The following is a 60,948-nucleotide window of genomic DNA, read 5'->3' as shown; positions in this document are numbered from 1 at the left end:
ATGCAAGCCCAAGCTATGACATAAACCTCCACCATACTTCACAGATAAGCTTGTGTTTTGGATCATGAACTGATCCTCTTTTTCTCCATACATTGGCCTTTCCATCACTTTGGTAGAGTTTAATCTTGCTTGCGTCAGTTCATTAAAACTACTCTTGGAAATTGTCTTTTCCAATTGTGCCAAGCATATTCGCATGTATTACTAAAAAAAATAACAAAGAAATATTAAGCGGCTAAGAAAATGGATATTATTTTGTTGAGCTCTTTGTCACATGTTTGTGAATGAAATTGCAATTTACCGTTTCGGTTTTCCAGGCTTAGATCCCGCCTACTTACTGCTAAGGTGATCGGTGATTGGTTTTCGTGACGTCACTCATCAAGTTTGGTTGCATGGCGGCGGTTGTTGGCGTTGCTGTCATAAATCAGACATCAACACGGGAGGAGAGAGCTAGTCGTAAGTAAATGCTTCTATGATACATAATACGATTATTCGATTGGCGGGGAAGGGGGAAATTGAATTTATGAATGGTTTGAACTATAGAAGGCCGGTTTTTAAACCCCATTAAATGACTATTCGCGCCGCCTCTTGGCTGTGACGTTGTGTTGTCACGCGAAAATGTCACTGGACGGCTAGAAACTTGCGAGCGGAATTTGATTAGCAGTCATAATGGAGTTTCGCCTCCAATCTCATCCTTTTTCATTGAAGTTCAATTAAATGATAGCCAAGCTGGGAGAAACGTTGATTCTATCGTTACTTCCGAAGTAGCCCGCCCCCCAGTACCGTACTATAAACGGCAAAGCGACACTTGTTATTATTATCACGCTTGAAGGTTGTACTTGTTGTATGAGTAAATGTATTATTGTATACAGCAGTCCCGTAGGCATGGTTACACAAAAAAGGTAAAATAATTTACCACAAATCTAAAGAATTCTATAGAATTTGTACAGAACAATTTGTTCTATAGAACTTTGGCTGTGGTTTTCTATAGAATTTCTACAGAACAGAATGTTTTCTATAGAAATTATATAGGACTTGGGTCCTAAAGTTCTATAGTTCTTTAGAAACTGTTTAGAAATGTTCTATACATTTTTTTAGCGGGGTGTATGTCTACACATATATATATATATATATATATACATACATACATACACAGAGAGAGAGAGAGAGAGAGAGAGAGAGAGATAGTGTACACCACAGATGCATTATTTGCCTTGAGCATGTAAGTTTCTTTCGGCCTGTCCCGCTAGGGGTCGCCACAGTGTGACATCTCAGATGAACGCTCATATTTAATTGGCACAGTTTTTACGCTGGATGCCCTTCCCGACGCAAGCCCTCTTGTGGAGTAGAAGCCCCAGTGAGATACAAACTCTTGACCCTTGGCTTGAGGATGCGGATGCTAGTGGAAAAGTACAGAGAAGGTCAGAAGGAGCCAAATTGTGTCTTTGTAGACCGAGAGAAAGCCCATGACAGAGTACCAAGAGAGGAACTGCGGTACAGCATGCGCAAGTCCGGTGTGGCGGAGAAATACGTATATTAAAATAGTACAGGACATGTATGAGGACAGCAGAACAGCGGCGAGATGTGCCGTAGGTGTGTCAGAAGAATTAAAGGTGGCGGTGGGACTGCATCAGGGATCCGCCCTGAGCCCCTTCCTGTTTGCAGTAGTAACGGACAGACTGACAGATGAGGTTAGATTGAATTCCACTTGGACCATGATGTTCGCTAATGATATTGTGAAGTGCAGTGAAAGCAGGGACCAGGTGGAGGAACAATTGGAAAGATGGAAGCACGCACTGGAAAGGAGAGGAATGAAGATTAGCTGAAGTAAAACAGAGTATCCTCCAGGGAGAAGAGATAGTGAAGGTGGATGACTTCAAATACTTTGGGTCGACAGTACAGAGGAGATGTGGTAAAGGAAGTGAAGAAACGGGTCCAAGCGGGGTGGAATACTTGGTGGAAGGTGTTCTATGTGACTCTGGAAGGATTAAGGGCAAAGTTTATAAAACAGTGGTGAGACCGGCCATGACGTACGGATTAGAGACGGTGGCACTGAAGAAACAACAGGAAGCAGAACTGGAGGTGGCAGAAATGAAGATGCTGAGGTTCTCGCTCGGACAGGGTTCGAAATGAGCTCATTAGGGGGACAGCAAAAGTTGGATGCTTTGGAGACAATTTTCGAGAGTACAGACTTCGATGGTTTGGACATAGCTAGAGGCGAGACAGTGAATATATTGGTAGAAGGGTGCTTAGGATGGAGCTGCCAGGCAAAAGAGGGAGAGGTACACCAAAGAAAAGGTTGATGGCTGTTGTGAGGGATGATATGAGGACAGAGGGTGTTAGAGAGGAAGATGCACAAAATGGGCTTAGATGGAAAAAGATGACACGCTGTTGCGACCCCTAACGGGACAAGCTGAAAGAAAAAGAAGAAGCTCTGTAAGATATTTTCAGAAAAACTCATCTGTTTGCTGTGGCAACCACCAACATTTATAGTACAAAAAAAAAAAAAAAACAAACCGTGCACTATGTATTTTCATTAAATGCGCATCTGACTCAGAATAATAAGGATGTTCCCCATTTGATGTTATGAATTGGGGTAAGAAAATGTGTGAAAAGTAATTTTCTTGAACGGAGTAGAGTATCTCAAGCGGTGACTTAAATTGGTGTACTGGAAGTGTGTCAGTTTCATCTGACCATGACCTGGTGCATTATCCGCACTGCTGAAGAGAGACCAAAGCATTTTCACTCTCAACTGCTTTGTAGCCTTGAAATCACCTCGAAAGCTCAACATGCAGCAATTCGAACGAGAATCGGTACTTGTGGAAATGATCAGATGACAGTGTGGTTTCTTTCAGAGTTGGCACGTGAGTGCTGTTGTTGTTTTGCTCGTGAGAAGCGCCAATTGTCTCACGAAGGCCACGACTGTCCGGCACAGTAACATTCCTTTTCCTCTGCAGTCTGAGATTGAGTTTGCTAATTTCAGCATTCGGTAAAACAAAGTTGTTGGGGTTTATTTTTGCGTTCACCTCAGTGAAGGTATCACTTCCTGTTCTCACTTTCATTGCCTATATAGAAGATGAGTAGGTGGACAGTGTCGGTACATAGCAAACTTCATACAGAGCCAGGGGGAAAAAAAATTATCTGTCAGAAAATGATTGTGGGTGCGGGGGGGGGATTTTGTGAGATAGGCCGTAACTTGTCTTGACAGCTGCTTCTGAACTTGTGCAAAGTTTTTATTAAAGTCCCGGCCGGCCATGTTTGCAGCTAGCTTCCGACTCCTTTGCGCGCCTTCTGCCAGCCAGATGTTTTTCTTCATTTTGGTGACGTAGTAGCAATTGAGACTTTAACCTGAACTTCAGTAAATCAATATTTAGGATTTCATGTTTTGCTGAAAACCAGGTATTAGCATGTGCTAACATTTTATAGGATGGGGGCGGGAACATGGGAGCCTAGCAGTGAGGACATTTGGACATATCCTGCTTTTTAAAATAAAAGCATCATACTTTTATTAAGAGCACATAATTATTCTGGTCCCTCTCAAACTTTGGTTCAAGCCAGCCTCCCAAAAAAAAAAATATATATATATACCACCCATGTTCAATATGTTCAGTCACTGCAAGGTGACAAATATTTTTTCATGGTACCAACCAAGTTGTTTTGGGATCGGTTTTGTCTGTCGTATTAAAGCAGTTCCACCTACTGTGTTTTTGACATCCATCCATCCATCCATACATTTTCTAAGCTGCTTATCCTCACAAGGGTCGCAGCGAGTGCTAGAGGCTATTCCAGCTGTCAACGGGCAGGACGCGGGGTACACCCTGAACTGGTTGCCAGCCAATCGCAGTGCACATAGAGACAGACGACAGTCACACTCACAATCACACCTCACACTTTAACGTTGGATGTTTTTGGGATGTGGGAGGAAACCGGAGTGCCCGGAGAAAACCCACGCAGGCACTGGGGGAACATGCAAACTCCACATAGGCGCGTCCGGGATTGAACCCGTGACCTCAGAACTGTGAGGCCAACGCTTTACCAGTTACTCCACCGTTCTGCCTGTTTTTGACATGCCTTTCAAAATAAGGATGATTCTTATTACTTAATTAAATCAATAAACAAAAATGTAAATTGTAGTATGTATAAATAAAATTAAATTAACCAATTAAAAAGCAAGACAGCTAAAGTAATGCAAAGAATTGATAAAATGCTTGATTGGCCCATTTAAAGACCAGAGGCCCTATTTTTGGCACTTTTTGAGCAAAGGAAGTGACTCCAAACACAGCAATATACTGTCTACATTAATCCAGGAATCAGAACCAGAATCAGCTTTATTGGCCAAGTGTGTAAAAATGATCAAATTCCGAGCTTCCACCGTATCAGCCCGCACGCTGGCATTCAAAATCGCGTTTCCTTCCAGGTCACGATGCAGTTCCTGGGGCGTCTTTTGGACACCGTGTCGTCCGTATCCACCCTGTTCACCAACCCTTACCGGGTGAGGGACGTGCAGTTGTCCGACTACGACGGGGGAGGGAAGGTCAAGCTGAGGCAGGAAGGACGTCTGGTTCTCTATAAGAACCCCCAGTGCCAGTCGTGGGATTGTGTCCTGATATGTCCCGACACTCCGGCGGCAGCCCTCAGGTCAGTGTGTGACATGTCCATTTTTGTTTACCTGCTTTCAAACGCCACACATGGATGGATGTTGAGCAATACAAGGATACTGATTGATGATTTTCAGAAAATCAGTTTCACAGTTTTAGAGGTGTCGGTAACAAATCTATCCAGATAAAGGTGAGAACATAAGAGGTGTGATTAGCTTCTAAATATGCGTCACTTTCGACTCAAGGCTTTTCCAGGTGGCGTCAGAGGAGGACGCCATGAACTGGTTCCCGCAGTACGCGCTTAAGCTTCCGCCCTTTTACGACATTCTCCCGCCAATGAAGCCCGAGACCGCCCAGATGATCGTGGACTGCCTGCGCAACCACCCGAATTGGAGCGCCGCTCACATTGCCGTGGACACGGGCCTCAGGGAGTGTCTGAAACACAACTACGTCCAGAGGTGAGACGAGGTTCTCTGGAATTTGTTGTCGACCGGCATTTAGTTCCGTATAAATCGATCCAAAGCTGATGGGGATTGGGGCTGTGGTGTTCCCCCAATGTAGCACAGATTTTTCTTATGATTGTTTTTGTTCCATGGGTTTGCTCAAATACTCAAAAAACGGGCTTGCCAAAGTTGCATGCAATCCCATCAGGCCCTGCCTCCTCTCTTAAAGGAACAGCTACGCAAGCTATGCATACATTTTGCACTTTAATTTAAAAAAAAATGTTTCAAGCATGTGGAGGAAATGTTTTTTGATAAGATCTCCATATCATAGATTTTTAATTGTTGAAGGTGGGTCTAGAACACAGGTGTCAAACTGGTGGACCAGGGGTCAATTCTGTCCCCTCACATGATTTTATGTGGCCTCTGATAGCAAATCACGTGTGTTGAACTGTTTTTTTGCTAAAATACCATCTATCCATCCATCCATTTTCTTTGCCGCTTATCCTCACGAGGGTCGCGGGGAGTGTTGGAGCCTATCCGAGCTGTCAACGGGCAGGAGGCGGGGTACACCCTGAACTGGTTGCCAGCCACTCACAGGGCACATAGAGACAAACAGTCGCACTCACAATCACACCTAGGGGCAATTTAGAGTGTCTAATTAATGTTGCATGTTTTTGGGATGTGGGAGGAAAGCAGAGTGCCCGGAGAAAACCCACGCAGGCACAGGGAGAACATGCAAACTCCATACAGGGGATCCTGGAATTGAACCCGGGTCCTTAAAACTGTGTACATACAACAATCACAAATTGTCTTCTCTTTCCATTACGTTAATATATTACAAATATTTTTTGTTATTAACCGTGCTTGTTTACTGGATTCTGATTTCAAAACTAGTCCAGTGATTTGTACTGTATATGAGATGATAATGAGATTATAATACATTTATATCGGTCCGCAGTCAGAACGACCCTCCGAGGGAAACCATAACTGGGTGGAAAAATGAAGTTTCACACCCCTGACCGAGAATATATCGCCCGACGTAAATCAGGTTAACTGTAATGGGTTTTATGTTTGCAGTCAGATCAACGCTCGGGACGCACTCGGCCAGACGCCGCTGCACCTGGCGTGCGAGCGAAGCGACGTGGCCTGCGTGAAGGAGCTGCTCGAGGAGAGCCAGGCTCGCACGGACATCAGAGACCACCAGGGAGAGACGCCCATGCACATTGCCGCCAAGCACGACTCCCCTGCCGTCATCCAGGTGAGCGGGTCCAGACCCTCGAGTAACATATTATCTTCTAAAAGTTTCCGAATGGGGACGCTCATGATCTGGGAATTAAAGAGTGAAATATTAATTCCATTGGAATAAATTAGAGGAATAAACCAACACAAATGAAAAGCAGAAGAGAGTAGGCATGAGAGTTGTCTTATTTTAACTTATTTTACATTCAGTTCTAACTACAGCCAGCTATTCAGTGTCTGAGCAGCTTAATAACAATAAAACAACTTTTTAAAAAAGCTACTGTTGCATCCGAGACTTCTGGGAAGTATTCCCAGTTGATGGCAACATTAGGGGCAACCTTAAAGGTCCACTGTCTTTTTTTGGGATGATTTTTAGTATGTTATTAATGGGAAAAAATGGCAGCCGGAATGGACCCATCCGTTTTCCGTGTTTTTTTTTTTTTTTTAATGTTTTTTTTGTCACTCCCGCCACGAAAATCCTCTCGAGGGATTTGTTTTCGAGAAAAGGCGCGAAGTGACTTACATGGCAGGACCACCCCCAAGTGGGCTCCTTTGTTTATATTAGTTTTACCTCCGGGAAGGTAGCTCGTTCCTTCGTGTTAGCCAAAATGCCGGGTCGTTGTATTGCTGGATATTGCTCGAACACTCGGGAGGATGTGTTCATTCTTCATACTTTTCAAAAAGACCCAGTTCGTCGTGAAAAATGGATTGCATGGGTGCAAAAGACGAGAGCTTCGTGGGTTCCAAATGACAGGTAGGTGTGCAGAGAGCTACGAGAAAAATAATCGTTGGGGCAGACGACGTAATGCTCTCAGAACGTAATAAAAGATCCGCGTGTGTAAGTCAGGGGTGCTAAATGTGTCGATGCACCCGTCAACGCCGCAGACGGCTTCGGCCGGGTTGGCTCATCGCGGCGCCATCCGGGTAGCTCATACATACTGTCTGGGAGCCTGTTGTTAGTGAGAAGTGATCCGCATATCATCTAAATAATGCTCGAAACGATAGATTAATATTGCCCCGGTCACTTCACTCGATTGTGTCCGCGGCGGACGGCGTCAGCCGGGCTGGCTCATACGTACTGTCTAGGAGTCTGTTGTTCGAGGTGATCCACATATCATCTAAATATGGCACAAAACGGAACGATAGGATAATATTGCCCCGGTCACTCCACTCGATTTGTGAGATGTTCTCTTCTTTGAAAAGAGCTTCCGTCTCCCATAGTAGGTGGCACAGCGTGTTTTCAATGCGAATGTCCCGGTGTGACATAACGGACAGACGTTGCAGGCAATATGGCGACCACTTGGATGTCGAACGAGACTTCCGCAACTTTCCGCATGGGTGACGCGCTCTCCGCTCATATTTAGTTTTTCGAATGGGCATTGAAGTAAATAATGTTATATGTATTTTTCATTACAATATCTATTTTAGAATGTTTATAGGCGTGACACCTGACCTTTAAACCCATTACAGAAATCCAGCAAGTGCAAACTTGATTAGTTGCAACTTGTAGGAAGGAATTAACTGCACTGCATTATGATTGGGAACCGAGAGTGAAACTTCTGTTTTTCGTGTCAAGAAAAATGCCAGAATGGCGAAACGTGGAAGGCAACAGAGCCTGAATGCGCGTGCACAGTCAGCCATTTTGAGACCCTCTCACTTTGTATGATGTTCATCCAAATTTTGATACAGTCTTTCCATATAACAAACAATTTTTTAATCCATCTCCTCAGTTGTAAATTTTCTTCTCATTCCGGCGCTGCTGTTCTGTCGCCGGGCAGGTGTTGTGCTCGCGCTTGTGCTCGGGAGTGAACGAGCTGAACAACAGCAGGGAGACGCCGCTCCACGTTTCTTGCCGCCTGGGCCGAATGGAGGCCGTCAAAGCCCTCTTGGGGGGCGGGGCCAAGTGCAACGTCCCCGGCGGCGCCGGCTACCCGATCCACTCTGCCGTGAAGTACAGTGAGAAGAGGTGATAATTTCATTTTGGAATTGTCCAATTTTGAATGATAAGATGGAGATTCCCAGAATTACCTTTTTCACAATTTTCATGTCAACTTGGTTACAATCAATAAATTACTAATATCAATAATTTTTCATTTTCTTCACTGTACTGTATAATATTTTCTTCCACATAATACTAGTGAACTTTCTCCTAATTCTTTTCTTTCCTGTTTCTTTGATGTTATGTTTTATGCATTGTGTATGTGGGGGAGTAACCAATGGTGTAGTGGTGCACACGCCTGCCTTTGGCGCGGGCAGCGCGGGTTCGATTCCTGCTCAGTGACTGTGTCGACATTTGCCCTGTGACTGACTGGCGACCAGTTCAGGGTGTAGTCCGCCTTTCGCCCGAAGCTAGCTGGGATAGGCTCCAGCTTTCCCGCAACCCCTGTGAGGATAAGCGGCTTGGATAATGACATGACATTGTGTATGTCTCTTTTTACAGGCTTATATTGGACCTTTGGCGATATACTGGTTATCACTTTCTGATTTTATGTTTTACTCTTTGATTTCAGCGTTTTTAGTCATATATTGGTTTGAATATTCTGAGAAATTCATCATGAGGTTTATTCGTTTTCGTAAATTCCACAGCCCGAGTCAGTAAATTCATTTTTAATACATCCGTTATTTAGATATTTAGATTCCCTTGACAGTTTTCATGCTATTTGATGCGATGCACATCATACGAATTGTTGTCAGCTGTACAGAAGAGATCCTGAAAGCGGATCCTGACCAGCTGCACGCGGAAGACTCTTTGTATGGCGGGACCCCCCTCCACTGGGCTAAAACTGCAGAGGTGAGCGACATCACATCGCTTCTCTGCACATGAAATAGCTTCTCGTTTTTTTTTTTTTTTTGGGGGGGGGGGTTGAGCACATAGAAAATGCTATGATGGAAGAGGAAGTGGGGAAAAAAAATCCCCTTCCATGTCGTGAGTTCCCCAACTTTGATAACATTGTAAACGGAGCGATTAACAAAAAACATATTTGTGTTTTTATTATTTTTAACAGATTTTAGACGAGGGCGGCACGGTGGCTCAGCTGGAAAGCGTTGGCCTCACAGTTCTGAGGTCCCGCTGCTGAAAATTCTCCTTGTGATTTAATGCGCATGCGCGTATATTTTTTTAAACTTCCGGTCATTCTGAAACGTCCCCATCCACGCTTCGATATGCGCCATTCGACAACTTGTCGCCGAGTGTTCATGTTCGCTATGCACGTCTCGGAAAGACGAACGCGGCGAACGTACATATAAGTGCTTATCTTTTTATCAACTTTTGTTTTAAGGTTAGGTTAGGATATAACGTATGTTAGCTCCCACTATGTCAGGGGTGTCAAACTCATTTTTGTTGCGGGGTACGTTGTAGTTACGGTTTTCCTCAGAGGGCCGTTATGACTGTGAAACCATGAAACTCTTTCACCCCATCATATTTACACGGGAAATTTATGTGCTAGTTTTGGAATTAGAACTCAAGGTTAATGTGTTTATAAAGTATTGCTGATGCTTGGGTACACAATAATGCTTGTAATACCTCAACATTATCATTTATGATATGACAAATTGATACTTTGGTAGAGATTTTAACAAAAATCAGGGGTGTTCATACTCATAATTCGCCTTGGCGGGCCACATAAAATCATGCAGTGGGCCGGATCTGGCCCCCGGGCCTTGAGTTTGACACATGTGCTCTATGTAGAAGAAAAGGAACTATGAGACTGGTACGCGTCTGCTACGTACCCAGAGTTCCCCTGTTAGTAACGCATGCGCATTCATCACAGGGAGACTTTTCAGCACGGGGGAGCGGTCAGACCGTCACACCGGGTTCAATCCCGGCTCCGCCTGTGTGGAGTTTGCATGTTCTCCCTGTGGCTGCGTGGGTTTTCTCCGGGCGCTCCGGTTTCCTCCCACATCCCAAAAACACGCAACATTAATTGGACACACTAAATTGCCCCTAGGCGTGATTGCGAGTGCGGCTCTTTATCTCTATGTGCCCTGCGATTGGCTGGCGACCAGTTCTGGGTGTACCCCGCCTCCTGCCCGTCGACAGCTGGGATAGGCTCCGGCACTCCCGCGACCCTTGTGAGGATAGGCGGCTAAGAAAATGGATGAACGGATGGATTTTTGAATGAAAAATGATGGATGGAGAATATCTTGCTTCTCTGAAGCCGTTTCCGTTGATGTCAATACTCCCTCGTTCACTTTCCTCCATGTTGTTGCCGTCTGTTATTTAAGCTATTCGAAGTATCGATAACTGAAAATCTACTTAAATACAGTAACAGTTACTTCCCAAAAGTGACAGCTTGGCCACATTCCACATTCTAGATGTGTCGCATGCTGCTGGAGAGGGGCAGCGCAATCAACTACCTCAGTAAGACCGGCGAGAGCGCGCTCCACATTTGCACCAAGAAGGGTCGCTTCGAGGCAGCCATGGTCTTGCTCACACACGGCGCCAACGCCAATCTGAAGGGGCAGGACGGCAACACGGCGTTGCACCTCGCCATGAAGGTGCCTGGCTGAGGTTTTGTGGCCCTCAATCCCGGACAAATTAAATAATGTACGTATTTATGTCCGGACAGATGGATCACATGGAGTTGATCAAAGCTCTGATCGTGTTCGGTGCCGACGTGGAGATCCACAACGACTTGGGAGAGACCCCGGGGCTGATCGCCGCTCGTACAAGCAAAGGTACTGCCACAGAGTTAAAAATCAAATCCATGGATTATTCAAAGTCGTAGATTAGTAGTACTTGACGTATTACGCTGTAACAAACTTTGAAAAAAAAAACATTTGGACAAAGATGGGAAGAGGAGCCAAAAATTGTACTCAAGTAAAAGTTTTTTAAAAACATTTCTTTGTGTGTGCAAGTCTAACTGCCAATGCCTTGCATGTTGTTTGGAAAAAAAATAAAAACAAGGTCCTAATAGAAAGATACTGCTGGACATGCTGTGTAGTGTGGGTGTGCATCGCTGCCTGCCCCCCTCCTCTGGCAGCCCTCCGCCCATCGCCAACAAGGTCGCGGTGCCAGGCATTGGTAACGCCGTCATCCCGCTCGCCATCTACCAGTCCTTCCTTAAAACTCATTCACTGCCACTGGAGGCTGTTGAATTCAAATATCCATGTTAACACGGAGCACTAACAGCAGGGGTGTCAAACTCATTTTTGTCGCGAGCCACGTTGTACTGGCGATTTACCTGAAAGGGCCGTTATGGCTGTGAAACCGCCTCGTCATATTTACGCATGAAATTAAGGATAGTGGGTTTTTCCAACTATTGTTGTTTGGTAACACAGAAATTCTTCTAATATCTCAACGTTAAAATTTATACAATTCGAAATTTTGGTACAGATTTGAACAAAAAAATCATGGTAGTTGATACACATGATTTTTCTCTGCGGGCCACACAAAATCATGTGGGGGGCCGGATGTGGCCCCCGGGCCTTGAGTTTGACATCAGTGACTTCCAGTGAATGTTAAGATCTTTGATGCCTCTCATTAACATTTTATTGTACTGTGCTTGGGTGCATTGGTGCCTTAAGATACGAGTGACTTGATGGGAGTTTTTAAGGATACGAGCAATGGTGCAGCAGCACATTTAGACATTCAGTCAAAACAGTACTCATCCGTATATTCTTTATTTTCTGTGTGGAGCTGAGACATCTATACTGCATTGAAATCCATGTACAATACTGTGTCTTACACTGCCCCCAGGTGCCCAAAGCAGGCAGCAGCACAATGGCTATATTGAATTGACCCGAGGTGTGACAAAACTGTGTAATTCTTTTAAATGTTCTTTCATGATGTATCTTAAGGCACCACAGCACTTAGGTACATAGTTTAATATAACTTAGTGAGCACATCTGCAATTAAAAGGGGACATATTATGTATATTTTTCAATTGCTTGTAGTTATCCGTTAACAAGTACTGGTAGTATTTTTGCCTATTTCTGAGAACATCTGTGATTGTGCTCTCCAAACCCCCAACAGTGTGTAAATTTAGACATTAACCACTCCACAAATGTAACCAGCCAGGCTGAGTTAATATCCGGGGCCACTTTCAGGCAAAACTTTCAATATGGTTTTGATGATATGTCCTGTGCGACACACGCACCCACACACAGTGTCGTGTATAAAGTGCTGAAAATCCCATTATTGACTTTTTGGGCATGCATATTTTTTTCCCACACTTGTAAAAATAAGGAGCCGATCCTGTTGCAAAGCCGGACTCATACACTCATTCATGAGTGTATGAGATGGGGTTACAGTAAACTTGCTGACTTTCATTTCAAGAAGACGATAGTTGTGTAAATTGTGCTATAATTCTGGGAACTGCTCATTTGTGGGACAAAAATGCACAATATGTCTCCTTTAATGTCAGGAAATTAATTACAGAAAATTCTACTCAAAAAAGGGCATTTGCATGCACTCCCTTTTTTTATTTCCCTCTTTTGATCTCGATTACGTTTTGGTACCACGCAAATCGCTTCCCTCTGATCGGCGCGCAGGGTTTGAGGACATGATGCACATGGGGGCTGCAATCGCTGCAATGAGCAGAGGCAAGTCGGAAGTGGACGGTTCCAGAATGGGCAAAAAGAGGTGCGTGTGTGTAGCTATTTTAATAAGGAAAGCGGAACAGTTTATTACGGTGTTCTTACTGCTCTTTTGAAGGATGGACACGCTGCTGTGTCTGGACGGGGGTGGAATCAGGGGCTTGGTCCTAATCCAGTTGCTCATCGCTCTGGAGAAAGAGGCCGGCCGGCCCACCAGGGAGCTCTTCGACTGGGTGGCTGGCACAAGCACGGGCGGCATCCTGGCCCTCGCTATCGTCCACGGTTTGTACATTTTTTTTTTTTTTTTAAACTCACTTCAGCTGTCATATCCCAGGATGAACATGATGACGATGATGCTTCCATTTTCAGGGAAGTCCATGGAGTACCTCCGCTGTTTGTACTTTCGAATGAAGGAGCAGGTGTTCAGAGGCTCGCGGCCGTACGAGTCGGCGCCGCTGGAGGACTTTCTCAAGAAGGAGTTTGGAGAGAACACCAAAATGGCAGATGTTCAGTACCCCAGGTACTACTTCACCCCGCTCGATTATAGCACAAATCAACCGTCTCAGACGCAGTCCTTTTTTTTTTTTTTTTTGCCTGGAGAAAAAAAAATTGAATTTTGTTTTCAATTTTAGGTGGACACATTAAAATCCGTTTTTCAAATATATATTTATTTTTACTTTTTTTTTTTTTTTTACAATTTATAAAATTTGGGAAAATACAATAATACTGTGAAAAATAAAAGCAAAATTATACAAAATATACAGTGGCTTTAAAAAGTCTACACCGGTCTTTTCAAATGCCACCGTACACAATTCATGTGACATTACTTGTGGAACTCAATTGAAAAAAATTGTTTTTTTGAGCGGGGAAGTAAAAATGTTAAAATATAAATGAAATTAATAATGGGCAGCACGGTGGTTCAGCTGGTTAAGTGTTGGCCTCACGGTTCTGAGGTCCCGGGTTCAATCCCGGACCCGCCTGTGTGGCGTTTGCATGTTCTCCCCGTGCCTGCGTGGCTTTTCTCCGGGCACTCCGGTTTCCTCCCACATCCCAAGAAACATGCGACATTAATCGGACACTCTAAATTGCCCCTAGGTGGGATTGTGAGTGCGGCTGTGTGCCCTGCGATTGGCTAGCCACCAGTTCAGGGTGTACCCCGCCTCCTGCCTGTTCACAGCTGGGATATGCTCCAGCACTCCCCGCGATCCTCGTGAGGATAAGCGACAAAGAAAAAAAAGTCTCCTAACAGGCCACAATCAAGGAAATAACACTTCTTTTTTGTTTAACGCATAAAACAAAGGGCAAAAAAGATGTGCCCTCTCGCGGGCAATGTCCCAAAACTGGAACGGGTATGTCATCAGTTGTGTGAAATGGTACATACTAGATATGTTTATTAATTCATTGTTATTCTACAACGACACTTACACATTAACAATACTGATGGATTAGCATTTTCATTTTTCTTCTCTTGGGAAACGCTCCATGTGTACTTGAGGCAGCCATGTTGGGTCAGGAAGGAAAGGGAAATAACTCCATACTAACTTTGACTGATGAGTTATCCTCTCCTGATACCAAATTATGGTTTCAGATTAAAACACTACAATATTTTGATATATTGGATATAATGTGTGACAATCACGATGTCCCAAAAATGGGACGCTGCCCACGAATGGGTTTTAAAGTCTGAAATCTATCTTCACATAGGGTGATGGTGACCAGTGTCCTGGCAGACAGACACCCGGGAGAGCTTCACATTTTCAGGAACTACGACCCTCCCGTCCGCAGAGAGCCCCCGTATGCCACCACCGCCACCTTCAAAGCCCTCACGGTCCCGCGAGGTAGGACGCACGTGTGGGCCGCCGCGCCGCGTGGCCGTCGTGTGCGAGCTGTGTCGTCCTTGCAGGATGGGAGGATGAGGATGTGTTGCTAGTAGGATACACAGTGGAACCGCCCAATAAGTGTAGGAAGGTGACGGATGAAGGTGTGTGTCTGCTTGACTGAAAGACAATTTGAAGTTTTGTCAGCACGGAAAAACGTTCGGGCTTGCTCACTTGATGCCGCAGTCACGTTTAAAGGGCAATTTCTTTTCATAAGAACAACTCGTGTGGCGAGCTGCCCGCTCCAGTGGTGCTGCCCCCACCTACTTCCGGCCAATGGGACGCTTCCTGGATGGCGGGCTGTTGTCCAACAACCCTACGCTCGACGCCATGTCGGAGGTGCATCGGTACTACAAAGTGCTGAAAGCAGAGGTGACTCGACTTGCTTGGATTTGAGTGTTCAAAAGAAACGAGAAGTGTGGCGTCCGATCACGTTCTGTCTTGCTTCCTCAGGGTCATGGGGCAGAAATCAAGAAGTTGGGTCTTGTGGTTTCTCTTGGGACTGGTAAGCCCTTGTATGTGCGTCCCTGTGAATAAAAAAAAAAAAAGTCAAATACAGTGGTGCCTTAACTTCGGAGTTTACCGTATTTTCCAGACTGAGTCGCGTTTTTTTTTTCATAGTTTGGCCCGGGGTGGGACTTATTCTCCAGAGCCACTTGTATGAGAAATTATTAACACATTATTAAATCTATCCATCCATTTTTCAAGTCGCTTATCTGTTATTTTCACACTGAAAACCGTAAGAGGGCGTTCTAGGCCCCTGTATCTGATGACTGATGGGGAGCACAGCTTCCGGGTGGATCCGCCGTGCAACTTTCCGGGAAGTCATCGGATGACTTGACAAAGTACGGGCTTCTGTGACAACTAAAACCATCGTGTCGGGATTCAGAAAGGCTGGAATAGGCTAGTTGTAACTGCCACTGATGATGAGTCTGATGTAAGCGACGTACAAGAGGAAGCGGCGCGTCGTCTACCTCCGGAGTTGACGGACTTGTTTTAGAAGTGACACCGAGGATTAAGATTTAATTGGATTTTAGTTACCGGACATTTGAAGTGACACAAACGGTTTTGGTCAACTTCTTCATATGTTATTTATTCTGTAGTTATCGGGATAACTCTTATTAATGTTATGTTAACCTACCAGGCACGTTCTCAGTTGTGTCATGTCACTTAAGCATACCGTTCAGCCTGTTGTTGCCTCTATTTGTATTTTAAATTCTTGGTCATTTAAATTTTAAATGACGTGTCTGTTCTTGATGTTGGATTTTAGCAAATAAATTTTCCCCCAAATTCAATTTATACTACAGTGCGATTTTTATGTTTTTATCTTCGTTTTTGTGGATTTTATGGGTGTTGGGACTTGTCCTACATAGCGACGTGTTGTCCGGAAAATACGGTAATTTGTTCCGTGAGCACGCTCGTGACTTAAATTACTCTCATTTCAAACCATCTTTACCCATTTAATTTCTTGCAAATGTCATTGGTCTGTTCCTGCTCCACGTTGTGGTCCTTCTGGTTTCCGTGCCTCGGCTCCATAAAGCTTGGAAATCATTGCTCTTGTTCGATCATTTATTCAACAGTAGTCATTTTTCAATCACATATGTACTCATAATCTTGGGTGAACCCCGCCTCTCGCCAAACGTTCTCTGGGACAGGCTCCAGCTCACTCCTGACCAATGTTCCTTCTAAGCTGCGCAATTGCGCATTTGCGCACTTGTTGCATAGTCTCAGCGCAGAGGAAAACAGATCCAGCACAGTGAACTACAGCCAGACATGTTTTTTTTTTAAACATTGCAGCACACTGCCTCTCACAAAGAGCTGCTGCTCAGCCACACCGGGCTACACATGCTAATTCGTTGTTTACCTGACACCCCCCCTCCATTTTAAAGGAGGAAACATAATTACAAACACCGGGTTATGTGAATAATAGAAGGAAGAAAAATGGTGAAACTGGACGAGATTTTCTCTTTTTTTGAGTAAAAAAGGTTTGGTCTGAAGCCGAACGAGAAAGTGCAGGATAAGATGGTGGATAATGTTAAAATTCCAACTTGGCACAGCTTGATCGAGGATTAAAGCACAGACGATACGTTGCCCAAAAAGCTAAATCTGTATTTTAAATACAGGAGGCAACATAACATTAACCTTAAAACTGTTTGGGAGCATCATTCAGCTTTCACCATGCGTTGCAAAAGATATTCTGGAAGTCAAAAATTAGAGGGAACATTGCTCATGACCCGAATAAGCATAAGCGGTATATAAAATGCATACATGTAGTGCCTTTGGACTGCTTTTCTCACACTGCACATTGTCACCGTGTGTCTTCAGGAAAGCCTCCCCAGGTGGCGGTGAGTTCCGTGGATGTTTTCCGACCCTCCAATCCACTGGAGTTGGCCAAGAGCATCGTAGGTGCCAAGGAGTTGGGCAAGATGCTGGTGGACTGCGTGAGTATCAGGTCACTCACCAAATTACTGGAAAAAATGAAGTCAGCGACGCGTATGACGTCACCGCCGCCCTACCTGACAGTGTACGGACTCTGACGGGTGCGCTGTGGACCGAGCCACTGCCTGGTGTGAAATGACCGACACCATCTACCACAGGTATGCATCTGAAGATGACCACAACCCCCCTTTTCGTTGTGGTCAGTTTCCTACTAATGCTCTTCAAATATTTATACAATGCCTCTGAAAAATATTCACATCATCAGAATTCTACACACAACAATGTGAAAAGGCAGTTTATTTTTTCAAGTGTATTAAAAATGGGGGCGGGGGGTTGAAATGATGTGGGTGTAAGTCCTGGGTGACAAACATACGGCGCGTGGGGCAGAACCGACGCACAAGGAGGCTCGATCAGGCCCGCAGGATAATTTAAAAGTAAAAAAAATGCATAAAAGATACGAGATAAATATTTTTAATAAAGTGCAATACATTGATTATACGCTAGGGGGCACATTGTTTTGATCAGAGAAAACAGTAACACTGCACCATCTCCTCCTTGTTCTGACTTTGTTTTTACCCTGTAATGTTTTGTAAAAGGAATGTTCATTTAATTTCAACACTTTCCTAATGTTCTTGTGCTACTTGACACCAAAACAAAGGAAAGACATGATATTTTGGTTGTTTACAGCATAATTTTAATGGTCCGGCCCACTTGACGTCTGCCGAGGCCGTATGTGGCCCACAATGCGAAAGTGTTCCCACAGCCTTTTGCGATGTAGCTCCAAATTAATGCGATGGGCCTCACCTCTCCCGCAGGCTGAGCCCGCAGCTTTCCCAGGAGGTGATGCTGGACGAAGTGAGCGACGCCATCCTGGTGGACATGCTGTGGGAAACGCAGATGTACCTTTACGACAAGAGGGAGGTGCTTCAGTCCCTGGCCAAAGCGCTCACGGACAACTGCAAAGGAGAGAAAAGCCCTCACCTGAGCGCTGAACGTACAAACTGAGGCGGTCTGTGAGTCTTGACGCCAATGCCATCATCTGACCTCTCAAGCCCGATAACAGGTAGCCCGATCAACTTGTGATGGTTCTGTGTGTGTGTGTGTTTCTACATATATAAATATGTATATTTATTACTTGTGATAACATGTTGAGTTACTCGATTCTTTCCACGTGTTCGTCATCTCACCTTTTGTTGGACTTTGGACTCAACCACCGCTAACATTCTTTCACCAGAATTTTACTTGATATGCGCTAAACGGTGTCCTCACTCGACACAAGCTCGTGACTTCCAATTCAAGAACTGTTGAAGCTCTGTTGTGAATAAAAGGTGTTGTCTAATCTTTGTCAAATCAGAACTTTTGATACAGCTCTTGTATTATTTGTCATTCGTTGGTTGGGCGTCGCTTGAAACTACTTGAAAGTCAAACTGAAGACCAACTGGAATGGGGCAACTCGACTTGCACTGTTACATTTTGTACACTTTAAATAACAATTAATGTTGGATGTCAAATAAAAAGGGTTTCCATAAATTGCAAATTAAATCTCTTCTTTTGCTGTCTGGCATCAAATCATACTCGGAGCAGAGTTTGGTCTCCCTGTCTCCTGCAGGTGGTGCCGGTGCTCAATTTCAGCGGAAGCATTGCATCGTGGGAAAGGTGCGGTGGCGACGCCTGTGAAGCTGATGTCAGGTGCTGTCGACTGCATGAGGCGGAACCCAGATCTGAACTGAGCCACGCTGCCTTCAAGCAGGTTTTATTCTTCGTTTTTAAGGTATAAATAAATCCGCAGAGTTGGCTGACTACAAACGAGAGGAAGTGTGCAACCAGATCCGAACTGGGGAGCTCATGAAGAGGAACCAATAAAGGAAGTCCTCGCGTCGACTGAGAATACACTCTCTGCAAGTGACCTATAACCCCTTCAAACAGGTTTCTTTTTTCGTGTTTGAGGTATAAATAACATTCTAGAAATACTTTGAATTGGACAGTCCTACAAACAACAGAGGAAGGGGACCACCAATTTCAAACTGAGGACTTTTGATCTGCAGTCAAACTTCTGTTCCACTGAGCTGTACCCGCTTTGAGATAGCTTTTATGTTTCCATATTTAACGTATCAGTAAGGAAAGTCCCTTCAGATACGGACTGGATGTTTCCACAACGGTCCCACAAAGGGTATCAAACTCATTTTGTAGTTACGGTTTCTGTCCGAGGGCCATTACGACTGATAGCACGAAAAACTGTAATATTTACACGTTAAATTTATCAACTAGTTTTGGAATCAGAAATCAAGTGTAATGGGTTTTTCAGCTATTGTTGATGTTTGGTAACACAAAAATGCTTGCAATATCTATCTATCTAATTTATTATATGACAGTTTAGTCACGAACCTCGGGGGCGTGGCTGGGCCCAAATGCAGGACTCCGAGATGGGGGCATTATGTTAGGCGTAGTTTTATTGAAAGCTGAGGTCATACACAATGTAAGCAGTCCGAGAAGGCAGAGGTACAGAAACGCTAGGCTAGGTAGGATCCAAAAGACGAGGTCTGATGACTAGGAGGCAAACTAGGAAACATGAACTAGGACTTCACTCAGACTATAAAACATCAACTTGTCATGAGCCCGGCTGGACCACGGCCAAGAGGGGCGTGGCCACTGCCCTGGCCGGTGACACCTGTCACCGCTCACAGATGTTTCTTATTGGGACTGCAATTAGATGGTGTCTTTAAATTGGACTTTTGGTCACTGGCATTCGGCAGTTCGCTGTGCGTTGTTCCCTGAGTTAGTGTGTTGCATTCCTTGACAGTAGGAATCTCCACCACTGAAAATGGTGGAGTGTTGAGCTATCCTCGTCACAGTGTTTCCACCTCAGTTTCGTCCTGCCTTAGTTAATGTTCCATAGTCAAGTCCTAGTTCATAGTTTGTCTCCTAGTCATCAGACCTCACTTAACGTTTTTGGATCCTGGCTTTGCTTAGCGTTTCTTTACCTCTGCTTACACCGTGCATGACCTCAGCTTTGAATAAAACTACTCCTAACATCATGTCCTCGTCTTGGAGACCTGCATTTGGGCCCAGCCCCGCACCGCAGGTTTGTGACAAAACTAAGACAGGACTAAACTGTGGTGGCACAGAAACGCAAAGACGAGGATAGCTCAACACTACACTATTCTCAGTGGTGGTGATTCCTACTGTCAGTGAATGCAACTCACTAATTCAGGGCACAACGAACTTCCAATTGCCAGTGACAAAAACTCCAACTTAATCACCCGTGTAATTACAGTCCCAATGTGAAATAGCTCTGAGCAGTGGCGTGGCCACCCCCCTCTTGGCAGTGGCCAAGTCTTGCTCATGACAAGTTTGAAATTTTGGTTCAAAATTGAACAAAAATCATGGAAGTTGATACATGTGATTTGCCTTTGCGGGCCACATAAAATCATGTGACGGGCCGGATCTGGCCCTCAGGCCTTGAGTTTGACATCTGTGGTTAACGCTATCTAAAAAGGACTAAAGGGGCACCCAGACTTTAATCGGGAATTTCGATTTACAATCAAAATGCTTTACCATTTAAGCTAAAACCGTTTGATACACCTTTTGGTGTTTCCGTTTCTGGTATAAAGAAAGTCTTCATGGATTTGGACCCGTAAATGTCGGCACAAAGAACACGAGGAGGGGGCACCGAGTCTTAAACCGGGGAACTCAAATGTTGTGACACATAAAACATTAAAATGCCGTTCGTGAGTCTTAACTGCAAAAAAACGTAGAACCAAGTAGATCAAGCGGGAGACTAGCCAAAGCCATTCCGGAGCAATCAGGACACTTCCTCGTTCATCTGGAAGAAAGTGTGGAAGTCCCACTGATGCCATGATGTCACCTCATTGAACGAGTGAACGCTTTCCTCCATTAACCCGGAGCAGACAGCGCTGTATTGTTTTCGGAGCCAAAAGAACCACATCAGCCCTCGCGAGCAACGCCCGCACATCCTCCGCTCCCGACGCGGCCACAATGAGGCAAAAATCCTCCCTTTGGATGAGGGAAGGGAGGGGTGGTCGGGGGGGGGGGGGGAATTCCCCCATCCTCACGGTTCCCAGCGTGCTTGTAATTAGCGTGAGACCTTTACAAATTGGCCTCTGTGGAAAGGAAAAGAGCGAAAACGCTGAAGAAAAAAATGAAATCCTCAAGAGACGGTGGATGTTGATGCTTTCTTATTGTACTGTAACGTGACAGAATTCTCCCTATGTAGCGATGTTCGAATTAACTTGTCTTTCAGGATTTTTCAAATACAAAAAAAAAAAAAAAATAACGGCTCCAAGATGCTTGCGTTAGCGGGTGTTCGAGGTTGTAGAGTTGAACCGTAAAAGTCCATCACAGGCAAAATTCAGAACCGCTTGGTCACGTCCAACTTTTCAAATGAATTAGTTCAGTTCATCATGTAACGTTTCGAATGAAGTCCATTGTTCTTTTTACGGTGGATCAGCTGGTAAAGCGTTGGCCTCACAGTCCTGACGTCCCAGGGTTCAAACCCGGACCCGCCTGTGCAGAGTTTGCATGTTCTCCCGTGCCTGCGTGGGTTTCCTCCGGGTACTCCGGTTCCTTCCCACATCCCAAAAAACATCCAACACTAATTGGAGACTCCAAATTGACCCTAGGTGTGATTGTGAACGCGGCTGCGTACCCTGCGATTGGCTGGCCACCAGTACAGGGTGTACCCCGCCTCCTATCCGTTGACACCTGTTATAGGCTCTGCCATTCCCCGCGACCCTCGTGAGGATAAGCGACAAAGAAAATGGATGGATGGATGGATCGGTTTATTACCCTCATTTCACTAGTAGCTAGCTACAGCTTTCACCCTACTGGCTCAAAAATGAGGAAAAACTCACTTGAATGGTCTTTTTTGTTTTTATGTAAAATTAAAATAAAAACAGGTCTTTTGTCTTTATAGTCTTTGTACTGAATTTTCAAACCCTATCATGCAACGCAATATGACAGGACCGTTGATTGATAGTCACAATCTCCAACATCGGTCACGGCATTCCTCACAGGTCTGGTGACCATGTTGACGAAATAAAAAATATCGACTGGTGCGGCAATGTTTTGGGGCATTTCCTGTTTTAAGTCAAATAGGCTTATCGAAATCATTCCATTTTGCTAAATGCCAGAATAGGTATCGTAATTTCCAGCCTATAAACCGCGACTTTTTTCACACACTTTCAAAACTGCGGCGATGCGGCTAATTTGTGCATTTTTTCTCACGGCCACAAGGAGGAACTCGAGCGGAAAAGGTAAGAGTGAGACCGGTGGAATATATGTGTCAAGGAATTGACTTTTGCCGGTATGTTTTTTTTTTTTTTTTTTGTAACCTGCCCTATTAGCCCCGTGCTAGCGGTTTGCAGCGCCCATTCCCACATATTGTCTGCGTGGCACTCAGAAACTCAACGCTGTGTGCATTAACACGGATATCTTGCTTTTTGTGTACGCGTGTGTCGCTAACGGCTAGTGCGGTTAGCGCCGCATTAGCAGTTAGCACTACACTAAATGCCAGAATAGAAGTAAGTTTCTTTCGGCTTGTCCCTTTCGGGGTCGCCACAGCGTGTCATCTCAGATGAATGCACATATATGTTTGGCACAATTTTTACGCCGGATGCCCTTCCTGACAACCCTTCTAGGCCCCAGTGGGATACGAACCCACAACCCCTGGTTTACCAAACCAGTGCTCTTATCACTGAGCTACGGGGCTTCTTGCGCTAAATGCCAGAATATGTAGCGTAATTTTCAGCCTATAAACCGCGACTTTTTTCACTCGCTTTCAAAACAACGGCAATGCGGCTAATTTGTGCATTTTTTCCAACGGCCACAAGGGGGAACTCGAGCGGAAAAGGTAAGAGTGAGACCGGTGGAATATTTGTGTCAAGGAAGTGACTTTCACCGATATGTTTTTTTTTTTACCTGCCCTGGTAGCGCCGCGCTAGCGGTTAGTGCCACGCTAGTGTCCCATCCCCCTTTTGTTCCCACGTAATGTCTGCATATCACTCTGAAACTCAACGGTGTGTGTGTTAACTCGCATATCTTGCTTTTTGCATACGCGTGTGTCGCTAGTGGCTAGTGTGATTAGCGCCGCGCTAGCAGTTAGCACCGCGCTCGTGTGTTACTGCCGCACCTCAGTGATTAGGATTTTTTTTTTTTAACTGGCCCTTTTTGGGCTGCTGTATTGCCTTGGCTGTTTTATATATATATTTTTTCACCAACCCTGTTCATGCTATCGTGTTGTTGCTATATTAAGCTAACCGCTTTCTGTTTATCGTCTTTCTTTGTAAATATCTCGTGTTTCAATGTGGGCACTCGCGGCTTTTGCACAGGTGCGGCGTATGCATGTACCAAATGGTATTTCCTTTACAAATGTACTGAGTGAGGCTTATAATGAGGTGCGCTCTGTAGGCTGGAAATTACGGTAAGTAAAGAAAATATTAACCGGATGGACTGATAACATGGTGGCATTTTGCTTCACGTGTGTAGTCTGTGTTGCATAAAAGCAACTAAGTCTTTTGTGTGTGTGTGGTGACTTGTCAGCGGGAAGCACGATTAACTCCCTCGCTGACTCCCAATTATTCCCCCCGTCCCCGAGGAGATTAAAGTCTCCCAAGTGGAACGTCTCACAATTGACCACCTTGAATCAAATGTTCCAACCCTCCCCACCGAGCCTCTGTTTTGACACTCGGCACTCATCCAAACAACTGTCTGCTTGATTTTTTTCCAAATTATTATTCACACCATGGGGGGGAGGGTGTCAATCTTTCATTTGTAAAATACATCCATTGTTTAGTGGAAGGTGATAGAATTGAAGGAAGTTGTAAAAAGGAAGAGGTGTAAACTTTTTGGATGGAAATCGGAGGCAGGCTGAGGGAATGACGAGGGGAGCGAAGACCTCTGCCAAGAACCCCTTTTTTTTCATTTCTTTTTTTTGAAGAGTGTTTAAAAAATTAAGTTAAACTAAGTTTAAAATTAAGTTAAAGTTTTTTTTTTCTTTCCATCGCTAGATTTTATGGACAAAGGACAGATTATTGTAAAATAACACCTGTGAAGCAAAATCGAAAATAGAACATTAATTACCGTAATTTCCAGGCTATAAACGGCGACCTTTGTCACACACTTCCAACCCTGCAGCTTATGCAATGATGTGACTAATTTATGCATTTTTTCGAGCGGCCACCAGGGGCGCTTGAGCAGAAAAGTTAAGAGTGAGATAGGTGGAATACATGTGCTGAGGAAGATGCAAGTTTAGTGTAACTTTGCACTTTGTGCATGAATAAAATTAGCATGAAGAGACCCTCATCATGGAAAATGCAAGAAGAAATGCATATGGCGCATCTTTCAAGTTACTGTAATTTACGGCGCTATAACCCGCGACTTTTTTCACACGCTTTCAACCCTTCGGTTTATGCCGTGATGGGGCTAATTTGTGCATTTTTTTCTCACGGCCGCAAGGGGTCACTCAAGCGGAAAAGGTAAGTGTGAGACCGGTGGAATATATGTGCCGAGGAAGTGACTTTTACCGGTGCGGCCCAGTTAGCGATGTGCTAGCAGGTTACTGCCGTGTCTCAGTGATTTATTTTTTTTTAATCAGCCCCGTTACCGTGACGGCGCTAGCATTAGCACGGTGGCGTTAGCGCTAGCGTTGTCATTAGCACAGAGGCGCTAGCATTAAACTCTCTGTACCGTCTTTATAAATATCTCGTGTTTCAATGTGAGCACTTGCGGCTTTTACACGGCTGCGACATATGTATGTACCAAATGGTATTTCCTTTACATATGTACTGGGTGAGGCTTATAACCAGGTGCGCTCTGTAGGCCGGGAATTACGGTAAAAGCAATCGAGCTGGGCGAAAAAAGAAGGAAACAGAGCTGCTGCACGTAAACTCGGCACAAATGAATCGATGGTGACGCGCTGGAAACGGCAGCGGGAAGAACTGCAGCAATGTAAAAAGACGAAAAAAAGCTTTCAGAGGTCATAAAAGCAGTTGGCCTGAACCGTGTTGCTGCCGCGTCTCAGTGACTTTTACACGTATGTGTTTTTACTCATCCCTGTTAGTACTGTGTTACTACCGTATTGCATCTGTGTTACTGCCACTTCACAGGCACTGTATGGAAGGAAAATTAAAACTTTGAAAACTGTGTACCGTCTTTGTTTTGTAAATATCTCAATATGGGCACAGGTGCGGCTTATATATGAACAAAATGCTTTGTCGTTTAAAAATGTTCTGTGTGGGGCTTATAATCAGGTGCGGCTTATAGTCCAGAAAATTACAGTACTTAGAAGGCTACAGAGCCTGTATAAGTATTGCAGTTCACTTTTTGGGGGTTCAATGCACTCCAGGATTTTCATTTTCCTTATATAGAGAATTTTGTACTATGTCATGGGATTTTACAGTGCCAGTAATTATATTATTATTAGTAATAGTATTTATATTTTTATTCCACGAGGATTTTTACCGCGGATCCATTTAGCTATTAACACAAGCCAGGGGGAAAGACAGAGAATGTCCCAAATTTTAGATCATTTCAGACTTCGATAAATCGGGAATAGCTACATTAACTTTGAGTACTAATTCAAAATATTGACTCAAAGGGTCACAAAATCCCGGACAATAAACACGACCGCCACTCTCGGCCCCCGGTCCGAGTCCTTTTGCGCTCGAACGGTACGCATTGCGCCGATGAGCGTTTTTCCCCCTCGGTCACACTTTGAGCCTTCTGACTGCAGGGAGCCGCCACGGTCCGGAGGAGGAACCGGCGAGGTGCATCGCGCAGTGACGTCGTGGCGAAGCGACAGCGCGCCGCCGTTCAAGGTCTGAATTGGTTGTGACCCACTTCCCCTCCACTACACTCATGTGTGAGCGTTAGGACGGTTCTTATCTTGTGACAGGAACAATGGGCTTGAATTGGATAAATGTTCCGTCCAATGTTGCCTGGAATCTCTCTCACACACACACACACACCTTCACCTTGCTGTGAACGAACTTTCTCTTGCACTATTCTTTCCTTATCCTTTGCTTTCTCTCACATCAAGTCAGATTAAGTGTGACGAATTCAAGGAGACAAAGGGAGACTAAATGTGTGTACGTGCCTGTTCCAGCGCTCCAGGCTGGATTATTTCCAGATTCCAGGGCCGCTTTCTTCAACTTTAAGCCCCTTTTGAGAGTCTTCAACTTGATTCTCCTTAACTGTGTTTCCACACTGAATCAATGCACACGATTCATTTTTCCTCCGTTGGACACATTGAGGACACTTTTTTTTTTTTTTTTTTAAATTCTTATTATTTTCCTTCCCACTTCGTTCATAACATGATTTTATTAATTACTCTTACTCAAAAGATGTTTATTTTTATGGAGTTCATTTGGTTTCGTCATCCTGGTTGCCTATTTTTTTGTGACTGCGTTACTTCACCCATCCATTTTCTTAGCCGCTTATCCTCACAAGGGTCGAGGGGAGACCAAGCGAGTTTTTCCTTGTTTTTCAGCCAGTAGGGTGAAAGCTGCAGCTAGCCACTAGTGTTGATTGAAAGGATGGCAACAATGGTGAAAAGAGGGTAATAAGCCCATCAGCAATTTAGGGTAAAAAGAACCATCCATTATCTTTGTCGCTTATCCTCACAAGGGTCGCGGGAGTGCTGGCGCTCATCCCAGCTGTCAACAGGCAGGAGGCAGGGGACACCCTGAACTGGTTGCCAGCCAATCACATCGCATACAGAGACAAACAACAGTCGCACACACAATCACACCTCGGGGCAATTTAGAGTGTCCGATTAATGTTGCATATTTTTGGGATGTGGGAGGAAACTGGAGTGCCCACCCGGAGAAAACCCACGCAGCCACGGGGAGAACATGCAAACTCCACACAGGCGGGGCCGGGATTGAACCCGGGTCCTCAGAAATGTGAGACCAACGCTATACCAGCTGAGTCACTGTGCCGCTGCTTATTTCAATCACATTTTTTAAAAATGTAGTGATAAAAAACAAAAATATACAGTACATTGATAGATTTTTGGGAGTCGCTGATGGTGTGTGCGGCTTGAGGTCGATTCCCGCTCAGTGAGGGTGTCACCTCTCCCGTCACCCTTGTGAGGATAAGTGGCATGGATAATGGATGGATGGAGAGGTATTTCAACACAAATGCACCGCAACACATGCAGACAATATAGCAATACTCATAGCCATATATTCTTCACTCACCAGAAACTGTTCAATTCTTTACATTCTTCTTAATGATATCATAATTAATGTCTGTTTTTCTAAAGTACAATGCTATAGAGCACAGGTGTCAAACTCAAGGCCCGGGGGCCAGATCCGGCCCGTGGAGGCAAATCATGTGTATGGACTTCCATGATTTTTTTTTTTTCAAATCTGTACCAAAATTTCAAATTGTCATATCATAAATGATCAAGTTGGGATTATCACAGGCATTTTTGTGTTACCAAACAACAATAGTTGGGAAAATTCATTAAGCTTAATTTCTGATTCCAAAACTAGTTCATGAATTTCATGTGTAAATATGATGACACGGTAAAGCATTTTTATGGTTTCACCGCCCCTGCTGTAGAGTGTAATATAGTGTAATGGGATAATTTTTAAAAAACAGTTTTTCTTTTCCCCTCCCTTTCCTCGACGCTGGAGAAAGTAGCCCGACGGACTTCTCACAGGGGAAGGTCCAGAACGCCGTAGGCTCGCTAGACGAGCTCAACTTAGCGCCGCCGCCGGTTCGCGGCCAGCGAGCGGACTCCGATGATCGAGTCCCGCAAGAAACAACAGTTGGAGCACAGTCAGCTGAATTCTGGAGACTCATTAACCGATTTGACTTGAAATTAAACACTGACTCACACGCCCGGTCAGGCATTGGACATTGGACCGACCTTATCTTTATAACCAGCATTTTTTCTTCCCTGTCTTTGTCTCAGTTGTCTTATTTACAGGGGTTAATCTTTTAATGGTGATTTTACCGGTTCCACAAGTATCTTAATGACATCGTCAACACGTCGACACGACGCTTTCATCAAAATCCCCTCAGGATCAAAGACTCATTTCATCCAGCCACCCGTTTTCTGCACCACCTTTTCCTGTTCAGGCGGCAGGGAGCGGAACACTCGACTGGATCTCGCTGGTGACTGTGCGCGTAACGATGGGCCCGATCTCCCCAGCAAGTGCGTGCACAACAATGGGCTGGATCTCACGAGAGAGTGTGCATCTAACAGCAGGCTGCCGTTTTGTATCTCGCCGGTGAGTATGTGTGTAACCGGTGGCTGGATCTCACCAGACGAGTGCGCACCACATCAAACTGGGCTTTTGAATCTTGCCAGCGAGTGTATGCGTAACAGTGACCTGGATCTCAGAAAGTTGGATCTGTCTGCATCACTGGGCTGGATCACAACCACCGAGAGCTTGTGTAACAGACAGATGGACTACACCGGCGAGTGGGCGTGTAACAGCGGGCCGGATCTCCCCAGGAAGTGCGTGCACAACAATGGGCTGGACCTCATGAAGAGTGTGCATGTAACAGCAGGCTGCCTTTTCTTATCTCACCGCTGAGTATGTGTGTAATCGGTGGCTGGATCTCACCAGAATACTGTGCATCACATCAAGCTGGGCTTTTGGATCTCGCCAGCGAGTGTATGCGTAACAGTGACCTGGAGCTCAGATAGTTGGATCTGAACCAGCGAAAGCTTGTGTAACAGACAGATGGACTCCACCAGTGAGTAGGTGTGTAACAGCGGGCTGGCTCTCGCCAGCAGGTGTGTATTCGTAACAGCGACTCTCACCGGCGAGTGTGTGCTGCAGCCTCTTTTCTTTATGGATTTGCGGAAGGAGAGCCCCGTGTGTGGAAAATAGCCAGCGCCACTGCCCGTAAACACAATGATGTCACGAACCTCCGGTGCAGGGCTGGACTCAAATGCAGGACTCCGAGACGAGGGCATGATGTTAGGCTTAGTCGTATTTTAAGCTGAGGTCCGAGAAGGCAGAGGTACAGAAACGCTAGGCTAGGCAGGATCCAAAAGACATGCAGCGAGGTCTGATGACTAGGAGACAAACTCTGGAGCCTTGACTAGGACTATGAAACAAACTATGACAGGACTAAACGGTGGTGGGACAGGAACGCTGTGACGAGGATAGCTCAACACGACACTATTTTCAGTGGTGGAGATTCCCACTGTCAGTGAATACAACTCTCTTAACTCAGTGCACAAACGAACTGGCCAATGCCAGTGACAAAAACTCCAACTTAAACGTCCGTCTAATCACAGTCCCAATGCGAAACAGAGCAGTGGCGTGGCCACGCCCCTCTTGGCAGCGGCCAAATGTCTTGCTCATGACAAATAAAAGCATTTAGACCTGAGTAAGCGGCACTACACTGTGTTTATGTGGCGCATTGACGCGTGCTAAAAATCCTGCCCAGAGAATTCCTGAGAATCACCTGAAGTTGAGACAGTAGCGCTGATCAGAATTTTACACTATTAGCTTTGAAATGCAAGTAGAGGAATCGCTTCATCGTGACGACGTTTCAGACGACGTAATATGGGTGGATAAACTCAGTTTTTATGCAAATTATTACCGCTATTCCGTAAAAGTCTTGTGGAAAGTGCAGAACGTCTCGCTCATGGTCACAAGTTCATAAATAGGCAAATGACAAAATATATATTTGTTTAATTTCACTCTAAATGGGTGGACGGGCAATAAGTAGATTTGTATAGTATACAATATAGGCACGCGATTAACAAAAATCAATTTTCCATATTGTGTTTCTACTTCCAGGTTTATCTGCTTGGCTCCTGTGCACAACCGTAATTGCTTGCTTCCATGCAGGCGCGCTCCCGTTTATTTATGGGCAACGGGGGCGCGCGCAGTCACATCTCGGGACCGAGCGGTCTGGACTTCAGTATCGAGCCTGCAGGGCCACTGGGAGTATCCGCGCTGCCACCTCGTGCACACATTTGGATGTTTGTTTTTTTTTTTTTTTTCTTTTCATTAATTTTTGTGTGTGGATTACACCGTTGCAACCGGGGATGCTGAAGAATTTGACGACTTTGCTTGTGCATGCAATCACTTTTTTAAAAAATACATTTTGGGATCCAGAAAGAACCCAAAAACTTCATCCGAATTGATTGAGGTTTGGTTCTAGTCTGGCTGGTTCTCTTCCTCCTGAGGTATGGTTCTGGCCTCCGGCCGAGTGCAGGGAGCGACGTCAGGGCTCCTGCGGTGTACCCCGATCGCCCCTTCCCGGAGCCTCCCCAGCAGACCTGAGAGGAGATGAGACCCGAGCTCTACCAACTCCTCGCCGGCTGCCTCTGCCTCGTACGTGCCGCTGCCGAGGTAAATAAAACCGCAAGTGGCAGGTTAATATTTGGCAATTTACGTGAATGATTTAACCTATCTTGAACCATCTCAAATGATACAGATTTTCAAAAATTCCTTTTTTTTTAACCACTAAAAATGACTTTACTTTAAACTTTAATGGAGAATCTGTTGATGAAAAACTCATAACTGCGTCAGTGCTCGACTCGCGATGGAAAAAGGACCGACCTTCTCCTGCTCTCCTCCCGGCAGGAGTCGCCTCTTCCCCGGGAGCTTGTTCAGCGGCTCTCCCGCAGCGACATCCGGAGCATCGACGACCTCCAGCGGCTGCTCGAGATAGACACCGTAGGTAAAAAAAAAAAAAAATAAAAAAAAAAAAAATAAATTTATATATATATATATATATATAATCTTCTGTTTTCGTTCTCGGTTTCCATTTGGTTTAAGCATAGTTAGTGTAAATGATTTAACATTACAATGTAAAAAAAAAAAAAAAAAAGTAATCCATATGTGGCATAAAATGAAACCGTGAAATATAAAATAATAAAAATGTGTGGAAAAAAATCATAGTTTTCAACAACGTAAGAATTTCAGGGAAAGATTTTTCCAGAAAAAAATACAATTGCACTCTGTATACCAAAATAAAAATATATAAAAATATGATTTCTTCCCCCAAAATAATCATATAATTACGCATACTAAAAATGTAAAAATATATAACATAAAATGTAAAATATTGAAATTATAATATAAATAAAATTATATTACATAAAAAATAAATAGTCCGAAGATAAAAATGTCAAAAAAAGTATTAATAACGAACGATACTACAATGTAAAAAATGCTGTGTAGAGAAAAAGTTACATCATATAGATGAAGTACAAATGAGAAAAATATTGCTCTTTTTTTAAAAAAATTATAGAATAAATAAGATGAAACAAAAATCACGGTGTATATATACTGCATATCATTTAATTAAAATAATAATGTAAAAACCCTTGTATGAAATTCAAATAAAATTGGGGAACTTAATCAGCTCTATTTACTTTTAAATTGAATTTACACGTAAGAATTGCAGTGAAAGATTTTCCAGAAAAATTTACAAATGCACTCTGTATACCAAACTAGAAATATACAATAATGTAATTTTTCAAAATTATAGTTTGATTCACAAAATAGATGTAACTATCATAGTACCAATAAAATAACCCCCGCCCCCAAATAATCATATAAATACACATACTAAAAATGTAAAAATATATAAAATAAAGACGAAAATGTAAAATATTGAAATTATAATATAAATATAATTATATTACATAAAAAATAGTCTAAAGATAAAAATGTCCAAAAAAGTATGAATAACAAATGATAATACAATGTAAAAAAATGCTGTGTAGAGAAAAAATTACATCATATACATGAAGTACAAATAAGAAAAATATTACTCTTTTTTTAAACAAATTATGGTACTAAACTATAACTTATAGAATAAATAAGATGAAACAAAAATCATGGTGTATATATACTGTATCTCATTTAATTAAAATAATAATGTAAAAACCATTGTATGAAATTCAACTAAAATTGGGGAACTTAATCAGCTCTCTTTACATTTGAATTGAATTTACCTATGGTTTATATTTCTATATATTTGCATTAATTGTACTCGCAAAAGTGTGTCTGTCCTTTCTCTGGTGTAATTAAAATATTAATGTAAAAACCATTGTATGAAATCCAACTAAAATTGGGAAACTTAATCAGCTCTATTTACGTTTCAATTAAATTTACCTATGGTTTATATTTCTGTATATTGGTATTAATTGTACTTGCAAAAAATGTGTCTGTCCTTTCTCTGGTGGTATTGTTGTTGTTTTTTGTCAGGGTGGGGGCACCTTCTGCCCCAATTTCCCATGCAAACCTTATCGTTTGAGTAATTCACGTGCCATTTTTTTTTTTCTTTCAACAATTAACGTTGCTCCAAATACTTTGCTTAGCGACAAGTAGTTGATCAGAGCATTTTTTTTAAAAATCTGCCTGCAGTGTGTCCAGTAAAATGTTTCAAAATTGGAGCTAATGATTAGTTTAAACTTCATGTGTGCGACACGAGGCTCGCCATGTTGAAGGTCTTGAGCCCGCCCCTCCCTCCCAATCAGAACAAATTGGATGTATTAATGCGGTTGTTATGGTCGAGTTCTCATGGAGATGATGCTGTCCTCTCATCTCATTAGCCCCGCCGTTGCCGAGAGACCGACTTGACCCGTGTTGCTCTTTCCACTCTCCGTGAACCCCGGAGACACGCGAGCCGGCTTGCCAAAACCTCGACGGACGATTTGGAAAAGAAAGCGGCGGTTAAGCGATTCCGCGCGGAAATTGGAACGCTTGCTCGGATTTCCCTTGTGGGTCAAGTCTGAGACATTTGTTTATAATGTCATGGTGATCTCACCCTCATGTGGTTTAAAAAAGACCCCCCCCCCACAAGAACTAAAACACCTGAAATGTGAGGCAATGTCAACCAATCAGAAGCTTTGAGAAAGTTATTTGTGTAAAATTGAGGGAAAAACAGAAAAAGGAATTGGTCATGAAATCCCGCCATTCACTTTCAATGGCGTTTGTCCTTATTCGGGTCGAGCTGTTGTAATATTGTCGTTACTTTAATTGCATGACAACGCGACTCATGAGGAGATTTTGTACCGATTTCCTGGAAGTGCCACAGTACAGCCAGTCCCCGGTCTACGACTGAGATCCGTTCCCAAAGCAGCGACTTAACTCGAATTTCAGCTTAAGTCGGATTCTACCTTTAAAGTCAGAATTTACATCAAAATACTTTGTACGAAAAACAAATAGATTGAAATAAACAAGATGACGTACTTAGCGTGACTGCTGAGAGGTGGATGGAGAAGAAGAAGGGGAACCTGATCCTCAATCCTCTCCATCTTGACAAGTACCGAAGAACCTTGTTTTGTGATCATTGCTTCCGACATAGGAACGGAACCCCCGACAAGGACTAAAATACAGGTTTTGTCTTTAATAATTGTATCCACGGTCGACTGACTGAAGCTTCTGTGGTGTTGGTGTCTCTCCTTTCTCCAATCTTTTTATGATCTTGAGCTTCGTTTCCACGGTAATGGATTTTTTTTTTTTTTGGGCTGCAGAAGCATTGGTAAAAGACACAGCTTCCTTCTTTAACGCGATAATATCTAAAAAGGAGGGCGAAAAATGCAAAGATACTCTCGGCGCACAAACACGGACGGGCATTAGCCAGACAAAATGGCGGCCGGGGGACGGGCGTCTTAAAGTCGAAACGTCTCAGGTCGAGACCGTCTTAACGCGAGGACTCCCTGTATTGTGTCAAATATTTCAATTTTTTTCAAAGTTTACTGAGCCAAGTCACATATTTTCTGTGAGAAAAATCTTACGGAACACCAGCGAACAGATTTTTGCTGACATTCAAAAGTGAGACGTGATGCACTGGCGTGGGCGTCGTCACGGCCGACTTTAATCTGGACCAATCGAAGAGGCTCCTTCCATTCCCTTTAAAAACTATATAATATTTTTGCGGCGATCCATGTGGGACTGGAGCAGTGAACATGAGTGGGTACCATTTATTAAATACAGAATGAGCTGGTGAAAATAACTGAATGAGAGGGTGGAGGGGGAAGAGTGAGGCAACAGGGAGAAAAGATGGCGAGGGTGGGCGACTTCAAATACTTGGGCTCAATAATACGGAGCAATGGCGAGTGTGGTAAGGAAGTGAAAATCACTGGTGGCTTAAATATGTCGGCCCATTGCTTCGGTCTGCATCTTAAATTGCTCATCGGAGGTCGTCGGCCAACGCGTCGTTTTGTTCCGCTGCTTTTTGGCCGTTTGCTTAAAGAATCTTCCCGATCTCAACTGCCAACAAGGCGGACAAACAAACACCGCGTAGCTTTCGCCGAGCATAAAGGGCCACTCTGCCGATTTCGTTTTTTTCACGTGCGGCGCCGCCGTTAATCCTGACATCATTGACATGCAAATGGCGAGTGTGATGGCTCCCCCACCGGCTTGGGGGATGGGGCGGGGGGGGGGGGGGGCGCGGGGGTCAAGTGGCTCACTTCATTATGCCGTTGTCACGCCGCCCATTATTTGGTCTGGACTGGAAGGCCACTATGTTGCCATGTATAATTCATGCCGGAATTCCTGCGTGTCAGGGCTGAGGTTGAGATAGGCCGAGTGGTATGCGGGGGGGTTTGGGGGGGGAGGTGCTCCTATACGGACCGGACACTGATGCAAAGCGGTGAGGAAACTCCCCCCCCCCCCTCTTTGAAGTTATTGAAGCCTGTAATGAGTATTTTTTTTTTTAATACAATGAACCCAGGGCGGCACAGTGGATCAGCTGATAAAGCGTTGGCCTCACAGTTCTGAGGTCCCGAGTTCGATCCCGGACCCGCCTGGGTGGAGTTTGCATGTTCTCTGCGTGCCTGCGTGGGTTTCCTCCGGGCACTCCGGTTTCCTCCCACATTCCAAAAACATGCAATATTAATTGGACACTCTAAATTGCCCCTAGGTATGATTGTGAGTCTCTATGAGCCCTGCGGTTGGCTGGCAACCAGTTCAGGCTGTGCCACGCCTCCTGTCCGTTGACACCCGGGCTAGGCTCCAGCACTTCTCGTGATCCTTGTGAGGATAAGCGGCAAAACAAGATGGATGGATGTTGATAGTGGAAGTGCAAACATTTAGTGGGAAAGTACCGATTTCCTGACATGTCTGCTGACTCCCCTTTAACTTGACTTTGAATTAGGTTCAATTTGAACTCGGGGACATTTATTAGAGGGTGTGGACACTTTTGCAACCATATCATCTCAGTTTATTTTTATGTCCTTTCTGTTTTTCTGATGTGGTTGTAATGGTTGCTCGTCATTTTACGTTTAAAAACTTTTGTTCAATGTTTTTTTGAATTACAATGTATATAAAATATAAGAATCAGAATCAGCTTTGTTGGCCAAGTTTGTGACAACACACAAGGAATTCGTCTCTGGTAGTCGGTGCCGCCCTGGTCCGACATTCAGAACAAAGAACAAACTAACAAGAACAAAGAACAAGAGACATTAATTTAACAGGAACTATTCCTTATTCAAGTCACAGATGTGGAAAAGTGGGTCAATGCCCCACATTCTCTTGAGCTTGTTCAGCGTGCCCTTACCCGTTCGCAGTTCCCAATGACAATTGCGTAAAGGGAGACGTTTAAAGTGGCAAGTCGTGAGATAGTCTGCAGAATGTATTACTAATATGAATACTGATTCACCAGAAGGATATGAAGGTGTGTCCCAAGAACGGCACAAGGAAGAAAATACAGTAGTTCGCTGATTGATAATTTAATGACTTATTTGCCAGAGGGGGGAAAAACTGTTTGAATGCCTGCTGGTTTTGACGTTTGCCTACCTGATCGTAGGAGCTGGTGGCCAGGACGTGGAGGGTCCGAAAGGATCCTGCCTGCTCTGGATCTAGTTCGAGTGACGTACAAGTCTTCAATAGTGGGTAGAGCGGTCCCGACGATCCGTTCAGCGGTTTTGATTGTCCGTTGCAGTCGCAGTTTGTCCCAAATCTGTGCTGGAGGTGCACAGTACCGATTGGATGACCGTTGCGTAGAACAGTCTTGCGTGGTTCCTCAGGAGCCGCACGAAGTACATCCTTTGCTGGGCTTGTTTTTAAGGATGGAGTTTATGTTCGTCTCCCACTTCCGGTCCTGTGAGACTGTAATTTCCAAGAACTTGAAGGTCTCAATGGTTGACCCAAGACAGTTGGACAGCGTCAGGGGCAGCTGTGGTGAAGGATGCCTCCTGAAGTCCACAATCATCTTTACAGACTGTAATTTCCAAGAACTTGAAGGTCTCAATGGTTGACCCAAGACAGTTGGACAGCAGCTGTGGTGAAGGATGCCTCCTAAAGTCCACAATCATCTTTACAGACTGTAATTTCCAAGAACTTGAAGGTCTCAATGGTTGACCCAAGACAGTTGGACAGCAGCTGTGGTGAAGGATGCCTCCTAAAGTCCACAATCATGTCTACAGTCTTTAGAGCGTTCAATGCCATGTTGTGTTGGCCACACCAAACCTCCAGTGTCGCCAGTTCCTGTCGATACGCAGACTCATCGCCGTCTTTGATGAAGCCGACGACTGTGCTCTCATCTGCGAAGTTTTACCGTCAGGTGCCTCGTGGTGCAGTCGTTTGTGTACAGCGAGAAGAGCAGACGGATGCAGGTAAAACCCGATTGGATTGGCCAGGCGCATCGCTAGGTTTCAACGATTAATGTGGTTTAGTCGCACTCCCTAATACATTTCTGTTGGTAGAGGAGGGTGGGGGGTGGTGACGGAAAATCAGTGTGGCCAAAAACATGCTCTTGGTGGAATATGTTCTGATGGTAATTTTTAGGGGGCCTTAAGGTCAGTTTTAGGGAAGTTAGTACAATTACATCCATCCATCCATTCTCTACCGCTTCTCCGGGTCGGGTTTTGGGCGAAGTAGCATCAGAAGGGATACCCAGACTTCCCTTTCCCCGAACACTTCTTCCAACTCTTCCGGAGGGATCCCGAGGCGTTCCCAGGTCAGCCGAGAGACATAGTCTCTCCAGCGCGTCCTGGGTCGTCACCGGGGTCTCTTTCCGGTGGCACGTGCCCAGAACACTTCACCAGAGAGGCGTCTGGATGGCAACCGGATCAGATGCCCCAGCCACCTCATCTGGCTCCTCGACACTGATCCCCTTCCGGATGACCGAGCTTGTCACCCCATCTCTAAGGGAGAGCCCGGACACCCTGCGGAGGAAACTCATTTCGGCCACTTGTATCCGGGATCTTGTTCTTTCGGTTCTCCCCACTAGGTGAGGTTAGGAACGTATATGAACTGGTAAATTGAGAGCTTCCCCTTTAGGGACTTAACTCCGTCTTCACCACAACGAACCGATACAAAGTCCGCATCACTGCGGGACAATTACAGCTCACTATAAACACATACTAACAATTTTTTTTGCTGGGGAAGAGTGCGGGAGTGTGACAATTGTGTGTGACTCACACCCGCACTTTTGGCAGTTTTCTCCACCGACGAGCTGCAATGGCAAACTGGGAGTCGCTCAATTGGGTTCGATACTCAGCTCAGGCCTTCCCATGTTGGTTTTCTCTGTTAAAATTCCCCAAACATGCGTACCATGTTTGCTGAAATGTTATCTGAATTGTCCTCGTCAATGTTACCGTTCATGGTTGTTTTTTATCTCTTCGTGACTCGCTATTGACTGGCAACCGGTCTACGGTGTGTCCCATCTATCGCCAACAAAGTCAGCTGGGCTAGACCACAACCTGACCCGTGTTTTCATGCCAGCGAGCAAACAGCAGACACTACCGAGCCCCATAAATCAAATTAAATAATCTCATCCAGACAGCGACTCTTATGGATACATTTATTAATCCCGTGTAAAGTTATCTGCGCTTATCGACCTTTGGCACCGCGACTCGGTGAGGCTTGCGAGAATCATAACAATGACTGATGCGTATGAAATTTTTTCTCGTGTAAATGCGATCTAGCTAATGAGTGTTTTTCCTTTTGTAGTATTCAAACCGTGTTTGTGCACGTGTCGACACAAGGTTATGAGAATCAGCAAGTAGAACGCGTGACATCCAAAGAGGCTGTTTTGTCTCGCGTGCAGAAAACGAGGCGACGGCGGAGACCAAATACGACGACGGCAAGGCCTTCTCTCACGCCCTCCCGGACCGCAGGCGAGCGCAAACAAACGCGCGTCACAGGAGGAGCACTCGTGAGTGCGCTCTTACACGAATGCACACAAACACACACGTGCAAACTAGGTAAGCAAACATGTGATGCATGTGACACAATCCAGGTCATGCATTACAGACTAAGCGCTCGTAAGATTTACACGCGGAGATAAAAGCTAATCATTGTTGGGACGTGATACTGCTGGAAGACTGGTGAGAACGCGTACTGCAGGGACAAGACCGATACAGGACTGACACAGGTCTAGCTTTGGTGAGAAACAGAGTCCAGATGTGATGGCCACGTCACACCATGAAGTTCTGGTCAGCGTTTGAGGAAACGTTGTTAGTCGCGCAAGGTCGCCGGGATAGCGCCAGAAGGGTGTTGTTTGAACGCTAGCGAACGTCAATGATCGCTGGGAATCGGCGGAGAACGCCGGTCCGGAAAAAAAGTTTTGAACGTGCACAAAAGTTCTCACAGAGACCAGCGTTCATCAACGTTTAATTTTAAACGTTCCGCGGACGTTCTTGAACGTTCGCCGAGCGTTGCTCGCGTTTGCCTATCGTTAGTCAGTCGTTACTGTAGCGTTACTTGGTTGTTACTTAATCGTTTGCTTTGCAGTGAACGACTCACTGGCGACCTGTCAACGACCACTGAACAATTCCCGAGCGCACACAGCGTGAAACTAAAGTCAAATGCCTTTCAGAGAGTCCCAACCATTGGCACGACCAGATCTGCAGATCTCCTTCGGCGTCCATTGAGCGTCATTTGAGCGTTTCCCGAACTTCGACGCCTATGGGTGTATAAACCGATGCTTTGCATCCTTACTTGCAGCGCTAGTTGCTGAAGTCCCCACCCCACCTTTTTTTTCGTCTAGGCGGCATGATGCTGACTGTTCAAACTCACGAGAACAACTGAAGTGAGTATGAAATTTCCAACGTTTTTGTTCCCGTTCCACTGTAAAAATGACACGCCAGCAAAACGCTATTCTGTCGTTATTCACCCGTTTAGTCACACGCTCAACAGGCTCGTCTAACGTTGGCAAATGGCTCTTCGCGCGCCGGTGCCACGTTAGCACACGCTAATGGTTTTTAGGGGTATCGTATTTGGTCGCTGTTACACGCTTCTCGTGCGTTAGACACACGTTAATCGCACGCCAGATGTGACATCCTCGTTTGAGAACACTGAAAAATAGAACGATTGAAATGTTCAGAGAACGTTGACCAGAATGTCATGGTGTGACGGGGCCATGAGATGGAGGGACAGAGTGGCACTGGTGGAATCCCAGGTAAAGGTAGAACGCAAAGGACACTAGTGTAACCCGATGAGACACACGATAGAAGTGTAACATCGTTGAGACATGCACGACATTGCGACACGGAGCCGGTACGGGTCTCGAAAGTGTCTCATGGTCGCCCCCCCCTGCAGTGGTGGAGGAGGCGTCGCCCGCAGGCTGCAAGGTGCGCACCGCCGTCTATGAGATCCCTCGCAGTCAGGTGGACCCCACCGCCGCCAATTTCATCATCTGGCCGCCCTGCGTGGAGGTGAAGCGCTGCACGGGCTGCTGCAACACCAGCAACATGAGGTGCCAGGCGGCCCACAAGCACCACCGGACGATCAGGGTAAGAAGGACCACTGCCGACTTTATTGAGCCAGGTCACCTATTTTTACATCAGCAATGATCCTGTCCAAAAGAAATATTTCAAAAAGCATATACAGTACTGAACAACGTGCCCCGAATATGTACTCACTATTTTACTAGCCGTTACTCATATTTCAATTCAGGTATTGAGTGATTAAAATTATGATAATTTCTTTTTTTCCCAAATCTTGTCTGCTCGGGTTGTTTTCCACCATCTTCCAAACACAGCCGATGATTAACAAATTCGTGGGCAGCGTCCCATTTTTTGGGACATCATGATTTTCACGCATTATATCCTTCAGTATATCAAAATATTTAAGTCTTTTAATCTGATTCTGGTTTTTGGGACGATCGACTAAGAAAACCCAAGTACCCTCTCGTGGGCAGCGACGAGATTATTACCATATAACTCAACAATAAACGAAAAAGAAGTGTTATTTCCTTGATTGTGGCCTGTTAGGAGACTTTTATGTCAATATGGCAAAAAAATTGCCACCCTGACCATGAATGGGTTCATGCGCGCCCGCTGGACTTGACACCGTCGCGGGATATTTCATTCACAATTCTCCTCCATTTTTATCTTTCAAGTCATCGACTATCACTGGCTTGTGCGGTCTAAATCTTATCTTTGAGATATCCAAATGACAAGGAAATTAACGCTGCCTCTCTGTGATACAGCGATGCCTCGGTTCTCGACCACAATCCGTTCCAGAAAACAAAAAAAAAAGTGATTTGTTCGAAAACTGAATCGATGTTTTCCATTACAACGAATGGAGAAAGAAATAATGCGTTCCAAGCCTAAATAAAATAGGGCTTTTTAAAGCATTTTTTTTTAGCTTTTCCTGATAATAAACTGCATCGTAGGAATACACGTATAGTTTAAATACGTTATATCATAAAATAATTTAAGAAATATATTTATTTTTTGCTTGAAATGCATGCTTTAGTTGTAGCGTACGCTAGGCCGGGAGTGGAATGCCGTATCTGTAGCGACTCTGCCCCCAGCCTTGTAAACTTTTTTTATGAACAAAAGTACAGAATAAATTTAAACAAGCAACCTGGCTTCTTTGGGGCCATGATTGGGGTTAATACGGTAGAAAGAAAAACAACAGTCACTACTGGGACACTTTCTGTTTACAGAGGTTGCGTTACACACAATAACAAAAGTGCGCTATATGCGTTGCGTCAGGTTTTTTTCGGGGGGGATTTGAATTGACAATGACAAAACGCGTCGTGGGTGGGTCAACTACTTGCTTGTTATTTTCAGGTTTTTTCAGGGGGCGTTCGAATAGAAAATAACAAAACGCGTCCCCCTCCCAGATAGCAGATCTGGTCGTGTCAGCGGTTGGGACTCTCTGAACCGCACAAGGACTGTTAGTTCCTTGAAGTCTGTGTTACTGAGTCCTGCAACGGGTTCTTTCAAGGTGGCCAAGGTGCAGTACGTGCGGCGGCGGCCCAAACTGAGGCAGGTGCAGGTGCAACTGGAGGACCACCTGGAATGCACGTGCGCCGACAGGCGGCAGCTCGGCCCGACCTCGGACGCAGACAATGGTGAGTGCGGCGAGCCCGAAAGGTATTTATGGTTCTTTTCCTTTCTCTGTGTGCGTTTCCTCAATGCGACGACACTTTGCACTTTTGTTGTGTGGATACATCCCAAGAGACCACTTCCTGCTCCCAGAGGAAGTGACCAGAGTGGTTTTTAGTCTCTGGGTCAAGATGACAAGTGGCCTCCGGCTGACCTTTCCCAAACTTCTTTTGCAAAACATGCACGATGAATTGGACACTCTAAATTGCCCCTAGGTGTGATTGTGAGTGCGGCTGTTTGTCTCCATGTGCCCTGCGATTGGCTGGCGACCAGTCCAGGGTGTACCCCGCCTCCTGCCCGTTGTCAGCTGGGATAGGCTCCAGCACTCCCTGCGACCCTCGTGAGGATAAGCGGCTAAGAAAACGGACGGATGGATATTCCAGTGAATTGGACTTAATTTGACATTCCAAATCGGCCGGCACGACGACCGTCTGGTTAGAATGCCTCGCTCACAGTTCCAAGGTTGAAGGTTTGAATCCCGGCTCAAAACTTCCTGTGTGCATTTAGCATGTTCTCTCCATGCTTGTGCACGGTATTCTGTGTATTCCATCTTCCTAAATTAAAAAAAAAAAAAAAAAACATGCAGATTGAAGACTCTAAATTGTCCAGGTGTGATGCTGAAGGGTTGTTTGTCTAACTGCATCCTGTGATTGGCTAGCGACCGGTCTCGGGGTTTTACCCTTCCTCTTGCTCAAAGTGTTTTTTATTAACATTTCCACTTCTCAACTTTTCTCTCGTCAGGCATCCGGTGAATTCAGTAGATGGAAGATGGAAATGCAGCAGCATCTGGGACAAAAGCAAGCGCAAGACGAGGCCACACCGCGTACTTTCGCGCCATCTATTTTACGGAACATTCCGCGGAAGAAGTCGTGCAGCCGCATTTCGGGACCTTTCGGCGGATATTTGACCCGCAAAGACGAGCGCCGTTGTTCCTCGATAGAGAAATCGGAGGAGAAGCGAGGCGGGAGTTCTCGCGTAAACCCTCTCATCGCCGTCTTGGATTATAAACTGGGATGAATCCTCTCCACAGGCTGGGATTAAGACTTTAATACATATGCATATATATATATATAATTTTTTTTTTCCTGACATTTATCTCTCGTATTGTGTACACTCTTGTTTGTAAAACTGTTATGTTACCATCACGAAGAAGGCAGTGGGGAGGAGGGGGGCATCCTTTTGACATGTAACCGTTACTAATAAACTATTTATACCGGAACATTTTTCGCTAAAGGGGGTAGAACAGAACATAGTCTATGTGTGATTGCGTGTGTGCGTGTATGTGCGTGAGGGAGATTATGTGCAGGATCATAATGCGGAAAGGCTAAAATCTCCACCCAGTTTTAAGTGAGAACAGCACGCAACGACAAGACCGCAGAAGAAGATTCCGGAAGAGGGAGATTCAGTGCAGAGGTAACGCCGCTCGTTCGAGGCTCTCCTCTCCACTTTTGTAGAAGTCAAATCAAGGATATTTGTCATAAATAGCCTTTAAAAAGAGGACTGAGAAAGAACACCTCAAGCCTGGTAAATTAAAACAAAAAACTGTTGAGTCACAATAGCTCACTTCTTCTTTTCCTTTCGGCTTGTCCCATTAGGGGTCGCCACAGTGTGTCATCTTTTTCCCATTTAAGCCTATCTCGTGCATCCTCCTCTCTAACATCCACAGTCTTCATGTCCTCCCTCGCAACATCCATCAACCTTTTCTTTGGTCTCTCTCTCGCTCTTTTACTTGGCAGCTCCATCCTCAGACTCTCTCACCTCTGGACGTGTCCAAACCATCGAAATCTGCTCCCTCCAACCTTGTCTCCAAAACATCCAACTTTGGCTGTCCCTCTAATGAGCTCATTTCTAATCCTATCCGAGCGAGAACCTCAACATCTTCATTTCTGCCACCTCCAGTTCTGCTTCCTGTCGTTTCTTCAGCGCCACCGTCTCTAATCCGTACATCATGGCCGGCCTCAACACTGTTTTTATAGACTTTTCGCTTCATCCTAGTGGAGACTCTTCTGTCACATAGAACATCAGACACCTTCCCCCAACTGTTCCATCCCGCTTGAACCCGTTTCTTCACTTCCTTACCACCTTTGCTCCGAATTGTTGATCCCAAGTATTTGAAGTCGTCCACCCTCTCTATCTCTTCTCCCTGGAGCCTCACTCTTCCCCCTCCGCCCCTCTCATTCATGCACATATATTCTGTTTTTACTTCGGCTAATCCATTCCAACCTCATTGTCACGACCCATCGGAACGGAGGTACGACCCAAATGCAGGAGTCGGGAGACGCAAGGTAGTTCGGGAAAAACGTTTATTAATCCAAGGTCGGGGATCGGGCAGGCAGTCAGGTACAGCAGCGGTAATCAGGACGTCGGGCGTAGAGAACAGATCAATAGGCAGGAGTCGGTACACGTGAGCTCGATCAAGGAAGGTAGAAGTGTCAAAGGAGTCAGGCTTACGCGGTCAGTCGGAGAACAGGCGGAGGTCGGTACACACAGGAATACGATCAGAGATACAGGGGTGCTGGAACGGGGCATGAACCTCAACGATCTGGCGCCGGACCAGTCATCCCCATGGTCCTATATGCACCGGGGCCAATCAGCCAGCATGAGGCGCAGGTGTGTGCCTCCTAATCAGCGCGACCGCCAGGATCATGACACTCATCTGTCAGCCTATCCATTACTACCGCAAACAGGAAGGGGCTCAGGCCGGATCCTTGATGCAGTCCCACCTCCACCGTAAATTCTTCTGACACCTTTGGCACATCTCACCTAAAGGAAAAAAAATACAGCATGCCTACTGTTCAACATGGAGGAGTTACTTCTGGGGTTGATTTGCGACATGTGGCACTGGGTGTCTTGAGTAAAATGAAAACTTATCACGATGAGGCGAAAATATTCGACACATTTGTTTTTATTTGCATCTAGAACTGCGTGTCTTGATTCGTTGCAGGTTGCAGTTGAAATCTCAAGACCATCAAGGCACTGGGAAGCGAAATCTATCTCACAAAGGGGAAGATCACCGTGTGCATGTTGGTGAGAGCGAAGACGGATGGGGATAAGCGAGTGTAAAGGAAAGGTGAGAGGGAGGAAATGAAAACAGACAGGCAGGAGAACAATGCGTGCGTTTAAGTGTGCGTCAGAGCCGGAGCCAGAGAAACCGTCATCGCGGTCAAAGCTCAGCTAAGAAGATTAGCAACATGCCGGCTAAAATGCCCCGTGCGTCCTCAAATGCGCTGATAGGGGGCGTTAACTCGAGAGGCAAACCCAACCTCGTCTTTGAGTTGCCACCGAGGTGCTGTTGTTCTACACAAGTCAATTAGTGCCACCAGGATTTGAATTTAAAGGGCAAGTGTCATCCTTACAAACATTATAGCGCGTCATCCATGCGCAAAGTTGCGGAAGTGTCATTCGACATCCAAGTGGTCGCCATATTGGTTGCATCTCCTGCCCGTGACGTCACCCCTGTGGGAGACGAATACGCCCCTTCTGACACGGAAGCTCTTTTCGAAGAAGAGAACATCTCACAACCGAGTGAAGTTACCGGGGCGGTATTACCATATTGTTTCGAGCCATATTTAGATGATATGCTGATCACGGCCAAACCGCCTCCCCGTCCGATCCACTTTGATCATTTCCGCCGCCGCCCGGCGCCACGACGAGCCACCCCGGCCGACAAGGCGTAACTGCGATTGGCTGGGTGTTCGGATCTGACTTGAAGTAACTCTGCCTGGTGGCGCAGACGGTGAATTTTAGACAGCGAATTGTAGCCAGTTGAATTTCACATTTTTCTTTGCCGCTTATCCTCACAAGGAGATATTGCAAGCATTTTTATGTTACCGAACATGGACGATAGTTGAAAAAGGCATGAAGGTTGACTTCTGATTCAAAACTAGTTCATAAATTTCATGTGCAAATATCCATCCATCCATTTTCTTAGCTGCTTATCCTCACAAGGGTCGCGGGAAGTGCTGGAGCCTATCCCAGCTGTCAACAAGCAGGAGGCAGGGTACACCCTGAACTGGTTGCTGGCCAATCATAGGGCACATCGAAACAAACAGTCGCACTCACAATCACACCTTCGGGCAATTCAGAGTGTCCAATTAATGTTGCATTTTTTTGGGATGTGGGAGGGAGATGGAGTGCCCGGAGGAAACCCACGCAGGCACCGGGAGAACATGGAAACTCCACACAGGCGGGTTCGGGATCGAACCCGGGTCCTCAGAACTGTGACGCCAACGGTTTATCAGCTGATCCACTGTGCCGCCCTGGGTTCATTGTATTAAAAAAAAAATACTCATTACAGGCTTCAATAACTTCAAAGGGGGGGGGGGGGGAAATAAAGTTTCCTCACCGCTTTGCATCAGTGTCCGGTCCGTATAGGAGCACCTCCCCCCCAAACGCTTTCCCAGTTGACCCACCGTGCCACCGCAACTCATTTAGTCAGGTAAAACTCCAAAAGTACACACAAGTGTAGGTTGAAATCAAACCCAATCATAAAATACATGTAATGATAGTGGCAATTGTTTTTTTTTTTTTTTTTTTTTTTATGTCTTCAGATGATTGGCATGCTTTTTCTGGGGCCAACAACGGACAAAATAAAAAAAAATAAAAAACACAACAAATGAAGGTGAAGGAGAACTCGCTTCGGTGCCCTGAGAATGAAAATAAGTAAAATAAGCAAATTTTACATTACAGATTCCAGACTCCAACAAACCATTTTTTTTTTCAAGATTCAACAAAGCAATTATCGATTTTCCCAGCGTGAGTCGATCCCCGGCGAGGACCCCGCCCAAGGGTGTTTCATTTTGGCTTTTTAAAATGGTAAAAAAAATAATTGCTTTCTAATTAAACAGTTGCACCCTGGACGAAAAATCCAGCAGCTACCACTGCCACATACGCATAAAATAATAATAACAACACAGAAAAATAACCCCTATTGTCAGCCCCGCAAAGTGAACCCACCCCCCTCTTCCCATCCCCTGCAGCTCTTCCTCTTTTGCCCCCCCCCCTCCTAAAAAGCTTGCCCCCTGTTTACAGAGGCACAAAAGAGAGAGAGAGAAAGCTCTTCAACTTGAAAGGGGGGTTTCAATACTTTTTTATGGACTCTCGGACTGCGTGCTGATCGAGTGGGCGCGCTGGAACTTTCACCCCCCGCGGCTCCCCTCCGGCCCTCCGCCGCGTCCGACGAATCGAGGCCGACCCATTTTCGAAGGCTTGCCTCGAGATTAAGCCACGCAGCTGCGAGCAAAGACGGTTTTGATGCGGTTCTGGCGTGTTGCGTCCTCTTTAATCCCCTCGTGTGGTCGCGCTCGCATTTAGCACAAAAGCCATTAAGAGCCATTGTGTGGCCAAAGAGCCGCGAGTGAGAGGCCGTGATCCATTTATTATTTTTTTTTTTATGGACGCAATTAATTATTAAAATCCATTTTAACCGTTTCCGGAACGCCGTAGATCTCCCGCGGCGCCATCGTCCGATTTGTCGCCGCCGAGTCATTCCGCTTTAAAAGGTGTTCGATTCCCGCGATGGTCTATTGATGTTAAAACGCTTTCATTGACTATGTGAAAACGTGAACATTTTTTCACCACATGAAATGTATGCAAAGGCGCAAAAAAAAGAGGATTATCAGCAGTTTGCACGCAGTAACGGGGTCGCTTTATGAACCCGGTGAGGGGTCAAGAGGTTATCATCCGGGGGAGGGAATTAACGGGACGGCAGAAGACGGAAAGTTGTCAGGAAGTTTGAAAAATGACAGTCAGCTAATCGAGCTCGCGCACCTACGTCACCGAAATCACATGACTGGCCATATTTTGACGGTCTAGCAAAGCATTTTTCAATGCTAAGTCGGTTGGAGATGACGCGAAAATACGTCTCTCAGAGTTTTGTGGTGATAATAAATGAAGGTACATGGAAAAATGAGAGACACTCAGCATCGAGGACCCATATTTAATGCCGAAGTCGCCGATAAGAAATTGGACCGTTAATTCGCTTCCGCTTGTCATGGAAAACCGGATCTACACGTGGATCTGGTGAGTAAGTCGTCGAGATTTACACGGAAGAGTTCGAAAGCGTAGAAAAGTCTGGGCACGTACAAATACTTCGTCGCTGGATCTGTTCTCAATCAAGAATAAATCCCACATAGTGATGGAGCCACTCAGATTTTTTTCAATACAAATACCAATATTTCAATAAATGACCCCTGCTTTTACACAAACTCGTATTCATTAACTATGATTAGGGGGAAAAAAAAAAGATTTTTATTATTTTTATTTTTTTCAATGCATTGTTCTCAAATAAGTGCGTTGGGTATTTAAAAAAAGAAAATAAACCGCTGGGATAGGCTTCAGCCCCCGTACACGGAAGCGTGTTGCGGCCACACGTTAACATCACTGTGACCGACGGTTTATTTTATTTTAAAATATGCATTGGACTCATTTGAAAACAATATATATATATATATATATATATATATATATATATATTTTTTTTTTTTTTAAAAAAACGTCTGTCGGGACGAGGTTAGGTTTGAACTCATGGTAAGCCGAATGAAACGTTAACGATAATTTACACACGGCTAAGACAGGGGTATCAAACTCATTTTTGTCACGGGCCACATTTTAATTAACGCCCCCCCCCCACCCCCCAGAGGGCCGTTATGACTGTGAAACCATAAAAATCTTTAACCGCCTCATCTAATTTACATATGAAATTTATGAACTCGTTTTGGAATCGGAAATTGAGAGTAATTGGTTTTTCAACTAGTGTTGTTTGGTAACACAAAAATGCTCATAATATCTCAACATTATCATTTATTATATGACAATTTGAAATTTTGGTACATATTTGAACAAAAATAATGAAAGTAGATGGATATGATTTGCCTTCGCGGGCCACATAATATCACGCCGCAGGCCGGATCTGGGCCCGGGCCCTCGAGTTTGACACCAAGATAATCTTTAAACGCCTCGCGTCAATAACGTTTACAAAGCAAGGCGACGAATCGGTTGCGGCCTGTGAGAAAAATGGATTGTCCACCGGAGGGGAGGAAGCGTCGCGTCCTGCTTGCAAACCAGATTGTATTTAATTTCGCTTCCTCACTTTTATTTTGAAACATTTTGTATACGTTTTTAAATTGCAGTTTGCACAATCCACAGGTTGAACCAATGCTGCATTCAATGACGTCAGGCGAATCTGACGCTGCAGCATCAGTGACCGACTGACCGTATGCCGTTAAAAGAGGTTTTGCTAGGGATTTTCTGATGACACAAGGAGTCCATAAAAAGTCCAAGGCGACTGCATCAATCAGTCCCCCCCCCCTCCCTCAAAAAAAAAAAAAAAAAAAAATAGGTGATCCAGTACTTTTTCTCCGCAGACCACATCAGGACTGCTTCTGTGGACCTTTGGCTCGCCACCTCTTGACCTGAGCTTTGTCCTGCCGTCAGGTGCCAGCTTGCTTCGCATGATCGTCGAGATTCCTCCGAGATAGTCCCTCCCGGAGGGGGGCCGCCACCCTTTGTCCACGCGGGACAAAAGAAGGAAGACCACTAATGGGACTCGCTGAGTCATCACCGAGGCTGGATTTATACTGCTAATTCTGATTCAGAGCCGGCAGTATATCTTCTTCCAAGTGGTTTACATTTAACTGAATACCAAAATGGAATCTACAAAGCTTTCCCAGTATTCTGGCCTGGCCATGGATGGGTTTTTTGGGTCTACACGGGTGGGGTGTTTTTGGTTTACAACGGAGTTCTCCTGCTGCATTTATGGTGTAGTGGAATCCCACAACACAGATCAGGATTTGACCCAGAAGTCGGAACTCAAGGGTCCAACCCAACTCTTGACTGCCATTCCTTAACCTGTTCCAACACGACTGTGCACTCGTGCACAAAACGAGGTCCATAAAGATATCGCTGAGAGACTTTTGGTGCGGATAAATCTGACTGAACTGTGGAGTTCTGACCACAACCCAATAGAACTCCAAGGAGCTGAGACTTGAGAGCTAGGCTTTCTCATCCAACCTCGCAAATGCGTTTCGGAATGTATTGTTCCGACACGCACAGTCCTAAACCCTGAGGAACGCCTTCCCAGAAGCTGTCGTAGCTGCAAATGTGGTCCGACATCTTATCGAACCCCACAAATTCAGAACAGTAAGGCAGGTGTGCCAGTACATTTGGCAGTATAACATATCCTGAGGAGTTCATCGTCTTTCAATCCTCATTCTTTCGTTGTAACGTCAATCCATCCATCCATTTTCTACCACCTTTCCAGGTCGGGTCACGGGGGAAGTACCTTCAGGAGGGATACCCAGACTTCCCTTTCCCCAGTCACTTCTTCCAGCTCTTCCGGAGGGATCCTGAGGTGTTCCCAGGCCAGCTGAAAGACATAGTCTCATACAGATATTTTTTTAGGAGGCCTTAAGGTCAGTTTTAGCGAGGTTAGGACAATTACATCCATCAATTCTCTACCGGTTCTCCGGGTCAGGTTGTGTGTGTAGTAGCTTCAGCAGGGATACCCAGACTTCCCTTTCCCCAGCCACTTCTTCCAGCTCTTCCGGAGGGATCCCGAGGCGTTCCCAAGACAGCCGAGAGACATTGTCTCTCCAGTGTGTCCTGGGTCTTCCCCGGGGTCTCTTTCCGGTGGGACATGCCTGGAACACCTCACCTCATCTGAATCAGATGCCCCAGCCACCTCATCTGGCTCCTCTCAATGCGGAGGAGTAGCAGCTCGACACTGAGCCCCTTCCGGATGACCGGGCTTCTCGCCCTGTCTCTCATGGAGATCCCAGACACCCTGCGGAGGAAACTCATTTCGGCCGCTTGTATTCAAGATCTTGTTCTTTCGGTCACGACTTTGTAATGTCTACCTGATCAAAATTCTTCATCTTTCCTTTTGGAATCCCTTCTAAGCTCCAAATCTCAATTAAAAAAAAATCCACTGACTTTGATATTACTGTCGTCTTCATCTTGTATCCCTTCATTTTTCTGTTCCTCACCCTTCCCTTATCGTGTTTTGTAAAGACAGCATCAGGATTCCAGTCCAGGGATTTCTGGTAATCCCAAAACAAAAGATTGTCTCATGGCAAAGGGGAATGCTGGGTCTTGCGTTGGCATTGACATAGTGGACTTTGTTGTTTGTGGTTCCAAGCTTGTCCACCCCCCGCCCATAACCCCCGCGGGCACTCCATCTCCAAGGCAGCCAGACGACGGATCAGACATGGAGGTCGTAGGTAGCAGAGATTGCCAATGACAGACGTTAAGATTCTGATAAACTGGCAAGGCCAAAAGCCACAAAGGTAAAGACGTTGACACACTTGGTCCGACATCCGGAACCGCGGGTACGACTTTGGGTCGGAAAAATACCCCGGACGGGAGATTGGCGGGGGAACGTGTTGACACATCAAACTCTTTCCTCATCACTGGTGGCAACAGACAGACGGGAAAACGCGCCGAGGGCGAGTCAAGCCGGCGACGGCGCCTTCGCTTGTTGACCAAACGGCTCGGAGAAAAGAAAGTAACACCCTGCCGGGTTGTCTTTCCGCCCCCCTCCCGGTCCCACCTCGGCGCTGCGCCTTCACACTGGGGCTTAACGGACCTTGTCGCAGTCACAAAGGATAAAAACTGGAGTTGTGGGTTGATGGGCGAGAAGGCGAAGAAAGCCAGAACGGTGCACGGATGACGCGAGCACTTAAACGCCGTCTTCAAGCTCTGCTTTTGTCCGCTGATGAGACAAACCAAACCTGAGAGTTTGTCTTTGACCCGCAGCTCTGGTCTTTGGCCCGGAGGCTGCCCCGAAATACCTGATGGGAGTGAGGCTTGAATTATTCGACTTGAAATATCGATATAATACTTGCAATTTATATCAATGTGGAGATTAATTAATACTTGGCCAGTCATTCATAATGATTACAAACGGCTCATAATGAGCTACTTCATGTAGGCACAAAGTTACGACCCTATAGTTTTTCAATTGATTTTATTTATCCATAATTGTGACGTGGAGGTGTTTTTATTATTATTGTTTTACAAGGCGGCACGGTGGCCCAGCTGATAAGGCGTTGGCGTCATAGTTCTGAGGACCCGGGTTCGATCCCGACCCCGCCTGTGCGGAGTTTGCATGTTCTCCCCGTGCCTGCGTGGGTTTTCTCCGGGTACTCCGGTTTCCCACGTCCCCAAAATATGCAACATTAATTGAACACTCTAAATTGCCCCGAGGTGTGATCATGAGTGCGACTGTTTGTCTGTATGTGCCCTGCGATTGGCCGGCAACCAGCACAGGGTGTACCACGCCTCCTGCCCGTTGACAGCTGGGATAGGCTCTGGCACTCCCAGTGACCCTCGTGAGGATAAGCAGCTCAGAAAATGGATGGATGGATTATTTTACATGTATTTAGTGCAATAGTGATTTTACTAGGCGGCACGGTGGAGAGACTTGTGAGAGTGTTGGCCTCACAGTTCTGAGGACCCGGGTTCAATCCCAAATTCACCTGTGCAGAGTTTGCATGTTCTCCCCGGTCCTGCGTGGGCTTTCTCCGGGCACTTCGGTTTCCTCCCACATCCCAAAAACATGCAACATTAATTGGACACTCTAAATTGCCCCTAGGTGTGATTGTGAGTGCGACTATTTGTCTCTATGTGCCCTGTGATTGGCTGGCAACCAGTTCAGGGTGTACACCGCTTCCTGTCTTGACAGCTGGGATAGTCTCCACCACTCCCCGTGACCCTCGTGAGGATAAGTGGGAAAGAAAATGGTTGTATGGATTATTTTACATATATTTAGTGCAATAATGATTTTACAAGGCGGCATGGTGGAGCGACTGGTGTGAGTGTAGGCCTCAGAGTTCTGAGTTCAATCCTGGACCCGCCTGTGTGGAGTTTGCATGTTCTCCCCATGCCTGCATGGGTTTTCTCCGGGTACTCCAGTTTCCTCCCACATTCCCAAAACAGGCAACATTAATTGGACACTCTAAATTGCCCCTAGGTGTGATTTTGAGCACGACTGTTGTCTGTCTACATGTGCCCTGCGATTGGCTGCCTCCTGCCCGATGACAGCTGGGATAGGCTCCAGCACTCCCGCGACCCTCGTGAGGATAAGCGGCTTAGAAAAGGGATGGATGGATCATTTTACTTCACTATCTTAGTCTAGTGATACAATGACATCCTGACTTCCAACAAATACTGGTTGCGTCCTAAAAGTTGGACCTTTGATTGTATTTTCTTCCAAAAGATCTTTTTTTTTTTTTTTTTTTCCTGGCAAGCCGCCGGACGTGGTGTGATTCGTATTCTTCTGCTTTCGGGCGACGTTAACAACCGCGTGTTTGAAAAGCCGAGGTTGCTTTTGCCGTCACGCTTTGCGAGCAAGAGAAGCGGCGCTGAAATTGATTGGTTCCCAAAATCAAGGGCTCTTTTTTAACAACAAAGGAAGCTTTCTGCGGGTCTCTGATGTTTACACGTGATGTTCCAATGTCACAGTCCCAACACCAAAGGGCAAACTCATGATGACTCGCTAAAAACAAAGATATTTATTGTATATGTTCGATATTTATTTGGAGATATTTATCTTCGAGAGCATGAAAAGTGGAAAAAAAGACTGAACATGTTTATTGACTTAATTTATTCTGCCTTTCCAGGACCTCGGTTCAAATCTTTATTTCAGGTGTTCCTCAAGGCTCATTTCTAGGGCCATTACCATATTCCTTAAAGTTATCCTTGAAGTGGAGCGTATTTTCATGATTGTTCAGAAAATACCATGTCACACTAAAAGACTTCAAAAATCTTAGAGTCAATACTGAAAATGATTGGAGCAAATCTTGCAACGGTGAGTTGTTTGTTTTACAGTGATTATTGTCCGATGTGACTTTGATCAAGTCGGGTACATTAATAAAACAGCTTTTCTTGTATTTTTTTTTTTTTTTTTTTGACGTTCTGAATGTTCGGTGGTCCTCTACTGCCTCTTACTGGTCAGCTTTGGTACTATGACAAGGCATTTGGCTTCGGACAGGAGGTTTGCAAATATCGATCAGCGAATATGAAATATGCTTGCTTGACTACTCGTAGTTCTGCCTGGTTATATAAACTTATGAGCACAACTGTACTGTACATATGTGGAGTCATCTGTACCGATGTCAAATTGGAATGAAAGTGTGGGCTGCACTTTTTTCATATCCTCTAGATGGCGACATACATTTATAAAATGCAAATTATTTTTTTCCTTCATTTTCACCTACACCTATGTATAATGTGCCCCAGTGACTTTTGACTATTTTTAGGGGAAATGCAAAATATCATGACAGTTTGTTTTATTTTTAAAAATTATTTATTTAATTTATTATTATTTTAAATATTGTCATATTGTAATTGTAATTTTAATATTGTAAATATTATTGTAAGTGCATTTTTAACCTTTTTTTTCAACATTTTTTCGACTACATCCAGATCCTTTTGGTCTTTAACAACTTGCTGGCGCCACCTACTGTTTCAAATTTGGTAAAATAATTAAGCTAAAGGTAATTTAAAAAAAATTTACATATAGAAAACTTGAAAAGGGATAATGCAAAGCTATAATAAATTGGAATTAAACACTATTCTGAAATGTAAAATATGAAAGAAAATCAATTTACGGATAATGGCGAATGGTATTGCCAAATAAATTTAAAAAAAGATAATGTAAAAAAAAATCGAGAAAGTGGGGATAAAAATCAAAAGAAGCGCAATCAATACGATGAAAGATAAAATCTTGTAACTTATTTATGAATGTTTGAGGACAAGGGGCGAGATAGGAAAATGTGTTTATTACGGAGACAGGAAGTGACGACACTAAAATGGCGTCCTCCGTTAGCCGGCTTGCTACACGCTCTTTCCTCACGTCGCTTATTTCCAAACTAAGCCGGTGTCGTCTCCAATTTTCATCCGCCACACGTGTTTATGTTTCGGCGAGGTTCTCGACGGCACACCGGCGAGGTTCGGCGGCTCACCCGTGCCCGCGGAGCCACAAAAATGCGGTGACATTGAGCCGGCTGACAGGTGAGCGGGCTAAAATATGGGAGCGGAACACGTCAAAACAAGAATTAAAAATGTTCAAAAGGGCCGTTGCTATTTGAGAAATGTGACAGTTAACCTTAGTGCGACCAAAGAAAATCACACAAATGTAACAGTCAACTGAAAATCTCGCCTGTTTATGGCTGATGTCACATTGCTACATATCTTATAAACACAGTACGAGCAAATAGGATGTCTTATTTAGTCTCATTAAAATGTAAACTGGCCAGGATTTCCATTTTAGATGGAATCCAATGTAAGTGTCTCATGCAGGAATGCAGGAATTTGTGAATAGTGATCATGCGGCCATGACCAGTGTACCAAATATCAAGTGAACCATAGTAGTACATTGATATAAAATGACTGGAGGGAGGTAAAAGCGATGACTCTGGTTGTGTCGTCCCATCTGCAGCCTTGCCATGTCCTCACGTTATCCTTGGACGGCGTTTTCGTACCAGCGCCAGATGTGCCGACAACCAAGACTTGTACGAGGTGCTGGGCATCGCCCGCACCGCCTCGCAAAAGGACATCAAAAAGGCCTATTACCAGGTGAGGTGTATGTGCGCTGTTATTAAATCCCCCCCAAAATATCATAATCAGTAAAAACCTCATTGAAGTCTGCATTGCGCAATCTAATCTCAGTTCTTTGTGTTAACAGTTGGCAAAGAAGTACCACCCAGACACCAACCCAGACGACCCGGAGGCCAAAGGGAAGTTTGCCAAGCTGGCCGAAGCCTACGAGGTACCAACCATTAACATACTGGCCGCTCACCCCTTTTATTTTTAAATGATGTACAGTAATTACACGTCATGTAATTATTACATCTCATTGATTATATTGAAGTTCAACACAAAAGATGAATTAAAAATTCGTTTTTTAAAAAGTACTACATTAAGGTATTAATAGAACTAATTCATTTCAAGATGAGGATGATGTTTTCAGACACCAGCATGGATGAAACCTTTAAATCAAGGCACCTTTTTTTTTTTTTTTATTTCGCGACATTATGCACTTTATTTATTCAATTTTGTTGTTTCCACGCCCCCTCGACGCGTCACCGTAGGTGTTGAGTGACGAGCTGAAGAGGAAGCAGTACGACATGTACGGCGCGGCGGGCTTCGACCCAAACCGCGCGGGGCAGCAGCAGCACTACAGATCGGGCAGCGCCAACGTAGACCCTGAGGAGCTCTTCAGGAAGATCTTCGGGGATTTTGCCGGCGGCTTCCGAGACGTCAACAGCATGTTTGAGGAAAGGCCGGAGGTGAGGGGCGGGAGTTAAAAAGGCCCTTCATACCTAACTATCCATCCATCCATTTTCTTAGCCGCTTATCCTCACGAGGGTCGCAGGAGTGCTGGAGCTTATCCCAGCTGTCATCTGGCAGGAGGCGGGGTACACCCTGAACTAGTTGCCAGCCAATCACAGGGCACATATAAACAAACAGCAGCCACACTCACAATCACACCTTGGGGCAATTTAGAGTGTCCAATTAATGTTGCATGTTTTTGGGATGTGGGAGGAAACCGGAGTTCCCGTAGAAAACCCACGCAGGCACGGGGAGAACATGCAAACTCCACACAGCCAGGGCTTTATCAACTGATCCACTGTGCCGCCCCATAACTAACTAGCGAACGACTATTTTTATTATTTAAGTTATATTTAAGTTTCAATTCTACAGAGGCTACAGTGGATATAAAAAGTCAACACACCCTCTTTCAAATTTGAGCATATGTACATTTCTCACAAGGAATCAAAATAAGTGCTGGTCAACTTTCAAAACACTTTTGGTAAAATGAGAGGCTCATTCTTTTCATTTATTAATTTTAATATTGATGAGTCACGGGGACAAAAAGTCATAGCAAAAGTGCAGGTGCTTGAGCACCACCTAGTGGGTATGCGTACACATGCTTTCAGCCAGAGTAGCCAATTAAGCGATTTTTACGAGCCCTGTAGAGAGTTTAAAAATTGACTGGAAATATTGATTTACTTTAATATTTATTTTCTTTTCTCTGAAAAAAAAAACATTTCTTCATTGGAAGAGTATATGTAATTTAAAAAATGCTGGTAAAAGTAAGAAAAAAAATACAAACGCGCGTGTGGTGTCACAAAAAAAGAGAAAAAAAAACTATTGTCGTGAAAATGTCACTGTCTACATGACACGTTTCTCCTCCAATGCCAATAGTTTGTGATGGACCTGACATTTGCCGAAGCGGCGAAGGGCGCCGACAAGCAGCTGTCCGTCAACCTCGAGGACGCCTGCCCGAGGTGCGACGGCAAGGGCAACGAGCCGGGCACCAAAGTGTCGCACTGCCACTACTGCAACGGCACGGGCATGGTGAGGCAACCCCCCCTCCCCCCCAAAATGTATTCCTTTGAAAGTCATTCATGTCGGCGTCTTCTTTTTCCGTAGGAGTCGGTGCACACGGGCCCCTTCATGATGCGCAGCACGTGTCGGCGCTGCGGCGGCAACGGCTCCATCGTGATCACGCCCTGCACGCTGTGCCGCGGTTCGGGTCAGACCAAGAAGAGGCAGACGGTCATGGTGCCGGTTCCGGCTGGTAGGTGCCCATCAGGGAATATAATTTATTTTATTTATCAGCGCCTTTCAAGCCACTCAAGGTCACTGTGCAAAAAAACAACAACAGAAAAACAAGTCTTTTGTAAATAATCCAACTAGTGACTCATTGGAGAATATCAGTCACTGTGATTTGACGGGCGCGTACGCGCCCAAGCGCCATCGGCTTCTCAAATCTGCACAGTCGAGCAGGAAAAGTCACGCGTGTAAAATTTGTTGCGAGTAGAAATACATAGATATTGAAAGATGTCGCTTATTTTGTGTAGTCTTGACCAATGTTCCCTCTAAGCTGCGCCACTGCGCAATTGTGCACTTGTCGCACCCTCTCAGCACACATGAAAACCGATCCAGCGCAGTAAACCACAGCCTGATGTCTTTTTTTTAATTTTTTTTTATTTTTAAAACAGAGAAGCGCACGATCTCTAACAACAAGCTGCTGCTCAGCCTACTTCTACTTCCTAGTTTACCTGACACCGCCCCCCTCCGCTCTTAAAGGGGTACACTCAGAATTACAAACAGAACACACACCCGCAACTATATATATGCGGGCATGACTGGCGGACCACACCCGTAACTTTATATCTGCAGGCATGACTGAGCGAACCTGTACATTTTTAAAATGTGAGTGACGGGAGCATACGGTCCATTACATTGCGCTGGTGTACCGTGGCCCGTTTGTAAAAATGCCGTTTGTCTCCAGGGGTTGACCACGGTCAGACTGTGCGCATGTCAGTCGGCAAGAAGGAAGTTCTCATTACGTTTCGGGTGAGTCTCATCACTCGACAGTCGCGTTCCAGTGATTGCGTGATCCCGTGTTGTTTACCCGCTACGAAATGGACCCGCGCAGGTTGAGAGGAGCCCCGTGTTCAGGCGCAACGGAATCGACATCCACTCTGATGTGCTGATCTCCGTGGCCCAAGCCATCCTGGGCGGCACGGCCACTGCGCAAGGCCTCCACGACGCTATCAACATCTTGGTGAGACGGTTAGAAATAGAAAAAAAAAAAAAAATCTCTCCTTGGTTGTGCGGCTGCTCCTAATATTGTGGCTGCAGTATTTAATCCGAGCAAATCCGCTCGCCACCATCTTGTAGATTCCCGCAGGGTGCCAAGCAGATCAGGTAATTCGGCTGCAGGGGAAAGGCATTCGCAGGCTCAACAGCTACAGCTACGGCGATCACTACGTGCACATCAAGATCAAAGTGCCCAAGTAAGAGACATGCCCACTGCCGACCTGCTTTGAAGGTCCACTGTCATGAAATGCATGATTTTTAGTATGTTATTAATGAAAAAACGGTAGCCGGTATGGACCCATGAGTTTTTTTCACGACAAAACACGATTTTGTCGTATACGGCTTTTTGTAACTCCCGCCATGAAAATCCTCTCGAGGGATTTGTTTTCGAGAAGGAGCAGGAAGTGAGGCACAGGGCAGTAGCGCACTCAAGACGGGCTCGTATGGTTCTATTAGTTTTACCTGCGGGAAAGTAGCTCGTTGTTCTTTCGTGTTAGCCAAAATGCGGGCTCGTTGTATTGCTGGATATTGCTCGAACACTCGGGAGGACGGATTTACCCTTCATAAGTTTCCAAGAGACCCGGTTCGTCGTGAAAAATGGATTGCATGGGTGCAAAGGACGAGAGCTTTGTGGGTTCCAAATGACAGGTAAGTGTGCAGAGAGCTACTAAAAAAAAAAAATAGTTGGTGTGGGTGCACGTAATCCATAAGTCAGCTAAATGTGTCGATGTGCCACCGCGGCCGACGCCGTGATCGGCGGATGGGGTGGCTCGTCACCGATGCGTAGGTGGATCGGACTGGGAGGTGGTTTGGCCATGCTTTCGTCGTTGCTCGCGGGAGGGGGCGGCGTTGTTTATCACCGCCGTGGAAGTGGTTCAGACGGGGAGGCGGCCGTTGTTCATCGCCGCCACGAAGGTGGATCGGAGGCAGGGAGGTGGTTCGGCCGTGATCCGCTTATCATCTAAATGTGGCTTGAAACGATAGCGTAATATTGCCCCGGTCACTTCACTCGGTTGTGAGATGTTCTCTTCTTCGAAAAGAGCTTCCGTGTCAGAAGGGGGATGTTCGTCTCCCATGGTCGGGGGCGCAGCGTGTTTTCAATGGCGAATGTCCGGGGTGATGTCACGGACAGAAGATGCGGCCAATTTAACAACCACTTGGCTGTCGAATGAGATTTCCGCAACTTTGCGCATGGATGACGCGCTCTCCGCTCATATTTATTTTTTTTATAGAGACATTGAAGTGAATAATGTTATATGTATTTTTCAGTACAATATCTATTTTAAAATGTTAATAGGCATGACACTTGACCTTTAAAGTATGACCTAAACCTAAGAAAATGATGTCTCGACTTAGTTGTGTAATTTTGCACTTGGTGGGTGGGTAGACACACCAAAGCTCCAACTCTTTGCCTAAAAGATATTAAAAAGTACATACATTTTCCATAATATGTTCCTCTCTTTGACCACATCATTAATTTTTTGTTGTTTGTCTGCGCAGGAAGTTGACGCGGCGGCAGCGTTCCCTGCTGCTGAATTACGCCGAGGAGGAGGCGGACGTCCCTGGGACCGTTAACGGTGTCAGTTCATCTCCAGCTAAGCGTTCCACCGACACTGAAAGTGAGATGTCATTTTGTGCACTTTTTCCATTGTCAGCCGTGAGCATTTTTGAGCACATCTAAGAGGAAAAATCCCTTAACGCACCTCACATGACATGATGCTCACTTTAGATATTCTTTTCGGGGATGCATATCCGACATTTGGGTCTTTGCGAATTTAAATTTACAAAAGCGTTCACAGAAAGAGAGTTTTCAAAGTTTTAATACATTAGTTTACCTTAACATAGCAACAAAACGGTAGCACAAAAAGGGGTGTTTAAAAAAAAAAAAACATACTGGTGAAAATCACTGAGACACGGCAATAACACAGCAGAGATACGCTAGCACAACGCTAATGCTAGAACAGCGCTAACAGGGCCGGGTAAAAAAAAAAAAAAAAACATACTGGTAAAAGTCACTTCCTCAGCACATATATTCCACCGGTCTCTCTTACCTTTTCCGCTTGTGTGCCCCCTTGCGGCCGTTTAAAAATGCACAAATTAACCGCATTAACCGCAGGGTTGAAAGCGTGTGGAAAAAACTCGGTTTATAGGCCGGAAATTACGGTAATTTCCTCCAGCTGACTTACGAAAACAAGTAATTTCTTTTTTCAACTATTTGATTAGTCATTGTGTCTAAAATTTGTAAAAACAGAACTCTTTGTTTCAAAATGTGTTTATTTTCACAATAACTGAGCACAGTGATGAATTTATCATCAAAATTGGAAAAAAATGACTAATTTTGGAATTTGAATTTGGATCAGCAGAAATTAAAATGAAATGATTTCTTTTGTTTGTTTGACTGGAAGGAAGACATTTTGATTTTCAATTCCTGTTTGGACGTACTGATGCGCAGAATAATGTAATGTGTAATAATTGGCCATCTGGAGCGGTTGACTCACTTTGCTTTGCGCTCAGGAGGGGGAGCCAGCGAGTCACCTTCTGCTGAGAAGTCGAGCAGCTCAGAGGGAGACGACAAACAAAAGAATGAGGACCAGGAGGAGGGCGGCTTCTTTTCGAAACTCAAGAAAATGTTTCGATGAGATTAACCACACGAGGTGAGCATTTTTTTACACCCATGGAGAGCCCTCCATCCATCCATTTAAATTAATAAATCATAGCGCTTTTCTCTTTAATAGGGTGACTGTGTCAGTGAATAACTCATTGAGGGGGAGCATTAGTAGACTTGTTTTTCTATTATTGTTACAACTTGTGGCAGAAGTATATGTATGTAAACAATATTTCATTACATTGACACCTCTGGGGAAGTTTAGTCTTCCGTGAAGCCAGAGGAAAAACCACACGAGCACAAGGAG

General features: G+C 45.0%; 3 protein-coding genes across 8 annotated transcripts in view; all 3 read left to right on the top strand.

Annotated features, from left to right (window-relative positions):
• Positions 1-323: 323 nt before the first annotated feature.
• Positions 324-22,107, top strand: pla2g6 (phospholipase A2, group VI (cytosolic, calcium-independent)). Of its 4 annotated transcripts, XR_009796338.1 has the most exons (21): positions 324-453; positions 4,415-4,635; positions 4,841-5,053; positions 6,116-6,296; positions 8,056-8,243; positions 8,972-9,068; positions 10,592-10,774; positions 10,846-10,954; positions 11,184-11,300; positions 12,770-12,860; positions 12,933-13,096; positions 13,184-13,334; positions 14,519-14,652; positions 14,718-14,795; positions 14,909-15,063; positions 15,145-15,196; positions 17,017-17,132; positions 17,215-17,288; positions 17,946-18,193; positions 18,740-18,819; positions 18,920-22,107. XR_009796338.1 is itself a non-coding variant. In XM_061829225.1 (19 exons), the coding sequence occupies exons 2-19, from the start codon at positions 4,421-4,423 to the stop codon at positions 18,133-18,135; spliced, it is 2,508 nt and encodes an 835-aa protein (XP_061685209.1). In that variant the 5' UTR covers positions 324-453; positions 4,415-4,420; the 3' UTR covers positions 18,136-18,486. The 4 variants fall into 4 exon arrangements, 1 of the variants encoding a protein (XP_061685209.1); XR_009796337.1 differs by having other exon boundaries at positions 18,740-22,107; XR_009796339.1 differs by lacking the exon at positions 14,718-14,795 and having other exon boundaries at positions 18,740-22,104.
• Positions 22,108-28,236: 6,129 nt separating this feature from the next.
• Positions 28,237-42,831, top strand: LOC133505785 (platelet-derived growth factor subunit A-like). 2 transcript variants are annotated; one of them, XM_061829229.1, is made up of 7 exons: positions 28,237-28,388; positions 29,919-30,476; positions 30,657-30,807; positions 38,134-38,241; positions 39,627-39,820; positions 41,265-41,391; positions 42,167-42,831. In XM_061829229.1, exons 2-7 carry the CDS (start codon positions 30,414-30,416, stop codon positions 42,175-42,177), a joined length of 654 nt encoding a protein of 217 aa, XP_061685213.1. In that variant the 5' UTR covers positions 28,237-28,388; positions 29,919-30,413; the 3' UTR covers positions 42,178-42,831. The 2 variants fall into 2 exon arrangements, with proteins under 2 accessions (XP_061685213.1, XP_061685214.1); XM_061829230.1 differs by having other exon boundaries at positions 30,711-30,807; positions 42,167-42,829.
• Positions 42,832-54,216: 11,385 nt separating this feature from the next.
• Positions 54,217-60,948, top strand: part of LOC133506622 (dnaJ homolog subfamily A member 3, mitochondrial-like) — a 9,342-nt gene continuing 2,610 nt past the window's right edge. For both annotated transcript variants that reach the window (XM_061830931.1, XM_061830930.1), the window contains exons 1-11: positions 54,217-54,436; positions 54,864-55,000; positions 55,110-55,193; positions 55,516-55,713; positions 56,633-56,785; positions 56,861-57,008; positions 57,726-57,790; positions 57,873-58,001; positions 58,118-58,233; positions 59,537-59,655; positions 60,551-60,690. In XM_061830931.1, coding sequence (XP_061686915.1) covers positions 54,235-54,436; positions 54,864-55,000; positions 55,110-55,193; positions 55,516-55,713; positions 56,633-56,785; positions 56,861-57,008; positions 57,726-57,790; positions 57,873-58,001; positions 58,118-58,233; positions 59,537-59,655; positions 60,551-60,675 — 1,476 coding nt within the window. In that variant the 5' untranslated portion in view covers positions 54,217-54,234 and the 3' untranslated portion in view covers positions 60,676-60,690. The remainder of the gene's footprint in view (positions 54,437-54,863; positions 55,001-55,109; positions 55,194-55,515; positions 55,714-56,632; positions 56,786-56,860; positions 57,009-57,725; positions 57,791-57,872; positions 58,002-58,117; positions 58,234-59,536; positions 59,656-60,550; positions 60,691-60,948) is intronic.

This window comes from Syngnathoides biaculeatus, chromosome 9, assembly GCF_019802595.1.
Source record: "Syngnathoides biaculeatus isolate LvHL_M chromosome 9, ASM1980259v1, whole genome shotgun sequence".
Lineage (NCBI taxonomy): Eukaryota > Metazoa > Chordata > Actinopteri > Syngnathiformes > Syngnathidae > Syngnathoides > Syngnathoides biaculeatus.
Note: the sequence above shows the minus strand (reverse complement) of the source record. Positions and strands in the feature narration are given on the sequence as shown.

Bases quoted from the DNA above. Each gene is read 5' to 3' on its own strand.
- LOC133505785 (XM_061829229.1), top strand. From the start codon at position 30,414: ATGAGACCCGAGCTCTACCAACTCCTCGCCGGCTGCCTCTGCCTCGTA. The intron at 30,808-38,133 runs GTAAAAAAAAAA...TCTCGCGTGCAG, and splicing joins GCTCGAGATAGACACCGTAG to AAAACGAGGCGACGGCGGAG. The intron at 38,242-39,626 runs GTGAGTGCGCTC...CCCCCCCTGCAG, and splicing joins GCGTCACAGGAGGAGCACTC to TGGTGGAGGAGGCGTCGCCC.
- pla2g6 (XM_061829225.1), top strand. From the start codon at position 4,421: ATGCAGTTCCTGGGGCGTCTTTTGGACACCGTGTCGTCCGTATCCACC. The intron at 12,861-12,932 runs GTGCGTGTGTGT...GCTCTTTTGAAG, and splicing joins TCCAGAATGGGCAAAAAGAG to GATGGACACGCTGCTGTGTC. The intron at 13,097-13,183 runs GTTTGTACATTT...TTCCATTTTCAG, and splicing joins GGCCCTCGCTATCGTCCACG to GGAAGTCCATGGAGTACCTC.